Source organism: Chondrus crispus, genomic scaffold, assembly GCF_000350225.1.
Source record: "Chondrus crispus Stackhouse genomic scaffold, scaffold_12, whole genome shotgun sequence".
Taxonomy (NCBI): domain Eukaryota; phylum Rhodophyta; class Florideophyceae; order Gigartinales; family Gigartinaceae; genus Chondrus; species Chondrus crispus.
In genome coordinates, this window is record NW_005178992.1 from 517,136 (window position 1) to 589,224 (window position 72,089).

Genomic DNA, 72,089 nt, shown 5'->3' on the forward strand with positions numbered 1-72,089 from the left:
CGAGGCAGTCCGTACCGGATGGATCCCGCGCAAATGGACGCAGATTCTTCCGAAATTGGCCAACCCTCCGGGAGGGTGGTCCACAATCGGAATTTCTCCCAAGCGTCCACGCGGATAGCTATCAGCCACGCCTGGCCGCACCGTTCGGATGATCGCGCTCGCACGCGCCTATGGAAATGGAGAACTGTACCGGGAACCGGTACTTTGTATTGAGATGTATCGCGTTCGCCGACTTTTTAATTTAGTCGCGATTTGGGCTACGTTTTCCCCTCCCACGCTGCGGGAAAAAATCGTAGCCCGTTTCTGACAACGGCATCGCACTCCTGGGAGCATTCCGCGTCCGGTAGTGTCGCCTCGGGAAAACCGCATTCGGACATATTTGGAAACCAAATCGGTTTCTTCCCGTTTCTTTCGGTTTCTTTTGGTTTCTTTCAGTTTCCAAATGATGCTTTGGGAGACCGGTCGCAGAAAAGGGACATTCCGATCGGTTGATGCGCGTGAATCGCTGCGAGCGCACGAGGGAAGTTCTGGCGCACGTATCCGTGCCCTTCTGTGGCCGACTTCGGCCGCAAAGGACGGGAAAAAAGGGCGGACTTATGAAAATTGGCCAGCCCTTCGGGGCAGGAGTGCGAAGACGGGGATTCTCATCCCAAACCGACCGTACGGAACTTGCGCGTGCTGTTGTCGAAGCGCGCTGGTGCGCTGGGGCGGTGAAGAACCGCCCGGGCGACAGTGTCGGCCCCCGTCCAGCTCGGCGGGGGCGGCAGCGAGGACTTTGGGTCGCGCACTGTACTCCGTGGGCACGCGCACCGCATCGGACGAATTAATCCGCGCGAACGCGGGCTCGGCCAACTCGGTGGCCCGCGGAGCCTCGCCGCGTTGGCTTCGCCACGGGTGTACCGCATGGGCCGATCGGCTCGACGCCGGAGCCCGACCAGGGCTCGACGGCGGACCGTATGGGCGCGCGGCGCTGACTTCGTCGTGACCGTCCGTTCTCGGTCTCCGGAGGAGGTACTGTACGGAAAAGTCGTCGCGGGTGGAGGAGTTGGGAATTTCGGGGGAGTGTTAGGAGGGAGTCAGGGGTTTCGGAGCGTCTCGCAGGAGGGAAATTGGACGACGCGCTTACCGATTCGGACGGGACAGCTGGCGAATCGACCGCCAGCTCGGAGTCGAGGCGGGAGAAAAGCCCGCCCGCACGCACGCGCTTCGGTCTTCGCATCGCGCGCGGAGGACAACAGAGAAACCGGAACGGAATCGCGTGGTCGGATGGGTGGTCGCTACGGGGACGTAGCGAAAGCTAAGGAAGGGGGTCTGTAGTATAACGACGGATGCGCGCGCGGGGAGATTATTAACAGTGCGGCCGTGCACGGTGGACACGTGGGCGGGTGTGCCCACGTGTAAGGAGCGCGCGCGTGCCGAGCGGTCGTAATCTGGCGTACGTGTACAGTAGTGCACGTGTCGGCCAAGCGGTAGTCTACCAGTATGACGCGTGTACGCTAGCACACGTGGCATCCGTGCGGTAGTCTGTAAGCAGCGCGTGTGTACAGTAGTACACACGTGTAGCTGCAGCGTCCGCGCGGTAATTAGGAATTGAGGCGCTAGTTTTTTAATTGTGTACAGTACCCGGCACGCACTAGGCGGCAGGTACTGTATACTGGGACAGGTGTCCGAGGCGTCCCTCTGAGGGGTTAAGACCTGACACCCGTCCCCACCAGTAAACTGGGGCAAGCTCGCCCCCGTCCCTTTCGCGCCTATATACGTCCGTTTCGGTTGTCTATCGCGCGCGATGGCTTCTAACCCGTTACCGGTCGCTCCCGTTCACGCACCACGGGGCGACTGCGCGTAACCGGCCAGTGAGCCACTCCCTTTTCGCGAGCTCGTCCGATCGGTTACCGCGCGCCGCGCGTCTCGCGTCGCGAGCTCCCTCGGCTCATCCTCCGAGTCTCTCGCCCGCTAGGGTTTGAGGAGAGTTGTACCACAACCTCCACCAACGCATAGCACAGCTGGAACATGCCCTAGCCATACACACTGCAGACACCAGCCCCCCCCGGTAAGACACATTTTCTCCTCGATTCCGCAGCGCACCCAACTCACGTCACCAAACCCCACCCCAACCTCAAACCCACAACAGGCAAACTAACCCTCACCGCTACGGGCCAACCCTGCCCGATCACTCACCATGGAAAGACGACGATCTCAACGACGCCTAAGCACGTCACCACCAACACAGTGTGCGCCCCAAAACTCCGCCAGAACCTCCTCTCCGTCCACGACCTAACGCGCTACGGCCATATCACCTTCACCAAAGACCACGCAACGCTGCACGACCCAACACCACTGCCCCCGGCGATCCTCACAGCCGAATTTCATCAAGGTTTATACCGCCTCGACACTCGCTCACTGCACCTTCCTCCCCAACGGGCCATAGGACGTGTGCTAGCAGCCCGAGGCACACCCTACAAGAAAACAACCAAGACGTGCAATAAACCCCCACCTCTACCCACCCCAGCGCGTACCAAACAACTTCCACCACCTTCTCCCCGACGCCCCACACCGCCCTAAACCACCCCACCATCAAAACCAACCAAACTGCACCTCCCTCCACGCACACCGCAACAAATCCGACAACAAGCGCACGAACCAACAACACCGCCAAGACCCAACGCACAACAAACCATGCACGAGTGGCACCTCAAGCTTGGACAACTTCGTCCCCGATCCATAGCAACAATGGCCAAGCACGGCATGCTTCCCATCCTACCCAAAGCACTCCAACACAACCCTCCCAAGCTCTCGTGCGCCGGCTGTATTGACGGCAAAACCGCAGCAGCCCCACACAAGCGCGCTGTACACACTACAACAGCCGGACAAAGCCTCTCCTCCGACGTCTGCGGACCGTTCTCCCTACCGTCAATGCAAAAGAACAAATACTTCATGACGGTGCTCGACACCACCACACGATACCTGGTCGTAGCATTCCTCAACAACCGAGCACAAGTACCAGCCAACCTCACAACAGCCATAGAATCAATCGCAAGCTCAACCGGACGATACCCGCACACTGTAACGACCGACAACGCGCGTAAGTACACATCCAAATATATGCAACAGTTCCTGGCACAACGTGGCATCCAATTCAAACCATCCACACCCTACACCCCCCAGGAAAACTCCTTAGCAGAAAGAATCAACCGCACCATCATGAACGCTGCCCGTGCAGCCCTCACCCACAGCCAACTTCCCCAAGCGTACTGGGAGGACGCAGTACGTGACGCTGTATTCAAATACAACATGAGTTACCACCATGTGGTACAAAACATACCACACACAATCTGGCATGGTGCACCTCCAGCCATCGACAAAATCTTCATATTTGGCCAACTTGGCTCTGTCCCCATACTCAAAACGCCAAAACATAAGCTGCAAACGCGCGCCCACACCGCCCGTTACATGTACGGCATGGACGTCGCACACGTCAAGGTATTCAACCTCAACACGCGCAGCTACCAAACTGTACGCACCAACAATTTTCACCCATACACTAAGCACTCCGACCCCACGCGCACCACCAACGCCGCATTAGCAGCACAGCAACAGCGGAGCAGCATCCCGCTAACCATCACCCCAACCACGACTCCCCCCCGGACTCGCCAACAAGCAAACAAATACCCGGACGCGCGCGAATGGGGCACAGCACACAATGCTGAACTGTACCAACTCGATCTCACACAAGCAACAGATTGGAACGTGAGCGCGCAACTCCCGCCACGCAATGAGATCATACCGATGACCATGACGTACCGATACAAAGCGATAGAAACCGATCCCACCAACGTCAAACGCAAAGCCAGATGCTCCGTCCGGGGCGACGTCATGCTCCCAGACATCCACTATGACCAACACAAAGTCGCCACATTCATGGCGGAAAAGACCACAGTACGAATCTTTTTCGCACTCGCAGCAGCGCACCCCATGCACCTGGAACACTTCGACATCACAGGAGCGTATCTGCATGAAGCATACGAACACGACACCCCAGTATATATCTGGCAACCCAAGCGTTTCGACGGCTCATACAAACACGAGGCCGCAGCCGGGCAACTGAAAGGAAACGTCTATGGAACACCACCTGCGGCACACACATACATAACAAAACTCCACGCGCACCTCAAACAACACGGCTACAAGCAAGCCAAATCCGACCCCTCGCTCTTTTACAAACGTACCCAAAACTACGTCATCCTCATAGCCGTCAGTATGAACGACTTTCTGGCAGCCGCCAGCACACAAGCCCTGAACGACGACTTCCACCAAATACTACAGGCCAAGTACAAAGCCAAACGACTCGGGAAACCCACGTCATACCTCAACTGGGACGTATCCTACACCCCGGAAGGCATACACCTATGCCAGCGACAACACATCCAACATGTCGTGCAGTACATCAACATGCAGGACGCCGCACCACACCCGACCCCATACGCTGATGGAGCAACAGTAGACCCACCCAGGCCCGCAGAAACACCGAACAACACCATCAGCGAACACTACAGAAAGGCACTAGGCGAAATCCGATACATAGCAGACTGCACCCGCCCAGACATTAGCTACGCCACAGCGGCACTGGCACGCGCAACACACTGCCCCACGCAACGCCACTGGAACTTCCTCAAGCGCACAGTCCGGTATCTGTTAGGAACATCAACACATGGCATCCTACTACCACGTAACCCAACAGCACCGGCCCTCATAAGCTATGCGGACGCCGATATCGCCAACGACACAGTATCCCGCAAATCCATCTCCGGAGCAGTCTCCCAAGTATACGGCGGCACCGTGCACTGGCTGTCCAAACAACAGCCTCTCGTAGCACAGTCCACATGCGAGGCTGAATACATCTCTGCAGCCGAGACGGCCCAAATAACGGTATGGATCGGCAACCTGCTAACGGAACTAGGTTACCGCCAACACCAACCCACCACATTGTGCATGGACAACGCTGCAGCCATCACCATAGCACGAAACACAGCGCCCACAAAACGACGCAAATGCATAGATATACGATATCACTTGCTCCAAGACCTCACCCACCACCAAGCAATCACCCTTAAGCACGTAACAAGCCGGCGCATGTACGCCGACATCATGACCAAACCGCTGAAGCCAATGCCATTCAACGAACACCGTGCCAACCTCCGCGTCCAACCCCCATGCCACCAAGTACAGTTTGACCTCACCCCCACCGTCATAGGCCCGCAAACCGCGCGTCAGGGGGACTGTGATGACCCACGAAATGAAGATCGTCGACGCGCGGTTCACAGGCATGACACCCCAACCGCTCTGATGGTCCTGTAGCAGGTGATCACCCACAAGCCAGCCACAGACTAGACCACACCATTTGAGGTAGATAGCAGCGCCAGGACCGAATAAAAGCGCGCCGTCGGCCGCCCCGCCGCTGCGGGACGACCGGAGGCACGAAACTTACTTCGTCACACAGTGCTTGAACATTCTTGTAGCTTCCTTGTTCGATGGAAGCGGTGGTACTGGCAGGACCGTTTCGGATACAGTAGGTTCTGTGGGCCAGGGGCAGGGATTTCATATGTTAGAAACGAAAGGGTTTGATGCAGAGCCGGAAGCGTATCCATATCAACTACGAGAAATCGAGCAACATGGTGCAGGGCCCTCCTCGATAGCGTAGTGTACAAGTTGAGAAAACGTCTAGCTTACGGGCAAGGTAGGACTACAAGTGGATGGGGAGCACAGCAGAGCGAGTGTTGCCGATTCCGAGTGCATGGGGGAAAGTAGGACGGCGAAAAAGGTTGAAGAGTAAACGATAAATTTGAAAGAAAAAACAGAAGGTAGTTGATGGACGGGGGAGGAGGGAGTGGGGGATGCGGGAGTAATTGAATAAGGAAAACATAAGGGGTGAGGGTGGGGTGTGTCCTGGAGGAGGGACGCCAGTGAGAGGGAGGTAGCAGTACAGTATATGGGGACGCAGAGGCGAGGTACTGAAGGGTAAATTACCTTGACCACGCGCAAACGGCAAAACTGGGTTTCGTGTGCGTCTTCCCCACACTGACTGACTCTTTTCTTTGCCGTCGCAAATATTTCGACTACGTCACGCTCAAACCACAAATCACAGCGCCGTTACATCCCGCAATGCATATGTATCACGTGCACAATTACTTTTGGCTTTCTCCCCGCATTCTATTTTTATCATATTTTTACAGACACTCTTTCTTTCTCTGCTCCCCTCATCTCTCCACTCCCGGTTCCTCTCTAGGCAGCATCTGGCCCCCCTCCGTGTCATTTCGCCTCTACTCCTTGCCATATTTCAAAACACCCTGTCCTCCGTCTTCGTCTCGCTGACGAGCCGATGTGCAAACCGATCTCCTGCAAACGTCGGAATCGCCATTGGCGGTGGCCGCCTCGCCATTAACGAAGTCACGCACCGCGCAGACGTTCTCAACGCTGCTGCCCTTTCCATCAATTTTTACGAGGGGTGCACTGGTCGTCTTAGAATCAACGTACCCTGGTAGGCTTTGTCCTATGCTCCGTTCAAAAAGAATATGAAGAGAATTCGCGCCTCGTCCCCATTCCCAAGCAATCGCCTTCGTCGATTCATAATTTGTCAACTTCATGGCTGCCTAACTGCTTATCTGGTTCTTTCGTTTTTGCGTACTATGTTAGCACTGTGTGCTTGTAGAGCAATTTGTCATAGTAGAATTACGAGACTTCTATGGCGATTTCTTGGGCTGGGCCACTGTTGCTACACAGACAAGGCCTGCGGTCCCAAAATGTCGATTTCAACTTACGGGCACCCTAGCTCTGTCGTGATGATAAGCTTGGTATCAAGCATGTGAATGTAGGTAACGATGACTTGAATGGCATCCTGGAGATGCTTGTGAGTATTTTATTAATGAAGCAATGTTCAAGTGCTGAATTTATGCAAGGCGATTCTAGTCACGAAGATTTAAATTTCCAAAGTCAAGTGAGTTTTGCCCCTCAAAACCTGTAGTAGAGTTGATGCATTTCGACAAACCGAAGACTTTGAACCGATCGATACTCACTAACGATTTCGTCATTGTTTCCTAGCCCCCAAACTTGCACGAACATTCCTTTTCGTGGCATTTAAAGCACGAATTTGAGCTTCGATATCTTCAAGATTCTCATCTGAGCCGACAGAATTTTGTGACGTGTCGCCTGAGTGCTCAGAGCTGCCGGACTCGAAGGTAGGGACCCTGCGACTACTTTTTGTTCCCGGGGTCTTAGGAGTGGCCGTGGGAAGCGTGTCTGAGTGCGACGTGACTATTACCTGTTTGTTACTTTTCTGTGATGTGCCGTTGCGACGCGGGCTTGGAAAAAGCGGCGCGGGTTGAGGACGTGCTGGTGGTGCGAGAGCTTTAGTTGCACAGTTCACAGAAGGGAGCTGTGTAGATAGGACGTGTCTTACTTCTGCTATTCCTTGTCTGAGCACATTTCGAGATCTTTTCACTCTTTCGTCTGTGACTCAGTGATTTGCGATCTTTGAGCGTTTTTCCGTTCAGATTTATGCCAGTCAAAGCTGATCGAATGAGAGATGAAGCAGCATTTTGGGGGGACGGAGATTGGTGGAATGGGTTCAGAATATGGATCCCCGTTGTGAAGAGGTGGTATGGGTACTGCAGAAGCTGGAGATCCATCTTCAAAATTCGCATCATGAACAATTTGTGCTGCTGTACCTGTAAGTAGCGATCTTCCTTTTGAACCGCTCGGGACTTCTGCAGTGCTCCCTCCGGGCACCTTCTTGCCAGAGCGTCGTGCAGTATTCATCTTTTGTTCTATTAGCTTACGGACTGCCCAATTTCTTTGCGCTTGGTTGAAGACGCGCCACATGCGTTCAGGACGTGAGGAAAAATGGAAAACAATATTTTCTATCTGCTGATATAGCTGGGGGCTATGTAGATTGTTTTGACATTCGTGAAGCTGCTTCTTCCCATAATCATTGAGAATATTGGCTCGGAGCATGTCACTGATAGACCTTTTTGCTGCCTTGTTTCTCTGTATGTTTTGTCAAGGAGTCGTCGAACCAAAGGTACTGCATTGCAACATTGTTTCCATGTTTGCGATTGTCATCAGCAATATATTCTCCCAACTTCTGACAAACGTTGATGTATCTATTGGTGTCCCTGATCTTGTTGCCGGTAGGCATACTGTCTGTGCAACTCATATCCCGCTTCGAGCGCTCTATGATTGCTTCCGGGATTGGATCAGGGCCCTTTGTAGAGACATGAGGCGGCATTTTCGAGATGGTATTTTGCATTGGTGAGGTGACTTGATGGTACGGCAGCATGGGAATGCCCTGATGCAACATCGGTGATGCTGATGTGATAAATGTCGATATGGGTTGCGCCGGTGAGGCTGTAGGCGGCGTGTGAGTAGACTTCAGATTGGTCTGCACAGGAAGAGGCGCTAGTAGGGTCGGGGGTAGGCGATGGGATAAATTTGCTTTGGGAACATGATCCCCGGTGGCAGCCGAAGTCGGCATGACAAATATGCTTTTGGTCACACTCTTGGGCACCACTGTTCGTCGAGAGTCTCGACTTCGACTTCTTGGAAGCGGGGATTGGACTCCAAATCGTTTGAAGTACAACTAATATCTGAGCTTCCGCTTCAAGCGTTTATGGTTTTGTGATCTTCATGCTCCAGCCTACACAGAATTTTACGCAACTTTTTTTCGCTTGGATATGTTTCGTTTCGCTCTTATGGACCACTAATCTAATTTTGCGATGCTCTACCTCTAGGTATATGATCGTGTACTTCGCTATGATTTCGATCATTATTAGAGGGCTTCATTCCACGTTACTGACTTTCGATCTACTTGGGATGATCGGGAGATATATCTGCCTGGCAGAGTATCGATGTGCCTGCCGGCCTCCGGGAAAACCTGTGTGCAAAAGTACAATGAAGCGGCACAGGTCGACAGCTAACATTAGACGTGCTTTCAAAGGCCTGTCGCCATTGCGAAGTGGTCCGAAATACTGGGAGGGGAAGGCAGCGGAGCAGTATCGAATTTTTCGAGGAACGCCCGTGTGTGAGACAGCAACTCATGCTCGTGCGATGCCGTCGCGCTACGTTCAAGGTACCGATTTACTGTCTTTGGCTACACGCCAACCGTCACAAGTAGCAGATGCCCAGCACCTTGAACGAAATTTTCTTCGTGGTCTGGATTCTGATCTGCTCGAAGGGTATTCAACATTTTCTTTCCCACCTCTGCCAGGGCGACATGCATCTGAAAGGTGCCTGGATAAGAGAAACCCACAAAAGAGTATCATCGATTCAAATGTTGTCGAAAACAGATCCGTGGATTCCGAGGAGATTTCATCCACGCCAGATGTTCGAGGAACGACGGAAGATATGTCTCATGCCGAATACCAGTACAGTAATCAGAGATGTATAATGCGAAGCTGTCGGTATATAAGAGGCGACGGATACCAAGATATGCCAAGGAGCGTTTCTGCAGCCAGAAAGTTCAGATATGGCGCTAGGATGAGGTTCATTGATTGAGCTTCAAAACGAAAGGATTGGTTGGAGACCTTTGTGGAATTTGGAGTGACTGCGTCCCTCATGAAGAAAATTCTGTTGAACCTTGGCGATTCGATCTCATCTATAGCAGTGAAACGTAATTTGCTGAAGTATTCCGGGTTTGAAAGTGACAAGTACCGTTGTTGTCGGACGCACATGCTCCTCCATGCAGTGAGGGACCAAAGACCATCGTCTTTGACAAAGTCTTGTGGAATATGCGAGCAGCTTGGGAGGGATCCTGATTACTGTACATTCGAATATTTTTGGCTTCTACCAAGATTGCGCTCGTGGGTCATGAATCGCCAAACATGTCAATATCTTTACGATTACAGAAACAACAAAATTCAGGAAAGGGAAGACTTGGTGACCGGCGGTGGTCCTTGGCGATGTTATGAAGATTTTTTTGACAGGAAGCTCTACCACGAGATCATAGAAAGTTTCGGGGGGGAAGAAGCTACAATGTATGATATTTTCATCTCAATTTCATGCGATGGATTCCAGGCTTTTGAGAACAAAGCGTACGATTGCTGGCCAATTATCGCGCTGGTTCACAACATTCCGCCGAATATGCGCTTCCTGTTGAAGAACGTACTGCCTTTAGGATTTGTGAAGGGACCTGCCGAGCCTGTCCGACTGGACACATTTTTCATTCCCTTTGTGAAGGAAATGATGGACATCAACAGAGACGGTGGAACTTCCTTGATGTTCTTCGACGGCCATGTTCGAAAAGTTTGCGTTCATTGTCTCTGGGGTACTGGTGATAGCCCGGCTGTCTCCAAAAAGGCCGGTTTAATGCGTTCGAATGGTAAGTCGCCATGCCGTGATTGTGGAATTCAGGGGATTTGGGCAGCTACTTCGAGACACTATTATTTCCCATCTCAAATTAAGAGGGAGCGAGGTAAGCTTATTCGTCAATACAATATTGACGAGTTGCCGCATAGAAAACCGACGAAAATCAATGACATTCTGTGTATGCTGGAAGGAAGTTCTGATTTCACGCCAACTCAACAGAACGATATTTCGACAGAGACGGGTATCAAACGGAAAACTGTACTCCACGAGTTAACCACTTTTCGGTTGTTTGCCTCTCTCCCAATAGATGTAATGCATCTGTTCATGAACATTTCAAAAGATTTGATGGAACTATGGAAAGGTCAGAACGTTCACTTGAATCGCCATAATATCGTTGATGAATTTGTCATCGGTAAGAAGCAATGGAACGATATCGATCAATAAATAGCAGGCATTGGTAGAGGAACATCGTTAAGTACCTTTGGAAAATCTCCACGCTCGTCGCAACTGTACAACAGTTGGAAGGCAGCTGAATGTAAAGAATTCTTTGGTAGTTTCGGGCTGGTGGTATTGGATGGTTACCTTCGCCCAAGGTACATGAACGGGTTTAGACTGTTGGCATCGATGATTGAAATCAGTCGGCGGCCATTGTTGATGGAGGGAGACGTTGAAAAGCTTCACCGCTGCTGTAAGGAATTTGTGAAGCACTTCGAAAAAAATTATTTTTGTTTCGAAGAGCATAGGCTCGGCCTTTGCAAGTCCACAATCCATGCAGTTCTACATCTGGCAGATACCGTGAAGAATTGTGGTCCGCTGGCCATTTGTAATCAGTTCTGGGTTGAAAGGTTTGCAGGATATGCAAAAGGAAGGCTCAGCGCCACAAAGCTTGCTGCTGAAGCACTTACAGAAAGCGCAAAGTTTGCAGAATCATACAAAATGCTTTATGTGAAACATTTTGTTTTGTCTGATGATGACAATGAGCGCTTTGTCAAATTAGGAGATCGTGATGCGCTTAAACCGCTTCCTCCAAAAGATATTGAGTCTTTGTGTGATCCTTTTCATACCCGAATGAGGACAATGAAACTTTTACAAATGTACATTGAGAGGTATAAGGAATGCAATGTGCAGCAGTCGGCAAAGGCCGTGGAGGGAAATGATTTGTTATGTTTTGGGAGACTTCGGGTGCCGTGCGGGGAGGGCGAGGAAGTTATTGGCGTGTGTAAAGCTCGGAGACATCAGCAAACTTTGTCAAGGGCCGACCACTATGTAGCAGCTGAATTTTCTCCAATAGATGGTGGTGAAATTCGGCCTGTCTACTATGGCCGGGTGATTAAGATTTTGGTTTATCATTTCTAAACATTGTCATGGGAAGACGCTCGAGTTATTGTTTCGGTTGATTGGGATGAGGGACTGAGGGTGACCAGCAAGGACCAGGTTATGTGTGTTGCACCAAATGAGAGGAATTCAGGAGAGCAACAGTGGAGGACGCCTCTGTCATACTCAATCAGATTGGCGTAGTGCAGCACCGGGATCCATTATCACGAACGATCAAGACGTATTTCTTGGACCCGCAGCGTGATGCAAACGGCCTTCTTGACCCGTACGCATGCTCGCCAGACGGCGTTAACCGTACCTTGCAAGCAGTTAGATAACGATGCATAGTAAACTGGACGTGACCACGAACGAGGTGGGTATTGCCACAACCAGATAACAATTACAGCTTACAGTACTAAAAATGACAATTAATGCATTGCTGGTCATTTGCGAAGGGCGAAAGTGAGCCATTCAAATAACTGGGATAGAGGCATCCAGGGCGACACTCTCTTCAAAGGAAAAAGTACATCTATTGGTTCAAGAGTGGTTCATTTGGAGCACTTGAGGAACATTAGTCTCACTAGTGGAGGTTTCTGACGGCATCAGCGGAGGACATTTGGAGCATTTCCGCTAACCGGTAAACTGGTATACAAATCAGCTTTATCAGCGCTTATGCTCCACTCTCGCCCTCCAATGAAATCCCTCAAATCCTCCATGTAGCGTCCAATGCTCCGCCCCTCACCTCCCTCAATCATCCATTGATGCTCCTTCTGACAAAAATAGTTGATTTCCCAGTGCTCCACTAATGCTCCACTAGTACTCCCAGGTGTTTACTAGGGGGAGAAGCGGCCTTCCCTTCGGTAAACGATTCGGGACTGCGGAGCTCCAACTGAAACAGAAGTGACCGGACTCACCTAGGGACATCGTTTGAAGTGTGTAAAAATGCAACTTACGCGATTCTAGCCTAAAAAACCGTTCGACCTGACAAAATACGTTGACTTTACTTTCCTACAAACGGTTGTTTTGACCACGAAACAACCGTTTTTTGGCATATACCAAGTGCCCATGGTTCGGAACCATGGGCAATTTCAGCTGCGAAAATTTTTCGAAAAAATTAAACGGGAGTGCCCGTGGTTCCGAACAATGGGCGGTTTCAGCTGCGAAAAAATTTCGAAAAAAGTAAATTTAAATGCCCATGGTTCCGAACCATGGGCATTCCCGACGGTCTGCACGTCCGACCAATATGGCCAAAACGTTTGAAACGGTTCTGGTGCAATATAAATGACTACTACTTCTGTGTGCCGTTGGTATACGAGGAGAAATGAAGTTTACAAGAAGTTTGTTAAAAGGAGACATACGTTTTTAAGTAGAAACTGGTTTTATTGCGGAAATATCAAAGTGGACACTTATTCCTCGTCGTCGCTTCCTTCGCTATTGTTAACAAGTTTGTCATCGTCTCCATCAACGCCACCCCCTGATTCCCGATCATCGCCACTATCCTGACTATTTTCATCGCTTCCATCTTGAGCTCCGGGGTTTTCTTCAGCACTGCTATTTGGGTTTGAGGTAGCCTCGAATTCATTTGAGTCTTCAAACCTCGGCACAATTCCAAAAGAGAAGAAAACAGAATCCGGGAGCTTCTTTCCTTCCGGGTCAAAGTACAGATGGTAGCGGAGGTTAGTCTCATCGTTGAACTGTTTCTCGTACCCAGCACCAGCATCAGTGCTATACCCATGACCGAACAAGACGGATATGGGTCGGACAATTATTTTTCTCAGCTTCAATGCGTTTCCAAAGCTGATGAGATCCTTCAGCGGGTTGAAGACGAAGTTATGGGAGTAGTTCGACACCCATAAAGGGAATGGTTTTGCCCCACTCACGATAACGAAATACCCTGGACTGCGACCACGCTTGCTTCAATGAGGCACTTGAAAGTCATTGTGCGGCGTTTGGCGAGGGCAATCCTTCCCAGTGAGAAGGAAACGACCCCCTGAGCGTGCGGTCCAGATCTTCTTCTCCTCACTGTTCCTGATACCAAGAGATGATTGACTCCAATACGGAAAAACGATTGAGACGGGGAAACAAGAATGTAATGGAAAAGGAAGGTGATCGGTAAAGGGAATGAGGGAATAGAAACGGATAAAGAGAGGAGTCGCGGAAGGACAGTTGACAAAGGGGGAAAGAGATAAATCAGGAGCAATGAAGAGAGAAAAGTGGAAACAAGACGAGTAGATTAGACGAAGATGGGGTAGAGGAAGTAATAAACTCAATAGCCCAACACTTTTATATAGGATAGTAACCTGCCAAATGATGAGAACGTTGGTTTTAGACGAAGGAGATGGTTTCCATGTCACTTGGACAAAATAAGACTGATTTCACCTTTCAAAACCCTGTAAAGTACCTTGCTTATGTGTTAATTTGCCACATACAGAGGCCGTCTTTCCACTTGCGGTCCGCGAAGCGACCGAATTTAGTTTGAAATTATAGCATTTTTTCACCTTTTTATTTTACTGAAATAAATTAATGAAAGTCCATCATTATTGAGTGCCATACCAATTCGTATACGGAGGCATACCGTTCCGAAGCGCCTCCTCAGCAACCCCCAGGTAGTGACCGTTAGAATTTTTACAGAAGTGGTCGTCGCGCTAGAGCGTGGTGTGCGTCGATAGTCGCGGCCATTAGAGCTTTTGCTCACGTGGTGTTCCCGCAAGAGCGTAGTATGTAGTTTTGAACTCCTCAGTTTAAGCACATTTTACAAGAGCGGTGTATTTGTACAGAAGAGATTAGGTGCCGGAACCAAGTGGCTCGATTTACGTGATTGATCATATCAGCAATAACATATTGAATGTATGCGCAACAACCTGTGTAAACAAAGTAGAGATATATCCTACCATTTTTCCAATTCTGTTTATCCCATATCAACATACAATGAGTCCTATGCATTCTGTTGATACTATAAGAAGGCTCCAGCTTCACTCATGCACGATTGGTGAATTTTTGTTATCATCGAGAACGCTTTTTGTTAACAACGATTAGCAAACAACTCCGGGAAGGTACGTTTACTTCTTTCTTCTATGACTGAGGCAGCCAAGATGATGATCTGTAAAACACCTGCACTTTAATTCAACGAATAAGCCAAGTCAGAAAACTGCTCGGACAGCCAGACCCCCGGGAGTGCCCATGGATCGGAACCATGGGCACTCCCGTTTAATTTTTTCGAAATTTTTTCGCAGCTGAAAGTGCCCATGGTTCCGAATCATGGGCACTCCCGACAGTCTGGTCGTCCGACCAAAAAAAAATTCTCAAAGCCTGATCATTCCCTAACAATTTCTCACATAACTTCTCACCTTCTCACTCATTTCTCAACGTCACGACAGACAAACGACTACTCCCATTCGAACATGACTTCACGGCCCAAGGAAGGGAAGACATCGGCATTTGCCACAACCCTGCTCACTCTGTTTGTCCACCTTCTACAAACAGACACATTCAAAGCAGCATTCCAGCTGGATTCTTCTAGCACGTCCAACATACTCAAATGGATCATGGATCAAGATACCGACGAGCCGCAAAAGATCAAGGACTTGATGCTAAAGAAGCACGGCGAGCGCAAAATCCCTCGTCGTTTCGATCTATGTTCAAAACCGGACCGGTGGCGCTCCGAGAGCTCGGCACCGAGCAGATCAAACAGGTGTTCAAGGTTGCCGTCTCTCTTGTAATGTATGGAGAGAAGGACAAACGCGTGCTGGAAATGTACCGCCTGCTCTTGGCTTCCGGCCAGCTCGGCCCAAGCCTCCTTGTCAGCACTAAATATGTTCCCTCCAAGTGCAACAAGTACGTCGTGCAACAGGATTCGAAGTTTCGGACCAAGGTTTCCAGACCCTTCGAAGTTCTGATTCACTTTCACGCATTACACGTCTGCGTCGCTGCCGCGAAGAAAAGGTCTGGGAAGACCGAGAGATGTGGCTTCAAGGTTGATACGCCCAGTGGGAATCGCATGGGCTTCGGGGTTCAGCTCATTGTCAACGCGTGGACATCTCTAGCAAAAAGGATCGGCCTGGATTGCTGCGAAAATCTTGTCTCTCCGTACCTGTTCTTCGAAAAGGAGAAAGGAGAGTTCAAGCCTCTCGAAAGGAGAGAAGATGGTTTCGCCCCGATCACACACAAAGAGACTTTTCAAACTAATGACGGGCCCGCCACACAAGTTCAGCATGTCGATCCTGTCGCCTGGGAGAGGAGCATTAGGGGATATTTCCTTTTATAATATAGAGATTGGGATTTAGGAGTAGGATGGTTTTTGTACTTTAGGGGGTTTAGGGGATTTAGGGGATTAGGGGATTTAGGGGATTTAGGGGAGTAGGGCGTATATATTATATATTAGGAATTTAGGGGGTTAGGAAGGTAGGTTGTTTAGGAGGGTATTGTGGGTTAGGAGGGTATTGTGGGTTTGGTGGGTTCGGTGGGTTAGGAGGGTATTGTGGGTTAGGTGGATTAGAAGGATTATGTGAGTTAGGTGGATTAAGGGGTTTAGGTGGTTTAGGTGGACTAGGTGGATTAGGTGGTTTAGGTGGTTTAGGTTGAGATTGGGTTTAGGTGGTTTTGCAGGTGTAGCAGGTTTAGGTGGTTTAGCAGGTTTAGGTTGGGATTGGGTGTAGGTGGTTTAGGGGTTTAGGTTGGGATTTGGTTTAGCAGGTTTAGCAAGTGTAGCACGGGTAAGTGGATTATCAGGTTTAGGTTGACCGTGGGTTTAGGTGGTTTAGGTGGTTTAGGTGGTTTAGGTTGAGATTGGGTTTAGGTGGTTTAGGTGGATTAGGTTGGCTAATCGTCTATATTAAATACCCACCGAGAGATGTAAATTTTCAGATCCAACCAAAACAGCATTTTTCGGTCCCAGTGTCCCAGTTGTCCGAGTCAGTCTCTGAGTGTCAGCATGTCCGAGTTCGATTCCTGGTGGGGGCTCTGTAAGCAGCAAGTTGACTGACTGAGCGAAATGCCACGTAAGACGGTGTGGCTTAGAGTAAGCTTTTCTTCTGTAAAGTGCGCAGATGTTGTTTTGTCATAGTTTCTGACGGCGTTACGAAATTTTCGAATTTCTACTGTAAGATCAACTGGAAGCAACGTTTGATGCGCAGTTTACACCATTGCGAAAAGGTCGAAAACAAGCCGGTACGGTGTGGTCCGATTTCCGTTTCAATCCTCAATTTCTGTTTTTTTTATTTTTTTGGGTCTACAGTACCACCGCCGCCGCCGCCGCCCGTCCCCGTCCTGTCATCATCACACATCATCACCGTCGTCCCTTCTTCCATCTTTTCTTCCCACCGTCCCTTCCCCTTCCAGTTCAACCCCCTCCCCATCTCTGCAACATGCTGCTACTTACTATCTGTTCTGTTCCCCGCTCGCAATCGTGTGCACCAGGATCACCTCTTCCCCGACGAATAATCGGGCATACGCGCCACGCCGCGTGAGTGAGTGAGCGTGCGTGTGAGAAGTGAACCGCCTGCACTCTTCTCAAAACTGCTCCCGCCTTCATCGCACCGTCGATGCTTCGCTCCCGCGCGACAGCGTTACCGATGTCGGATGACTCTGGGCTGTGAGCTTTTGGATTGCCTCTATATTTTGTTCGCGATGGATTTCGCGATTTTCCCGAGTTGATGACATCTTCTAATTCTTCTTTGTCTGTATCCTTCTTTTCTTCCTCCCCTGCTGCGCACCCACAGCAGTCTCTGCGCACCCCTTCACCACGCCGTGTGCGACGCATGAGCTGCATTAGCTATCAAAAAGTGATTCTTTCCGTCTGTTTCGCTACGTCCTACGTCCACAGTATGTATGTACTACTCAAAGTAGGCCGAAATCAGATTCCGGATACTGAGTGTGTCTTTGTCGTCGCCACTGTAGATTGGCAGGGCGACGTCGGGTTGCGATGGAAAGATTTTCTCATTCGTCATGCATCACAAGGGGAGCGCTCTCAAGAAAATCACATGCTGACTATGGCGGTGCACAAAATTTAACGGGTAGTTTGGTTCAGCGTTCGTGAGGCATGCTGCCTTGGATTCAATCCGCAAGGCAAAAAACTTTCGCATGCGCCAGCACATGGCGGAATATGCAGCGATGATTGTGCCTTCGTATCTTGCAACTGAATCAAAGGGCAAAATGTGGCATAGAACAGATGTTATGGAGAAAAGGCGGAAGAAGAGAAATTTTGTTCTACGAGGAGCTACGATCACGGTTGTCCAGTGGAGCATGCCCCATCTTCTCGACAGTAGACCATCGATATCTCCTTCATTGACAGTTCCGACGCCATAGTAGGTTTTCGGGGTGGGGACGTCAGCCAACGATCCCATGGTTCATTGCACATTGCAACCACCAACCCTCTCAAGGGTTTCGGAAGAATGCCGCGGTGTTGATCCGGGCTTCATTAATCTGCAGCCTGTACACAGCCCTGGTACCGCTATGCTGCCGCATCGCGAGAGTAGAGATAAATAGGATCATTGCAGTGGATACATGTAAGAGCCTTCTGTGGCGTGGTACTGGACAGCTTTGTACCGTAAGCTTTGATACACAGGTGGCGGTTGGGAAGAAGCGAGCCTATAACGGACGTGGCACGGGCGAGGATCGAGGCGTGGCAATGGAGACTGAATTTCAGAAGTGGTCCCCGGTGTGCTTTCCGAGCATGGAAACCACGGATTGCATCCCCGGATTGCAACCGGGGATTTCCACTGCTGACAGCGTAGCGTGGTGTGGCGCACAATCGATGATACTTCGAGAATCATCGGGGGTTGTCCTTTCAATGCTGGAATAATCCCAGCGCAGTCCATCGGGAGGCGGCGGTGGGGGGGGGGGGAAGGAAATGGGCGATGCAACGTCGTGGCTCGTGTCCAACGTGCGATTTTCTGTCGTATGTCTTGCTGGAAGAGAAGCAGATGTCATAAAGACATTAACGGGGACCGAATGCAGCTAGGTCGAAAGCAATACCAAAGTGGAATGAAAGATACAGATGGTCAAGGCGCGGCTGAGTGAGGATTGGTGCGACACAGCCAAGAATACTTACTAGAAAGAATAGGTGACGAGGATGTGTTTTTCTTCGGCATTCACTTTTGTAGCAGCCGCCCCGCGGGGATTTATCTCTTGAGGCAAGACACGTGAGGGGGTGGAATACGCACAAGGAGCGGGGGTGTCTTGGGTATGTGGCCGCGTCTCTGGCAGCAGCTTGTTCGACAGAGCGCATTCTTGACGAGACATCACACGTTTACTCGTGAATGTCGGGAAAAATTGGATCTCTAATCAAATCTTGTGTGCTCTTGCGTCGATCGGACAAGCATATGTGTAATTGTACACCGCTAGGGAAGCGGAAGACCGTGTGCCCTGAGAAGACGCCCTGCACTGTGTGGGGGACAGTTTGCCTTCTTTGGGCTGAGATATCGCATGCGACGTTGTGGTCTGGGACGAGCCGATCTGCAGGTGGCATCAGCCTTATGCCCTTCGCAATGAATACGAAGGAAAGTGCGAAGGTTTTTTTTGAGAGGGGGGGGAGCATCATCGTCAGGACGACAGTCGACAGTAGGGGAGCCATGAAAAGCTTCAGGACAAGCATCGCACATAAGGCTACGCAAGGGAAGAGTTTGCGCGAAGGCGAGAGGACGAGTCTGAGGCTGTCCTGGTTCAGTTGGAGACTACAGTAGACTCAAGAGCTTCATGGTCCACTCCAAGCGCACTGGCCTCGCCGTAGAAGATGTCGCCACTGCGTTGTGGAGGCGCAGCGCCGAGCCCGTCATTGCGCTGGGTGTCAGGGGGCCAGCAAAGAGAGTTGGGGACGTTGAGGGCGTGTATATATATGAGGACGGATAAGCTTGTCAGGTTGGATGATTTGATCACAAGGGAACTGCCAGGAGGAGGGGGAGGGGTCACCGAGGCGGCGGGTTGGGTTGCGTTGGACGAAGAGCAAGTGGTGGGGGAGAATGGGAGATCAGGTGGAAGGGCAGCGCGGCGAAGAGGCTTTCAGAAGGGTACGTCCACTATCACTTGTTTTCTTCGCGATATTTTCCTGTCGGATGACCGCCGAACTGACATGGTCATCAAATGTAATTTTCGACAATTCGGCAGAATCCAAGCAGAGTTTGATGCTTTTGTGAAGACAGTTGAAGATGTCATGGCTGATGCAGAAATGGAGTCTGCGAGCGTTGACGCGGTTTTGCGGGACATTGCGGCGATGAAAACGATTGATCCTGTTCTTCTTCTTGCCCAACTAGTGGTCCTAATTTGCAGCAGCATGGTTCACGAAAACGCAGGAGCATCGGGGCGTACTGAAATACTGTATCACACGACACGGCTGATCTATGCCATATGCTATCAAGAAACACATTTCGGAATTGAGGCTTACTATGGCCAAATCCTAGCGCCGTTTCTAACGTGCCTACTCGGACGTCGGTTGGGGAGACGGGATCATTGGCCTCGCGGCGACGTACTTGGAGACAGAGTGAGTGGGGGTGGCAATGTCGTCCAGCAGACGGACAAGCTCGCCTGTGCGGTCAGTCGGGTCGGGACGGAAGGAGGCGCAGACGTGCGAGGGGAAGACGGTGGCGGACATGTCGGGCGGGGAAGGGAAGAGGACGTGTGTGGGCGGGTGGCTCATTGAGGGCGGGGCGCCAGCTCGGAAAGACTGGCGCTCAGTGAGGTGACGACGTGGGACATGGTGCGAGACGGAAAGTTGGGAAGGCTGCGGGAAAGGTGGAGAATGGGGGAAGGATGAGGTCTGTTGTGCTCCTTGATCTGAAAGTTTGTTTAAAGGTCGGGAATTCGAGGAGAGTTGTTGGTGGATGGATAGGTGATTGGAGGCTGCAGATGATCAACGTGGCTAGCGAATGGGACAAATACGCGGCCATGAGCGGCAGTATGAAGGTCGAACGGAACGGCTCTGGGAAGTTGTATGCAGAAGTGACGGATGTGCGCACTGCGCGTCTCGGATGCCGCCATGTCTTAACCTCCTCCTCCCTCATCCATTTGTCCCCACCGCAGCCGCCCGGGCCCCCCCTTCCTCCCCCCCTACGGAACCCATCTTCGTTGCCGTGTTTTACTTTCTAAACTCACCCCCCCCGCCCCCGCGGCATTGTCACCCTCTGCTCCACTGCCGCCCTACCGTTATCTGCGTTCAGTGCGCTGAGGTACACACATATAAGACCGCCATCTACTTGACGCATCTCTGCCACTGATCCAACTTCCCGCCCATGTTCAATCTGAATTAGTCGGCAGCCCTTATGAAGGCAGAGTGAGGGGCTGCCGTCCCGTGTTGACTATCAGCAGAAGCCTCGTCCATGGTTGCAGCTCCCTTAAAACCACCCTCGACTGATTCATGCGTACTGCTTTGGTTGTATCTCAGTTAATGATTTTCATTGAAAGTGTAAGGATCAAGCTCTTCAAAGGTCATTGGATTGGAAATTGGAACATGACTCATGTCCCGGTCTGGCGTGTTTTTTACGTTCTTGATAGTCGCACAGGCCATGTTCTCTTTATTTCGTCAGAAGAAATGGTGCCCATACTATACCGCCAGACTTTGTCTCAGCTTCGCTCATGTTATTGTCTACAACTACCAATACTTTGTAGATCCCAAGATCGATGTTCTTATATCGAAGAACCTTGAACGAGAAAACATTCTAGACATCAGTCTGTCTGCAGCTTTCATGCTTAACCGCGTCCCTTTTGATGAAGGAGAGGCGGGAGAACTCTACGCCACTCTTGGAAAATGCTTTCCTCGATTGTTAGTCCGGCAACACAGATCGATCCTCTGTTTCGGCGTAAGTGTTGCGCCCCCTCTTCTTCAAGCAGAAATGCCAAAACCACCTCCTCCGCAAGGGTTTGCCGCCTCGGAGTCTGAGTCTCAATGAAAGTACCATCAAAAGCACCACCACTACGACCGAACCCAGCCACCTCACCATCCCAATAATCATCAATCCCCCCTAGTTGCCCGCTTATCTCTAAATAGGTTATGTAACTCGCATAGACGTCCACATGTTGATCGGCAGTAGGAATTATGTCTTCGCCATTGCAGGAGGCCGCACTAGATCCGTCGCCCTCCTCGGTGTCAGAGACGGAGGCCAATTCCTCTGTGACCATTGGGACGGCAGCAGAATCTGTAGGAGGCCCCAAAATCACTTCCAACTCGGCAGCGAACGTAACTTTCTTCAAGTTTCCCATTTCTCAAAAAACAAAAGAGCCTGAGACGGTGGGCAAGGAGAAGATGTCGCGATCCGCGTTGTGTGGGGTTTTTGAGCACGCGACGACAAGTTGGCCGACAGATATGAAGACCAAGCGTATTCAATAGCACTTTCTTCGTCGATGAGAACCGAGGGAGACGAAGTGCTAGGGCTGGCAGCAGTCCCCTGCGGGACGGAGGGTGCCTCGCATAAGACGGATGCGCCACGTAACCTTCCGTCTGCGTCGGAGCCGATGGCAGCGGGGCTGCGCCAGTGTGTACAGAGCATCGCTGGACGGATTGGATCACAGGAACTGATGCCGCATCGCCTCAACGAGGTGCAGTTTCAAATTACTCACCCCTCACCCACGGAAACATCGGAGATGCCGTGTCACAAGGGATTCGGGGAGATTACGGGGATTTGGACACTACGGTCGTGATACGATAGAAATGATGAGGGGGTTTGCTACTTCTCTGCTGAGCGGAAGGCAGGGAGAGATTAGCGGATTAGGGTTGGAAGGAAGGAAAAGGCTTTAGTTGATTTTTGTAATGTGGGATCATGCTGTCTTTGTCGTTGAATAATTTTTTTCATGTTTCAGAGTGTGCGATGACGCACGTAGTGTCGGTATGGTTCGAAGTGAAAGTGCAGTTGAGGCTTTCGTCCCGCTGCAGTACGATCGAGATGACAGGATCCACATGAACGCCACCTGCATAGAGCATTGCGACTGAGACATGTGCAACAACCTATTTTGCGATTTTGGGAATGGGACATGAAATGGTCCTTACATACGATCTCGATCCTGAGCAAGTTGCCGACAGAGGGGGGTCTCAGATGGCGTGGAATAATTGTGGTTTTGGTTTTACCGGCATAAATTGATTTCGCGATCGTCTCGCCGCCGCTTGTTCCCAGCTTACGGTCCAACCTTTTTTTGTCACTGCGTCGTGAACACCTCCTCTGTCATGCATTAACCCTCACAGACGCCCCCCGTTCTTCCCAACTCCCTCCCTTCCTATTCTCTATCGGAAACTCTCTTCGAGTCAATACACTAGTTTTATCGCCGTCATCCGCCCTGCCTATCGCCTAACTCTCTCAATTGTGACATGCCGCGTCTTGAACACCTCCTCTGTCATGCATTAACCCTCACAGACGCCCCCCGTTCTCCCCAACTCCCTCCCTTTCTATTCTCTATCGGAAACTCTCTTCGAGTCAGTACACTCGTTCTAAGGACGATGGAATGTGCAGCCGGCAGCAGGGGGATGGGAATTTCAGTGGTGCAATGTAACAGACAGGAAGTGGAGGAGGGCTGGGCTTGGACTGAGGGACGGGGGGGGAGGGAGGGGGAAAGAGGAGTCGGAAGGGTGTGAAATGTGCGAGACGAAGGGCAAAACGTTTACGGGTGTCTGTCCCGACCTGCAGAAGGTCGGATGACTCTATGCGAAGAAACCAGGAGCATCATCTTCGTTTTCGACTGGTCTATCGTCTCCTCCGTATCATCAGGGTTGGTTGTGACAGCGAGAGCTCTGATCAATGCCTTGGCAGTATCAAGGTAGTCGGTGTGGTCCAGGCCGATGTAGGTGGAACGGAGCTGGTCTACGGAGGTATTCATTTGCGTAGACAATGTATCCAGAAACGCTGCTTCATCCAGGTTGGGGAAGATTTTTTTCTCGCGATAACTGTGCATCATCATTGTTCCATAGCTAGATCTCAGCATCATAACCGTCATGTCAGCGAGGGTGGGTTCTGACATGCGGAGGAACGCCTGAAATGTCTTTGTGACTTGTGGGGTAATCAGACTATGTCCATTTTCGGTATGAATGAGTAGGGATTTGTGGACAAGGTCGGACTCATCCTTTTCAGCTTGGTCAATTATTGCAGGGCGGACAGTGGAGCAATGAAATCGGACGTATTTGAGAACATATGAAGGAAAAAGAACAAACGGCATTCGCAAGGATCGGCTTGTCTTCTCCTTGACCGTGCTCATTTCAATGAAACCCTGCTCCCGCGCTCTTTGCGTCATGTCTGTCAATTCGCTTGACGAAGGCAGTTGCGACTGCGTGTATACTTGGGGTCGTTGACCCCCGCCGGTCAACACAAGAAGGTTGATTAAATTCATGCACCACTTATTTTTGGTCCTACCTTCCCGGAAAACCGTGGTGACGGCAGCGGTCACCCCGTGGTCAACTGTGTGACTATCAAAAGATGCGAGAATAGAATCCAATGCATGTCGGATTTTTTGCTTGCAACGAGAAAAATCCTGTGGCATGAAAATTGCGGCCCGCGCTATGCGATCGTCTATGACGCGACGATCGGTAGCGCGTTGCCTTCCTAGCACTTTCTGAACATTGAAAATGGAACGGAGATGTATGCGGCTTCGTTCTGCTTCAGCAGCGTAGACAACGCTTCTTCCTTGAAAGTACAATTTGGCGTGCTCGGAAATTTTTTTCAAGTGAAAAGCTTTTGTCATGACAGTTGTACAGACAGCCCTGACGCGATAATGTGAAATGAGGAGATCTACTGTGTCCTTGTCGCATATTGCTTCGAATAGCTTCCCTGGCATCCATACCGATTCCACCTCCAAGACGTTACAAACCACACACAGCCGCAGCAGCTGCCCAGCCGCGATACAGAGCTGCTTGAAGGACCCATCGCTTCCTCCCCCCGAAATTTTTGGCTCGTATTCAATACGGTATATGTCTCTCAGATCGCTATTATTATCTTCACAAACAGAAATCCCCTTATACGCAGCGCGTCCTTGTCCGATTACGCCATGATCTTTCAAGGTTGCTTCTTCGCAAGAGAAGTAATCGGGGTGGTCCCGCAACAGATTATGAACGCTATGGCTCCAAGCCTCTTCCAATGAGAGGCCCGCAGTTACACGTATAGAGACCGCAGGACCCCCCACTCCCTGTTGACGTTGGGCAGATTTCGTACCAAGACGGCGTGTCGTGCGTCGTTGTATGATCTCGGCATGATTCTTTCGAACCATGTCGAGATCAATGTTGGCCTTCGTAAATTGAGTTGGAGTCGCTTCACCACGGACATCGTCCATATCCATGTGTAATGACTGCCCGTCATCTTCGGAAATATCGGTGAAGGAGGGAGGGGCGCACGGCGAAACTGTAGCGGAAAAACTTGGGGCTGTACGTACTGGTGTGACTGGGGATACGAGTTTCCCCGCAGCAGCATCTGTCTTCTTCTTGCTTTTCGTCTTGCTTTTTTTGTCTTTTTGCGTTTGGAAGACTCTTTACCCGGGCCTGCACCGCGTTTTTTTGTCGTCGGATCCATTGTCCGACGGAAAGCTCTAGAGGATTTAGGGAGCACAGGAGGAAAGGAAACGGGACTACGATTCGCATATATATAGGGAAATGGCAATACACACTTGAGAAGTATCGTGGTTCCACCTGAAAAAACCGCGGCAAATTCAAATCAGAGTACAACAGTGTTGCGGGCCATGTGGGTATCCGTGTCTGTGTGTGTCGTCACGTGTTCGTTTTTGGGCCACTTCAGGATGTCGATTCTCTGATAAATCTGTTCTGGTCTCGAATGAGGTTTTCGGACAACGCGGATGAAATTGACGGAGGAAATGAGTCGTCGGATGGGGAAGGTGAAAATGGGCAATCTGGAGAAGACGTCGGGTGAAGCTGTCGATCAGAGTTTGCAAAGGTCGCAATTGCAAGTCGTACAGGGGGGGAGGGTGGGCAAGGGCATTCTGTCTGAAAAGTCGAAAGACGGAAGGTTGAAGAGGAGAGCGGACTTTGCAGGACGAGGTGGAGACGGAAGCAGTGAAGCTGCAGTGAAGCTGGTTCGGACAGCGTAGAAGAAGATGACGTGAGCGGCGAGGAGGGAGATGATTGCAGTGTAGTGTAGGGTCTTCAGTAGAATTCAAGAACCAGTCCCCGAAGCACGGCGAAGCCCCAAATGATTCATCCGACGAAAGCGGCAGTTCTAGTGAAGACAAAAATGAGGATGCCGCAGCGAACTTGAAGATGTCATTGTCGCTATCAACAGCCGTCGCAAAGTACATTTACAAGAAAGATACGAAGAGATCTCAGGATGGAGGAAATGTCAGCGAGGAGGACGAGTCTGATGTCGAAGGCTGTAGTCCAGAAGAAGATAATAATTTTTTTCTCACCAAAGCGGAGGAGAAGGCATGCCGAAACCGGGAACAAGAACGAATTGCTGTTCCCGACAAGCGTACTTGACGAGATAACACGTTTAATCCTGAATGCCGGGAAAAATTGGATCTCTAATAAAAAATTGTGTGGCCGCCCTAGACGGCAACGTGTCGGAACTGGCCAGTGCAATATAAGCGCTGGAGAATTGCAGAACGACGAGGACGACGACAGTGTGATAGACCGGAATTTGGAGGATGTTGAAACCGGACATGGTCATCGGGCGAAGGCACCTCCAGTAGTTTTCAAACAAAACTGGAGAAGAAAGCAACTCGGACGGTGACATTGATGATTTCGGTAGACGGAAAGTCCAGCAGAAAGAAGAGTTGAATACTGAATGAGATAAGCGAGACGGCTGCTCCGAGCGGGAAAAGAGAGGCGTAGACAACGAATAAAGTGTTCCGTTGAACTGACATACACGTTCCTTCAGAAGGGGATTAGGGGCTAGCTGCCGGATCGTGGTTGATTTCTTGCGACGCGGACTTTAAACACCGCCTGCTCCGTTGTTGCTAGCTTGCGATATGAGGAATACCTGCGTGTTGGCAATCTTTGTGTCGAGGCCAATGTAACCATTTCTGTTGCCGGCTTGGTCGCAATGAAGTTCCACAAAGTCATCTTAGCAACAATCGGTTCCCCAATACATATAAAATGGATCCTCCATATCTGGGAAGTGTCCTTTGCTACTCTCCTGTACAGCAGTGATGCTAAAGATCCGGCATGCACGCCATCTGGTACAGCCTCAGCGCCCCTAAAAAAAAGTCGCCGAAGACTGGATCGCAGAAACGGCCATGCCAGAGACGCCTTCCTTTTCCTTGATCTGTGCGAAAACGTTCGCATGAAGACGTAAGCCCCTTTCACTGTTACGCACCGTTTGCAAGCTCTCCTATACGATGGCGTACATCAAAAGTACGAGGCGGTGTCGCGGAAGAATTTGTGCATGCCTCAAGTTCATCGCCTCTGAAACGTTCTTCATATCCGTATTCAACCAATAGAAGCACTGTGCACCTCCCAATGCGGCGCCAACCATAAACACATCGAGGCGGGAATGTAGTGTCATCTCGACTGCTAATCTGAGAGTGAACGTTTGACGGAGCAGGGGTTGTCAGTGGGCATGAAAGGGGCTGGGGACTGGGGACTGCTGTTGCCGGGCTTGCCACAGGGTTCATCAAAATGTGAGCAGAGTTTATACAGTAATACATATCCCTTTCTTGCAGAGGTTGAACATCACTGTCCGTTGTCACTACACAGGACAGCACCGTAGCACTTTTCAGAGTGGAAAATGTCCATCTTCAAACACCTTTAGCCATAACTTCTTTAAGATTGAATGGATGAAGATTTATGAGCACTGGACATAGTTTGAGTTCAGTTCCGAATGCCAAACGCTGGATATGAGAAGGAGATCTGTTCAGCTTCTACAGACGCGTACAGCAGTTAACGGGAGCCCCGTTTCGTTGTACTGGATATTTTTTAAGTTACTCTTTCTCGCCAGAACTCAGTAAGAATGTATTATTTCCATTGAATTGAGAGTCATTCTCTGGATAACTGAGACAGTAACCAAGGTCATTACGCGACGCAGAATACCACAATCACGCTGCCGATCTATTTCAGGACAAGGGCAGACGATGTTGAACGATTACAGCGTCAAAACGTATGTGAATGCAAATGGGGATGTGAGCTTGCCTGGATAGGAGGTTTGTTGGCGTTGGTTGGCTTCACTGAGCCACCGTTAATGAGGGGAGTGGATTCAGCCTGTTCTAGGTTGACTTTGGGGGAGGGCCCTGCGCAAAGGGAAGTCCCGTAATCCGGCGGTGCGGAAACGTGATGATGACGTCATGCCCTGCAGTCTGCAGGGCATGACTCTGTATTGGGCGACCAATGATAAAAAGGGGATAAAATAGCAAAGAAAATATTTGAAATATACAAACACTGATCGCATTTGATTTGAAACATATAATTCATATTATGGTTTCATCGAACACGTCTTGTCGCGGGGGGCAGAAACGTGGTTATACAGTGTACAAAGAAAGACTGGCGTAGGGCGATCATTGAGAAAAGGGGATAAATTATCGAAGAAAAACAGTGGAAAACATGAACAAAAACTGTACGCATGTGATTTAGGACGTACCGTATATTTTCATAATCAATTTGAATCCAACACGTCACACGCCGCCTGGAAACAAGATGACTACGTTGTGCTCTGTAGAGCATGACGTCCTTGTTACTAGAGAAAGTTTTGGAATAATAAAAATAATGGCAACATTATATTGGTATATATATCAAATATTTTTTCAAAATATTACACGAACAAAGGCTGTACGATTTTCATTAAGGACATATATTTTCATCACCAATTCGAACATTACACGCCATCCCGCATTATAGAAACATGATTACTACGTCATGGTCATTCATTTACTGAACGCGGTTGTGCAGTCGTACTGCGTACTGCTGATGCTTTAAAATTTATTATTAAGGGATGAGCCACCGCCCTCAACGGACAATTAAAAAATTAAAAAAACCAGTTGGCATAAACTAGGCGCACTGCAAACAGAATACAAATCCTATTGCGGCGCCAATATGCCTATGCCCTTGCGTACTATTCGAAGGACTGGTTCATGCAGGAATTAAAAAAACAGAACTATCCCACACATACCAGCTGATATGAGTGAATGTATTAAATTATCAAACTAAATGTAAGAATCACAACAATTTCACTTCTTTTAACTTTACGATGTTACGGTAGAGGAATGTAGTTACAATTATAGAACTTTACGACAAAATATCTTGTATGAACGAATAAGATCCGCCATTTATGTAAAAGGTGTATCACGTTTGTTCAACATACGTGTAGGGGTTGAAGGAAGGGAAAATGTTCACACGCTACATACCACTACCCTGACGTAACATGGGGATTACATGTGCAGCATGAACTTGGAGGATTTTGATCCACATTTTCCGGATGAGAAACTGCCATGGCTACGCATAAACGTGCCAACCAAGCACATTGTAACGTGATCTCAACTGGGAAGATGTATCCCTACCAAAGCTGCAGTAGGGTAAAAGGTCGCAAAGAAAGAACTTCCATGATGCCCCTTAATACGTGCAGAACACTCTCAAGTATAGCAAGAAATGCATGAACTGCAGCAAGATGATACCAACCCCACTAAAACCATCACAAATGTTTTGACAATCTGCAACGTATAATATCCTGCAGATGCGTAGTTTCTACAGCAATAACGTACAAATAAAAAACCGCAAGCACTATGTTTAGTTCTGGGGTCAGTTCCCGCGGGACGATACGTTTTTGGCACATGTCAGGATCGATACGTAATGACGATACGTTTTTGGCACATGTCAGGATCGATACGTAATGACAAAAAACGTATCGTCCAGGCCTGATTCGACGTATGTGCGGTTTTAACGGCGACAGTTTTCTGGTGGGACGATACGTTTTAGGCCGATTTACACGGCGGCACCCCCATACGCGCTGTATTGGCAACATTGCTGTTGGGAATTTCTGACTAAAATTTTGCCGACGGCGGCGCACAGCCAATAAAATGTCAGTGCGCAAAATTTAGTTTTTGCCGTGTGCGATTAGAGGCGCATGAGCAATATTATTAACTTCATATTTTATCACGTACCGTGTCCCTCGTCTGGCAAGATTGTCAGATGCCCAAAACGTATCGTGCTGGGTGGGGCAATTACAGCAGGCAGATTTAGTGGCAGGGCCTTATACTGCACTAACAGTGTCCTAATGCGCATGTACGAGTTACACAATAAGGCGGCGTAATTTATGTCCTGAACATCAAAGCTTTCTAAGTTATTTACTGCGCGAAATTGAAAAGCGCCGTATGCAAGTTATTTACTGCGCGAAATTGAAAAGCGCCGTATGCAGGTTTCGATGATCGTTGCCTCAACGACGCATTTTGGACGGGTGTGTCAGAGATGCGTTGGGGAGGGATGCGCGCACGATGCGTTCTGGAGAGGTGCGTCTAGGATGCGAGCTGAGGGGGTGCGAGAATGATGCGTTGGAAGGGGTGCCAGAATGCTACGTTGGAGAGGGGTGCGCTCGTGATGTGTTCTATAGGGGTGCGCTCATCATTCGTTTTAGAGAGATGCCAGAATGATACGTTCGAGAGGGGTGCTGCCACGACGCGTTCTAAGGGGGTGCGAGATTGATGCGTTCGGGAGGGGTGCGCCCATGATGCGGTCTGGAGGGGCGCGAGAACAATGCATTTTGGAAGGGTGCGAGAATGATACGTTCGGGAGGGGTGCGCCCACGATGCGTTCTGAAGGGGTGCGAGAATGATACGTTCGAGAGGGGTGCGGCCACGACGCGTTCTAGGGGGGTGCGAGATTGATGCGTTCGGGAGGGGTGCGCCCATGATGCGGTCTGGAGGGGCGCGAGAACAATGCATTTTGGAAGGGTGCGAGAATGATACGTTCGGGAGGGGTGCGCCCACGATGCGTTCTGAAGGGGTGCGAGAATGATACGTTCGAGAGGGGTGCGGCCACGACGCGTTCTAGGGGGGTGCGAGATTGATGCGTTCGGGAGGGGTGCGCCCATGATGCGGTCTGGAGGGGCGCGAGAACAATGCATTTTGGAAGGGTGCCAGAATGATACGTTCGGGAGGGGTGCGCCCACGATGCGTTCTGAAGGGGTGCGAGAATGATACGTTCGAGAGGGGTGCGCCAATGATGCGTTCTGGAGGGGCGCGAGAACGATGCGTTTTGGAAGGGTGCGAGAATGATACGTTCGGAAGGGGTGCGCCCACGATGAGTTCTGAAGGGGTGCGAGAATGATACGTTCGGGAGGGGTGCGCCCATGATGCGTTCTGGAGGGGCGCGAGAACGATGCGTTTTGGAAGGGTGCGAGAATGATACTTTGGAGAGGGCTACTCGCAAGACGCGTCTTGCAAGGGGCCTGAACGGTGCGTTTGCATGTTTCTTTTCTGTTTCAGCTACTTCTGTAGTAGATGGCCGTTACGAAAGCACAAGTGTAAATTTTGTGGGGTTGTTTGTGTAGTGGAGAAACAGCAAAACGGCACAATTGGTGAGCATAGCAGTTGGATATGGCGCGACGTAGAAGATGTATAAATGAATGATTCAACAAAAACGGCGGGTAGTGATCGCACGGGCACATGGAAATGTGAGGATCGCTGTGACATGTGAATGGTTCCGTTTTCGAGAAGATTGAAGCTTTCTATCGTTGAGAGTTTATTGAAAATGTGGTCCTAATACTGCAGTATGTGGATATCGAAAACTACTGGTAGTCCAGTTGGAGAAGACCTTGATGTATGGCCCAAGCCAGTGGGAGCCATATTGTCAGAGGCATATCGTCGTTATTCTCGTCAGCGGACTCTATGGATGCATCCGAGAAGATGACGGCTAAGTCCTTCTCAGTGACCCGGGCCGGGCGGTCACGGAGAACGGAGTTGAAGCGGCAAAGGATTTCGGAAGGGAACAAGTTTTCAGCGATCTGTTGCTGGAAAGACTTCATTCGCCAAAGGTTCCAGGCGAGTGATATCATAGGACGTAGATCGCAACGACCGTATTGGCCGAATGTGGGGTGAAGTGGTTGGCCAAGGCAGTGCGAGAGGCGGCAATCATAGCACTTGAGAGGGACTTTTCTTGGAACGGGGCAAGACGGGACGAAATGGGTCGTAGAGAAACAGGCATAGCAGCTTCTTTCCATGAATGGACAGTCATTCTGAGGATGTTCCGTACCGGAACGGCGTGGAGAAGCGTGGCATAGGAGACACGTCGTCTTGGTTAGGAAGAGGAATTGAGTTACTAAATGAACCGTGGATTCGGTGTCAATTGCCTGGAAGTGACTAAATGGCAACGATAGGGGAGGTGACGGGGAAGGCAAAGGGTTTGTGGGAACATTAGGTTGGGTTTGGCGCGCCATACTGGGAGAAGTTCGTAAGCTCTTGAATGAATTTCTTCCGGATGGTGGAAGTGACGCGGGCCGTTTGCCCGAAAGGACTTGCTTCAAAGATGGTGACGCCGTTGGAAGTGACCGTGGACGGACTGGAAATGGTGCTTGCTGCATTGAAGGTGATGCTGAAGGCAGCAAGTGTTCACTTGATTGTTGTGGGGAGAAGCTAAGGATTCTTCGAACTGGAGGGGCTGGAGGGGGGTTGGTTGGAGCGGATTGCTCAAGCAAGAGAAGCATTTCATCGAAGTTGTGCTGCGTGGATGTGGTGGCTCCGATTTGGTTTTGCCGTTGAGGCTCGAGATGGTTTTGATTTTGATCTTGATGTGGAGGTGGCAACTGCGATTGCGATGGTGTGGTGGGAAGCGAATGTTGCTGAGACTGGGATTGCGAATTTGCATCCCAAGGTCTAGAGGTATCCGGTGTGTGAAATTGTGAACTCTGAGGGGTGTGCGGTGCATTAGTTGGCTGGGAGGGGAACATAGATCTGCAAACATCGCACCAGACTGCGTGCTTGTCGAAGCGACAGACACCAGAGACTTGGCCATCCATGGCTGTGTAAAGTGCATCTTTGCGGCAATCCGTGGTATTGAGGACCCAATTCATCATCTCGTTTCGGTTCGTTACTGCGAGATCATTTTCGTCAATGTTGCCCTTTTTGAGAAGGGAGGTTTCGAAGCTCTTATTGTACTGGGTTGAGTTTAGGACGAAGACGAATGCGTGGTGTCCGTCGCGTCCAGACCGGCCACTCTCCTGTGCAAAGTCGACGAGGCTTCTTGCGGCGCCAAGATGAACTGTTGCTCGAACATCTGGAACATCTATTCCGGTACCGAAGGCGGACGTACAAACCATAATACGGAACAGAGTTGAAGGTACGAGGTCCTTGGTTTTTATGATGTCGTAGAGCTCTTCGTTTGCTGTCCAGTCGTTGTGGGCCTTTTCGCGAGCTTCTTTAGTGAGGCCGGCATGATATATGAGCGGCTCGACTGCGATGCGTTGATTGGAGTGGGCAACACTTCCTTGTGCATATGCGGCCGTCAGGGCTTTGTGGAGAGAAGTTGTTTCTTGGCGGGTCAGGGCGAAAGCGATGATTCTATATATTTTGGGCAACGGCTTTGGGGCGTTGGTGCAATCGAGGAAGTGCTGATGCAGAAAGCTTACTGCATTCATCTTCATGACTTCTTGTGCGGTGGCAAAGGAGCCTTCAGGAGTGCGAGTGTTTAGGCCCGGGTCAGAGTCGTCACTGAAGGTATGAACAACAAACTCGAGATTCCTTCTTTGAGAAGGCATTGAGAAAAGGAAGGCTGTGTTAATGCCGTGGCGCTCTAGAATGATTCTTCTCTCGCAAGGTGGGACGGTAGCACTGAGGAGTACACGAGGGACTGACTTTGGGATGATAGAAAGGGATCGACGCAAAAACTTCAATTCAGGGCGGAAATGATGCCACATGGCTGTGAGATGAGCCTCATCAATGACTACTCGAGCGAGCCTGTTAGTATCCATAAGTCGAACAACCAGCTCTTTGAAAGACGGCCGCGACAACTGTTCGGCCGTGAAGATGTAGAGGTCGGCAAATTCCAGTGATCCTTGTCCATTCGCGCAATGTGATGCGAGTAGGGCGAAGTTTGTCGCGCGCCTCATGTACTCCGATACAAGGGCCTTGAGGGGAACGACTACGATAGTGGACTTGATATTCTTTTCCATGAAAGCTGGTAGAAGGACTGCCATAGACTTGCCTGATGCGGTGGGCATCAGTACGAGGGTGTTGTTCTGCGACGCGGACACAGTGGCTGTGACAGCAAACTGCGTTTGAGACATGAATTCCGCAGATTTAGAACGTGTGGCCTTTTTGAGAGCGGACAGTAGAGGCCTGACGAGGGGAGGGAGGATATGATTCGGGGGGTTATCGAGGCGAATACTGTGATTGGAGTGGGACCCTACGGAGAAGTTGTTGGGGAATTTGAGAGCAGAGGGGTTTGGCTGCAGTTGTTGGAGTTCGTTTGCTGTGCTTCTGTTGAGAGCATGAAGGAGGGGTTTCGGTTGATGAACCTGGAAGACAGGCTGCGGCTCATGTTGGGATAGCGAGGTAACTCGAGACTGGAGTTGCTGTGAATGTTGGAGGGGGAGCGGTTGTGAAGAAGCGCGGTCACTATAAAATGACGGCAGCTTCAGATGGCGGTGCCATTCATGGGAGAATTGGCGGTGCTTTGTTAGCGTGGCGGCGGGACAGTCGGGCATTAGCGAGGTAGTTCGTCCGTAGTGTTTGTGGGCGATAGAGGAGGTATGCGCAGCTTGTTGGTGTCCGGCTGTGGTGTGTTCTGCCAATATGTCATTCATGCTGCTGTGGAGCTTATTCTGACATATAAGCGGAACCATTCCACTGGTGAACTGCCTGTAATCCTTGAAGGAGATGTGAATGCTCCTGGATTGCAGGGCAGTCCTGATGACCTTTGTGACACGTGCAGGTGAGAAACGTTGGCCGTTGTTGGCGAATAAGAATGTCCAATGGGTTCTCATGGCTTCGTCGCCATGGAGAGCTCTGACCATTTCGCATTCCAAAGGGCGAATGACCGACAAGTATGAAATCATTCGGAACGAAGTTTGCTTGTCGGGAAATCGGTACACTGCGCGGTTGTAACCGAGCGCGGCCCTTGACTTGCAGTAGCCAGGATTGAACAAAATTTCGGAGTGGTGGCCGATGAAGATGTTCCGGATGTTGTTCTCCCCATTTTGTAGCCTATAAGTGCATATCTCGGTTGCTCGACCGGGAGATCCGGACGAAAAATGCATCATAGCAAGTAGGGAGTCTTGGATGATTTGGCAATGAGCGAGAAACTGCAAGACTCCTGTTTTCGTCATTCGAACACCAGCGACTTGAATTTCTCGGTCTTGGCCAGAGGAAGCAGTAGAGGTAGGGGATGGGCCAAGACCGGATGCCTCATCTTGTGTAGGAACCCTGCGCGGAAAGGAACATGTGGGGTGGACGCAAGGTGTGCGATGGAGGTAATCGGACGATGGATTCATTAGAGCATGTAGGAGATGGGCAACGTTGGCCTGCACCCAGGAAGCGTGGTGAGTGAGGGAGGAGAGAAAGGAAAAGCCAGGAGCGCGGTTCGTGGGGTCGTCACGCAGAGATAAAACGAGTCGTTGGAAATCAGGAGGAAGCTCGGCCCCCAGAAGACAGTGTTCGTAGAAGAACTTGTCGAAAGTCTTGTGTTGGTTTGTGATGATCGTCCCCAAAAGAGGCATGGAGAGGTGGTGAGATTTGATGATTCCACAAGGGTGTTGCTTGTGAATGGCACAGACGGCGAAAGAGATTGGACCTTCCTCATGTTTTATGATTCGCATGATGACATCCAAAGTTTTTCGTATGAATGTAGCGGCAGTGTTGGCATCTTGATCGACGGTTGCGATGATGGCAGCAGCTGGATCTTGGCGGTTCTCGTTGAGGTGGGCGGCCGGAAGGGGCGTTTCTGCTACTCGGCGGAGTTCTTGAATCGCTGTCACGGAAACAGCGTATTGGAGGGCGGCAAGAATGTGACTCATGTCACCGGCTTCGGCGAGTCTGAGGGTCGGGGAAGTCTCGGCGAAGAGTGGGGCGGAACTTGCAACGACGGTAGCGGCGACAACAAAATTACGAACGGCCAAGTTGGTGAGGAGGTCGACATGCCTGAGCCGGACGAGGAGCAAGCTTTTCATGGCATCGTGAAGGCGACTGTGTAAGGCGTGGGAGAGAGTTTCACCTGGGGTCTCGTGGAGAGATGTGCGATTGAGCTCATGAAAGAAGGCGTCGATCGCGACGGAAGTCTGTTCATTACGGGAAAAGTCGGCGTCCCGTGTTTGATGGGTGAAGAAGAGGAGGCGGGCGACATGACTAGCATATCTTCGTTCTGCGACGGATTGAACCCGTCGGAAGGGCGTAGTGCCGTGGAGGTTTATCGCTTGACGAAATCCATGCGTGACGTCCCTGACGACCTTGGCGATACTTTGAAAGTATAGATGGACGCAGGTTGCAACCGTGGATAAAGTTGCTTGAACGTCCTCCGTCGTGACGGCACCCGTGAGTTGAGCTGCCTTCTCACGGCGTAAAGGCAGAGCTTCGAGGGCTTCATCAAAGTCGGTGATCGACAGGAATGTGTTGCGGAGGGCGATGCCGGAGTCTGCGTCATTTTCCTCCAATTCGGTATGAGATCGTCGACCCGGGGCCAGGTCCGAACTGGAACACGTTAGACGGGCCAGTACGTCGGCGGCACATTTGTGGAGCTCATAAGACGGGGAGTTGGGGTCTGGAGTGATGAGGTCTAGAGTTGAGTCGGTTGTTGTGTCCATGGGGAGGGGTGACGACACCGGGGCGGATTGGATGGGATCTTCTTCTTCTGAGTCAGGAATGCCGACTGGGACTTGGGAGACGGTGACCATTTCCCCGATTGGCTCTTCGGCCGTAACGGGAAAGTATTTGGTCTTGGCACCACTAAACAGAGACTGGGCGCGAACAGCACCGCGGCCAATGATTTGATCAACCTCGGTCGGCGAGGGGTTTCCGGGTGCATCAGGCGGGTGGACGGAGTTCATATGCTGTCGAAGCCGTTTCGGGGTGCCCTTGGAGAGCTTGCAAAGAGGACAGAAGTAGACTAATTTGCAAGTGAATCCTTGAAGCGGGGGGAGGCTCTTGATCGGAAGAGTGATGGCCGGATCGGGGAGGAATTGGGGAGCCTGCAGGTAGTCGGAAAGGAGCGGAGAATCGGAAACAGAGGTACGGTGGAAGGAGAGGGCTTCTTCTGCGAGTCTAGAGCGCTGTGCGGCCTGGGGAGTAGGGATGTTGTGAACGTGGCGCAAGTGGTCGCTGAAGGCCCTTGCGCTGGGGGACCCGCTCTTGCAATCGACGCAGACAAGGATGAGGGGGATGGAATGGAAGCCAACAGACAAGGACGTAGGTGCGAGATGCAGTGGCACCCGAGGATCGTTGCGGACGAAAGCGGCGGCATGCGATGGCGTAGTCATTGCGCGTGAAGTCGGGAGAGAGCGGGAAAGGAGGCGAGAGGTGAGAGGTTTCGGGGATGCGAAACGCTGGGGAAGAAGAGAAGAGGTAAAGAGAGAGAGCGGGGGGTCAGTGAGTACGAGAACCCTGTATATGTAAACATTGCGTCGAAATAAGACCTGCGAGGGGCTCATACTGAGTAGGAGACCGGGGAGCCTGGGTAGCACAGAAAGGAAGGGTTGACGTTCCGATACGTGGTGAAGTTCTACGATGATGTGGAGAATTTGGCATAGTTAGTAGTGGGTGTCAAGGAAGTAGGGTCATGAAATTAAGGGTGATTACGTGAGTTAGGGAAACACGTCGCTGTATGGCGTCAGAAGGGAATGGGGATGTGAATTTGATCTGTGGTTTGCCAGAGTCTGAATGAGGTGCAGGTTGAGCAATTTTGCTTTTGGTTGAAGTTATGAGTGTGCATCTCGAATTTGAGATTAGGGGGAGGAGGGGGATTACGGGAACACAGTTGTCCATGTACATTCCTAACAGTGGGGGCCGGTGGCTGTATACTTCCAAAAAGTTCTTCGACCGACTTTCCTACGCTGACGGCTTCCCAAGTCCAGGAAAATTCTAACTAATTGAAAACTCAATATTAACATTAAATTTATAATGATTACAACATGCGCTAATTAGTAACGAAATCGCGTCCCAAGGACGCGGGGGTTTGGAGCACCATTGTCTGGATGATGGTAGAGCTTGTGCAACAATTAAATGATCATTAAATATTAACCACAATTATTTACTAATTACAATATTTCTAATTAGGGGATTAATGGAGTGGGAGATTAATTAATGTCTGACAGTGTCAAGCAAGAGTTAACAGCTGACACTGTCCAGCAATTACGCGGACAACTCCCACGTACAACGGTCGTCACACACGACCTCCATTCGAGTTGGTGTGCTTGTTTATTGCATTGGGTCTATATATTTGCAGACTTATTACTGCACTCTAGGGCACTCTAGACTTCGTATTGTGACATTACGGCTTAAAAGACGTAGTCGATTCCACGATAGATTGGCAAAGGATATATAAGTAAAGTTTGTTGTTCAGTTATAGTGGGGGATTTTTCGACTATAGAGCCCTGCCGGGCTCTCAAAAATATCAGGGTAAATCGCGCAGGCTTGCAAGAGCAGGCAAGGTCTTTGGTATGATATGCAATGTTCTGTCGTGCAACAAGATTTTCAAAAGCTGTATGGGTGGCCAGCCATACTGCAACTAATGTAATTTTTGCTAATTTTTTGGAGGTCGATTCCAGTATGGCTGGCCACCCATACAGCTTTTGAAAATCTTGTTGCACGACAAAAATGCAATGTATTACACGTGGCGAATAAAATGCAATGTACTTCACGTGTGAATGACCAAAATGCAATGAAGTACACGTGGCGACCAAAATGCAATGTTTTAGACGTGGCGACTTAATCAATGTCCGACAGTGTAATGTTCGGCGATTGCGTCCTAAGGACGCGGAGTTCCGGAGTGGCATTGTTCTAGTGATGGTACTGCTCGACATTAATTAAATCAAAGTTAAATATATAGTGTTTATAATAGGCATTAATTAATGTCCGACAGTGTAATGTTCCAGGATGGCGTCCTAAGAACGCGTTGTTTCGGAGTACCATTGTTCTAATGATGGTACTGTGCTGCTCGACATTAATTACATCATAGTTAAATATATAGTGTTTATAATATGCATTAATTAATGTTCGACAGTGTAACGTGTTATAGATTGCGTTTTGATCACCACGTGTCATACAAAGCATTTCTGTTCGCACGTGTAATACATTGCGTTAGGGTGATTTTTGGTAATGTTTTGGGGGGTGATTTGGGTGTGATTCTAGTGCGGTTGTCGCGCGACAAGATTTCATTTTGCTGTATGGGTGGCCAGCCATACTACAACTTTATTAAAATTTGATAACTTTTCGGAGGGCAATTCTAGTATGGGTGGCCACCCATACTAACATTTCCTGTATTGGTAATATAGTGCTGACCTGTGTCTGTGGGACGAAAACGGCTCTATATCGAACCTGGCAGTATAAGAAAATTGAAATTTCGACTTTCTAAAGCCACTTTTCTTGTATCACTGCTTTCAAGGAACTCACGCAGGGCGCTATCACTCATACTGCACATCTGCACTAAAGATTCAAGTCTTACAAAAGCCAAAACGCTTTATGCTGGGACCACAGACGCAGTGACAGACCTGGAATACTGGGATGGTCTGTTGCTGCGTTGTTTTTTGTGTCTATCCCTATCCCCCTGCCTCTGCCGTCCTCTTGCTCTGCCCTCGTCCTTGTGCCGCCGTCGCCCCCGCCGCTGGCACCGCCGCTGCCGCCATTTGGCATTAGTCCCCTAAATCCCCTAATCGGATTGGTCTACTTCTTTTCTCGATCTGTTTATCGAAGATTGTGCTCTCACTGCCGTCCAAATCCGTAAGTACCACAAGTAAGGCGAGCCAGTCAACGGGGGCTGCTTCATTCTTGCTTGAAATCGCAGCAAATGATACGGCATCGCTTCGGAAGGTTGTATCCTTACTCGGGGACGTCGAGAGGAACACACCCACCGTTAAGTTATTTTTTGCTGGCTTCAGAAGTTGAAAGCAAAGAAATTAACACGCCAAAAAAACAGCAAACACTCTAACTAAAGAAATAGAAACGATCGCAAAATTCTCGCTGCTTTACCATGTACAAATCTCTGTAACTTGGAGTCACTCGCTTCTTCTGTCAGTGCCACTTGTTTCTCTTTGCTGATCAATGGAAGTATCCGTACTCTAAAGCGCAATAGATCGCGCTCAGTCACAGGCCTGAAAGAAGTAGGCCGTCTCCGCATCGGCCGTTGAAGAGAAACACAGAGAACAGGGCTCTGAGGTGATTAAATTGTACTGGGGTAAAGCATGACGCGAACGCCCTTTCCGATGGAATTCGGTGGCAACTGATTGCGAAATTTCGCGCGTACGTGACCGTTGTTTCCGTGCGGGGCAATAATGCGGCCCCACATAACGCGATACTTTCTCGAGGCGCCGCTCGGAGTCTTCTTCTCGACTAGACCCTTGTAGACGTAAGCTACTCGCTTACACATGTAGAACTGGGCATCTTTGCGATCCGATCCTTGATGCCGTCGATTAGAAGGCGTGACTGGCCACACTGCTGGTTACGTAGATTACGCTTGTAACCAAGATGTATTCCCATGGAATGTAACCTTACGGTGTTCGTCATTGTGATAGTTGAGATGGGCGAAATGAAGCACCGACGGTTTCAAGTGTGAGTGCAGGAAAGCGATAAGCACTATGCCGGTACGACACAGGAGGCAGAGATATTTTCATGCTTTAATCGCACGCGTCTTCCTCCATGAAATCATGAAGGTAGAGAACACGCCCCCAAAGCCTCCTTCTCTTCTTCCTCCTGCCATTCACTATCGGGATACCCTATTGATCAGTGCACCGAAGCCTTTTCTGTTTCCCAGAGTTCATGGACAGGTTCACGATGAGCCTGAAGACCCCTGCCATTTACCAAGAAAAAGCATTTGTGATTGCCCGGGAAGAAGTCGAGCCACGACTGACCAACGTCATAAATACGTCACTTTTGGCACACGGGAGTGATACGGGTAGCAACTTAAACTAGCAGTCTAAGCTTCTCTTTGCAGTTTCGCCCTAGGCTCCTTCCTACCTAATGTACACTGACGCTTTGTTTGATAATCCAGATCAAAAATGATGAACTATTGCAGTTGTCCTATCCCTCCAACCGATTAGTCACTTATTCTAAATTTCACAAGCATCACTACAGTCCATGGGCAACTTCACCAGAACCAATCTGGAATGACTTGCACTTCCGCTCTGCAATAAACTTCATATTCAAATTACAAGAGAAAGAAACATGCCCATTTTCCACAAGCATTATCAGCCTTGTAATGTCATCTGCATAAATGCAAATAGACTCATGGTGCTTCTACTCTAGTGCTGGCGCGAAGTGTAGGGAGTGCCTCGTGCGTATTTGATGGTAGATGGAGAGGGGCTACGCATGAGCATAGAAGGATGTGCAGTGCTGCAACATCATCACCCAAACACGTGCCAATGCCTGTGACAACCGAGCAAGGTTACCCTACCCCTATACCACGTCTGCCCTCAGTGACATATTGGCTATAATAGCTCCGTCCCGCACCAGGCTGGGATGAAGCGCCATTGCCTCTCCTTCTCCATGCCCCTGCATTGCGCACTACAACAGCCTCGAAGCTCTCTCTGCATCCATCGCAAAACCCGTCCCCTCCGTCCCGCAGTAGGAGCGTCATGCCGAGCATAGCATCGTGATCTTGGCGCATCTGGATCGCACGCTCGTACAACTCGGCGCCGCGGCCCGCGTTGGTTCGCACGACCTCCGCACGTCGTATTTGCATGTCGCAAAGCCTCACCATCGCCTCGGCATCTCCGTGCCCTTCCACCCCAAGTTCAAACAGCTTCACAGATTTCACCGCACCCAAGGTTGCTCATAGCGTCACCATCATTGCCTTTCTCGACCCGCAATCTTACAACTCCACACTACGATCTATATTTCTCTCGACTCCCTCGATGCTTCCCTCCATCAGAACACCAAGTGGGACCATCGATTCGATACCATCGTGCTCAATCGCGCTCGGTGCTTCAGTCCCCCAAAATTTAATGGCGTTTTTCAAAGTAAAACGTGCGTGATTTCTTTGTCCCGCGGGTGGCCCCTGTCTTGTTGGCGAGCTCCGATTGGATGCTTCCTGTCTTGTTGACGAGCTCCGGCCTCCACCTCTGGAAAGAAGGGTCAAAAGAGCAAGAGACAACTTTCCAATGATGAGACCAAGAAACCAACCCGTCAACCTTCTTCATTTCGCCACGGCTCCGCCATCTCCTCGAATATTTCAGGAAGTCCTGGTTCACCCCCAGCTGCGGAACGTCTTGAACAGAATGAGGCTGCTGCAAAAGGAGCGGCAGGCCATCGCGCCAGTCGTGCCAAGGTCATGAAAGAGTGCAAGGCCAGCGCGATGGTGTCGGGGATGAGACCCAAATCGCCAAGCCCTGTTCAGGGCGAGGAATCGAACGAATCATTCAACTCAACTCGTGAAAGGCGGGAGGGCGAAGTCTCTAGAAGAAACAAGGGCGACAGAAGTGCATGGGCAGACTCGGTGAAGTCCAAGGACTCGCAAAAGCGACAGTCTAAGGTCGGACCCATTGCCCAGAATTCTACTACGAAGAGGAGATCAAGTGGTTCGACTGAGACACAGCCCGCGAAACGTCCGAAACGTCAGGATCAGTCTGCTGTTTCTGGCAAGCAGAAGACCTCAGAAGGTATGTAGGGGATTTGGTGGTGGACCTGGAACAGGGCGTGTGGCGGAGAAATGGAAAACGTAGAAAGAAGGGGATATGCGCTATAAACGGAGGGATGAATTTGCACATGTGTATAAAGCTGTTGATTTGAGATGGGGGGTCCGTACCTGGGTCTTCGACGGCCGGCGACTTTGTGAAGTCTCTGCTGAGTGTGAACCATCGGCATCACCGAGGCCATCACTGTTTGTCAGCGTTGTGGCGGCGTGGCGTACCCCGGTACCGTCACCTACTGGTAGGCCACCACTCCCATCGACTGGGACATTGCTCATGTCATCAAGCGCTGTTGCAGTTGTATTGACCAACACCCCAACGCCCCTGTCATCTGTGAACGAATTCTCGGCGAAACGGACGCCTGCGCCCTCATCAAGTTTGGATGAAGTTCCACCGATCGGGACACCAACACCATAGGGTACGGTGTTCGTGAATGTAGTTACTGTTGTAAAACAAATGGAGTACTTCTATTGGACATGTTGTGTGAGTTTAGCCCTGATGTATCTCCTATCACTCCAATTTCTCATAATTATTTACATAGCAGATCGTGTCCAAGAACGCAAATACAGAAAAATCCCACCTACATCGATAGATGTTGACTTGGTCGATTGGTGTGGACCGGAAAAAAAACGTTGACGGTCGGACACCCTCGTACTGCTAAAAAAAGTCTCATATCGCCGACACAGTAGCTACAGAAGCACGCGACAGAAGCACACGACAAGGGCTCCAAATAAGACAAGGGCCATGTCATGAAAGAAGGCGATGGAGGGGGGATCCACGAGATTTGAAAGGGACAAGACCGGTAGGAGAAGACGACAGCCCAAGCTTGAAAGTGGGCAAACAGTTGATGATTTAGAAAGGGCAACTTCTCCGAAGCTACTGTCCGAGAAGGCCGTCTCAAGGGAGAACCAATAAACTTAGTAAGCGACGAGGTCATGGACGATCCGCTTTCCGCGTTCCGAAATGGAATATGTCGCTATCTTTTTCGCACCTGTTTCGCATTCTGTCATGCGTGGGTTAGCCTTTCTAGCATTGCTCCGCGCTGACGCTATATATAAAGTATTGCTACAGTGAAATGTTTCAAGTCATGAATGACGGAATCTCATGACCCATTCAAGTTATTACCAATACTGCAATCGTGAAACTGCGCGATGTCCTAACGCGAATGCTATGCTACATTCCCCGCTGGGGTGTGTCTACACCTGGAGGCGAATGTAAAGCGTAGCTATCAGCCTACGCACGCACAGAGGCGTAGGTACGAGCCCTAGTAGAGGTGGGAGTGGGGGCAGTTGCGTGAGAAGCAGCAGCCCGCCATCGGGGTCTACAAGAAGCCCTAAGAAGCGGAGGGCGTGGTATAGCTAGGAAGTGCAGCAGACGAGGAAAGAGGGGGGTGCAGGTTGAGGAGGGAGAGGACTCGAAGTAGCCGTGAAAGGGGGATGTACAGAGGATCTAGGCGATAAAATTCGGAGCAGTTGTTGCGAGACCCAACTTCATAATTTAGAGTTCACGTGTATTATGTCTGGCTCCACACTGCAGTCAACTGGCGGAAGAGGAAGTGGGGTACGCGGGAAGGGGACAGTGGCGGACTGCAGAAGATATGGAAGGGGACATGGAAATGGGGAGTTTGAGCAGCGCGGGTAGCGGAGAAATGGAGAACGTAGAGAGGAGGGGGCATGGGCTACAAAAGGAGGCATGAATGTGCACGAATGTACACGAATGCACAGAGGATGTAGGCGGTAATATCTTAAGCAGTTGCTGGGAGACGTTACTTTCTAATTAAAATTGGACGCTACAGATCGCTTTATAAATTGACTGGTCTCCACTACGTCAGGCTCTACAATGCGGACAACTGGAAGTAGGAAACGTGCAGCAGTTGTTGGGAGACGTTAAATTCAAATAAAAATAGGACGCGACAGATCGCTACAGTATGTAAATACTGATGTCCGTTACGTCAGGCTCGGCACTGCGGACAACTGGAAGTAGGAAACATGCAGCAGTTGTTCGAAGACGTTAAATTGTAATTAGAATAAGACGCTACAGATCAATTTTTGCGTATGACTGGTGTCTATTACGTCACGCCCTGTACCGCATTCAACTTGAGACATGAATGAGATAACATCTTTCTCATAATGCAGCACTTGTCCAGTGACTTTACATTTACACCATAATTTCTTGGCGAAAGACATGCCATAAGTAATTAAAGAATTTTCTTACAAATGTAGATACTGATTGGACCCAGTTTTCTGTTCCAATAATAAATACGATCATTCGCGGCAGGCTGAACGTGTGTGTGCTTTAAGAAATGGTCATTGTGAAAATTCGCGCGAAAAAACTCATGCGCAATGTGGGATTAGAATGACTTGTGAAGTGTATACAGATGAGGTATTTCGAAAAGCATCACAAAAACGTTGAAAGAAAGTAGTGCATCTGAAATATATGATCAGCAGTTGTCGTACATGCAGACCGCCTAGTCGACATCAAATACAAACTCTGTACATCCACCAGAAAACCATTCCTCATCGGCATACTGACGCGAACCAAAGTATACTGTGCTGCCTAATGAATTCAATCCATATCGTACGTTTCATCCGTAAAACATACATCCTAGTTACAAGCACATAAAAAGTTATTTCAAAACCAGACAAACCGAGCTAAAATGGTTTTGTGGCGTTCCACAATCATGTTATCGAGTAACAGGCTCCGATGGCTATATTCCGAAACACCAATCTGATATGTACAGAGCCCTTGTCGTATATAACCAAGTCCGAGGTTGAGTAGAATGATGGTGTGTAAAGCAACCAGCTGAACGCAACAAAATAAAGTAAAAAATACACAGTGCATCAAAGTAGCTGTCGGAGGGAGAGTGGTCCAAGGGCAGTGTCGCTTTTGCCGCTGGTGTTGCCGTTGCCGCCGTAGCCTCCGTTGCCGCCACTGGTTTTGGTGTTGCCGTCGCTGGGGCCGCTGGGGCCGTTGCGGGGAAGCTTTACTAGAGAAGGCACTATTGAGCGACCTCCCCCCTGTACCAATATTTTGTAGACCAGCAAGGACACCAGCAATAATGTTTCAGATTTTTCGTAGATAGATCCCTGCTCGCCGAATACGTTACAATACTGTACCAATATTTGTAGACCAGCAAGGAGTCCAGCAATTTGTTATTAGAGATATCTTGGTAGACCAGCAAGGGGATGGTCCCATCGGACTGTCTGTACCGTGACATTTGATCTTTCATATCTTCACGATGACTACACCGATTCCACTTATACATATGGGATCGACGGATTGAAGTCTGAGCAGCGAAAATAGTACCATTAATGAAGACTGTCAGGATGGAAGCCCAATTAGGTCCTGAGAAAATCTGCAAAAATTATGTAAAAGCACGGGCCATTTTACTGTAGTATGATATTTTCGGATAGAAGTTCGGGTTCCGCGGATAGAAGTCCAATTGGCCGGATGGAAGTCTTCATCGCTGTTGTTGCAGCTACAGCGCCGCCCAATTTGCTCATGCTGCACACCTCGGCAATCTTGAGCACCCTCTTCGGGTGAGGGGCTTCTAATCCCCGGCAAAAAACGCAGAAGTCGCAGACAGTGCCTATTCCCATGTCCGAACAGACGCGCGTTCAGGTGCGCTGAAATTAAGCGCAAATTTACTTCGGTCTGACGGAGTGCGCATTGGCTAGAAAAAAATCTGGAAAAATTTCAAAGCGCACAGGGCCAAATTTGATCATTTTATCATACCGGATGGACGTCGAAAATTGCCGACATGCATCCAACGGCAGCCGTTGGCCGGATTAGGGATATTTCCTATTCCCATGTCCGAACAGACGCGCGTTCAGGTGGGCTGAAATTAAGCGCAAATTTACTTCGGTCTGACGGAGTGCGCATTGGCTAGAAAAAAATCTGGAAAAATTTCAATGCGCACAGGGCCAAATTTGATTATTTTATCATACCGGATGGACGTCGAAAATTGCCGACATGCATCCGACGTCAGCCGTTGGCCGGATGGACGTCATCCTCGCTGTCATGTCGCGTCATTGATCCCGTTCGTCGCTGTCACGATATCATTCGCGGTTCCCCTATTCACGCCCCTGAATCCCGGCGCGCATCTACTGGCTGGCGCTCCTCGTAACGCGCGTCTATTGGTTCACTACTGATCTCACTTACTCTGTCCGTTCCACTCCTTCCCCCGCCCTGAATGACCACATATTGTATGAGACAATCTCATCCGCACGTTCTCTGGAACCACACCGCTCCCCTTCCGTACTCCTGTTGCCCCTCCTCCAACGCGCCCGCCCTCTTACGACTATCCCTGTCCGTTTAGGGAATTAGGGGAATTAGGCGGAATCACAGGTTTACGCATATTGATATAAGGATGTAGGGACCATCTATTCCCATGTCCGAACAGAGGGGGATTAGGGGATTTAGGCAATTAGGGGATTTAGGGGATTTAAAGGAGGACGGAGATTGGCGGGATTTCTATGTTTAGTTCTGGCGTCAGTTCCCGTGGGACGATACGTTTTTGGCACATGTCAGGATCGATACGTAATGACAAAAAACGTATCGTCCAGGCCTGATTCGACGTATGTGCGATTTTGGTACTGTCTACGGTATATGGCCCAAAACGTATCGTGCCGGGCGGTTTTAACGGCGACAGTTTTCTGGTGGGACGATACGTTTTAGGCCGATTTACACGGCGGCACCCCCATACGCGCTGTATTGGCAACATTGCTGTTGGGAATTTCTGACTAAAATTTTGCCGACGGCGGCGCACAGCCAATAAAATGTCAGTGCGCAAAATTTAGTTTTTGCCGTGTGCGATTAGAGGCGCATGAGCAATATTATTAACTTCATATTTTATCACGTACCGTGTCCCTCGTCTGGCAAGATTGTCAGATGCCCAAAACGTATCGTGCTGGGTGGGGCAATTACAGCAGGCAGATTTAGTGGCAGGGCCTTATACTGCACTGACGGCGTCGCAGTGCGCATGTACGAGTTACACAATAAGGCGGCGTGATTTATGTCCTGAACATCAAAGCTTTCTAAGTTATTTACTGCGCGAAATTGAAAAGCGCCGTATGCAGGTTTCGATGATCGTTGCCTCAACGACGCATTTTGGACGGGTGTGTCAGAGATGCGTTGGGGAGGGATGCGCGCACGATGCGTTCTGGAGAGGTGCGTCTAGGATGCGAGCTGAGGGGGTGCGAGAATGATGCGTTGGAAGGGGTGCCAGAATGCTACGTTCGAGAGGGGTGCTCGTGATGTGTTCTATAGGGGTGCGCTCATCATTCATTTTAGAGGGATGCCAGAATGATACGTTCGAGAGGGGTGCGCCCACGACGCGTTCTAAGGGGGTGCGAGATTGATGCGTTCGGGAGGGGTGCGCCCATGATGCGGTCTGGAGGGGCGCGAGAACAATGCATTTTGGAAGGGTGCGAGAATGATACGTTCGGGAGGGGTGCCCCCACGATGAGTTCTGAAGGGGTGCGAGAATGATACGTTCGAGAGGGGTGCGCCCATGATGCGGTCTGGAGGGGCGCGAGAACAATGCATTTTGGAAGGGAGCGAGAATGATACGTTCGGGAGGGGTGCGCCCATGATGCGTTCTGGAGGGGCGCGAGAACGATGCGTTTTGGAAGGGTGGGAGAATGATACTTTGGGGAGGGCTACTCGCAAGACGCGTCCTGCAAGGGGCCTGAACGGTGATTTTGCATGTTTCTTTTCTGTTTCAGCTACTTCTGTAGTAGATGGCCGTGACGAAAGCACAACTGAAAATTTTGTGGGGTTGTTTGTGTAGTGGAGAAACATCGCGATGGAAGTCTGTTCATTACGGGAAAAGTCGGCGTCCCGTGTCTGATGGGTGAAGAAGAGGAGGCGGGCAACATGACTAGCATATCTTCGTTCTGCCACGGATTGAACCCGTCGGAAGGGCGTAGTGCCGTGGAGGTTTATTGCTTGACGAAATCCATGCGTGACGTCCCTGACGACCTTGGCGATACTTTGAAAGTATAGATGGACGCAGGTTGCAACCGTGGATAAAGTTGCTTGAACGTCCTCCGTCGTGACGGCACCCGTGAGTTGAGCTGCCTTCTCACGGCGTAAAGGCAGAGCGTCGAGGGCTTCATCAAAGTCGGTGATCGACAGGAATGTGTTGCGGAGGGCGATGCCGGAGTCTGCGTCATTTTCCTCCAATTCGGTATGAGATCGTCGACCCGGGCCAGGTCCGAACTGGAACACGTCAGACGGGCCAGTACGTCGGCGGCACATTTGTGGAGCTCATATGACGGGGAGTTGGGGTCTGGAGTGATGAGGTCTAGAGTTGAGTCGGTTGTTGTGTCCATGGGGAGGGGTGACGACACCGGGGCAGATTGGATGGGATCTTCTTCTTCTGAGTCAGGAATGCCGACGGGGACTTGGGAGACGGTGACCATTTCCCCGATTGGCTCTTCGGCCGTAACGGGAAAGTATTTGGTCTTGGCACCACTAAACAGAGACTGGGCGCGAACAGCACCGCGGCCAATGATTTGATCAACCTCGGTCGGCGAGGGGTTTCCGGGTGCATCAGGCGGGTGGACGGAGTTCATATGCTGTCGAAGCCGTTTCGGGGTGCCCTTGGAGAGCTTGCAAAGAGGACAGAAGTAGACTAATTTGCAAGTGAATCCTTGAAGCGGGGGAAGGCTCTTGATCGGAAGAGTGATGGCCGGATCGGGGAGGAATTGGGGAGCCTGCAGGTAGTCGGAAAGGAGCGGAGAATCGGAAACAGAGGTACGGTGGAAAGAGAGGGCTTCTTCTGCGAGTCTAGAGCGCTGTGCGGCCTGGGGAGTAGGGATGTTGTGAACGTGGCGCAAGTGGTCGCTGAAGGCCCTTGCGCTGGGGGACCCGCTCTTGCAATCGACGCAGACAAGGATGAGGAGGATGGAATGGAAGCCAACAGACAAGGACGTAGGTGCGAGATGCAGTGGCACCCGAGGATCGTTGCGGATGAAAGCGGCGGCATGCGATGGCGTAGTCATTGCGCGTGAAGTCGGGAGAGAGCGGGAAAGGAGGCGAGAGGTGAGGGGTTTCGGGGATGCGAAACGCTGGGGAAGAAGAGAAGAGGGAAAGAGAGAGAGCGGGGGGTCAGTGAGTACGAGAACCCTGTATATGTGAACATTGCGTCGAAATAAGACCTGCAAGGGGCTCATACTGAGTAGGAGAACGGGGAGCCTGGGTAGCACAGAAAGGAAGGGTTGACGTTCCGATACGTGGTGAAGTTCTACGATGATGTGGAGAATTTGGCATAGTTACAGTAGTAGTGGGTGTCAAGGAAGTAGGGCATGCAATTAAGGGTGATTACGTGAGTTAGGGAAACACGTCGTTGTATGGCGTCAGAAGGGAATGGGGATGTGAATTTGATCTGTGATTTGCCAGAGTCTGAATGAGGTGCAGGTTGAGCAATTTTGATTTTGGTTGAAGTTATGAGTGTGCATCTCGAATTTGAGATTAGGGGGAGGAGGGGGATTACGGGAACACAGTTGTCCGTGTACATTCCTAACAGTGGGGGCCGGTGGCTGTATACTTCCAAAAAATTCTTCGACCGACTTTCCTACGCTGACGGCTTCCCAAGTCCAGGAAAATTCTAACTAATTGAAAACTCAATATTAACATTAAATATATAATGATTACAACATGCGCTAATTAGTAACGAAAGGAAGACACTGGTTACTATTCAACCACCAGGCCGGACTTGCGTAAATGTATTCAAAATCCCAATATTCTGAGAAACTCACCTCGGTAAGAAACACGGGGTACAGAGTAAAGTCTCGATATCGTGAACCGAAATGTGGCGCTTCCGAGCAGCCCATTGAGTTCGCCTTACCGAGGCAGTTCACGGCGGCGGAACTGCTCGTGTACACGTGTACCTGTTTTACCGGTACAGTATGATTTGGACCACACCGGTGGAGACGCTCTTAGAGCGTCTCCACCAATGCCGATGATACGGTCACAGGAACACAAACTCACTTTCCTTGACTCTGTCCATCAACGGGCAACGTCGACGGGCAACGTCGACGGGCGCAATTCCATATCTGGACCACTTCACATTGTGATCCAGCCTTCCTTTTCTTTTAATTCTGCCACATCCAGAGTCTATATCAGAAGAGTCAGCTCTCGGTCAAGCCATTGATCTTGGATTAGGGGATTTTGCGGCATTTACTGGCATTGAGCAAGATCAATTTAACGGTGATTCAGATAGTGAGGACGATCGCTCTACTGTGCCAGCGAAAGACCGGACAGGACGCAAACCGTCGCTTGCTCGGTATCGCGGAACATTAGAAGCTCTATCTAACGAACTCAGTTGTATTATGACGGACGCGAATCTAGTTCAATCGGGGCTGCCTTCGAGCATCAAGTCACTTCTGTATGAGGAACAAAGCCGCGTAAGGAGGCTTCAGCGTTCGAATCTGAGGCAAAATCGTATGGATGGCTTCTGTAGTCGTTGATGGTTCGTTTCTAGTGCGCATTTCGGCCTCGATAAAGTGAACTCTGGGGTTTTCATGTTTTTGTATGTTCATAGTATCGCGTAGTTCATTCTATAGAGTCTAGTTCACGTTAGAAATACGAAAACGTTGATTCTGGGCCAAAAAAGCGGGGTGGCGCCTCCCTCATAGTCCTCCGGTTCAGTGTACCGAGACAGTTCATCATATCAGGTACGCAGCTTATCGAGACTTTACTCTGTAGTTTTGATAGCGAGGGACTACTGTAGTGGCTATTATGTTGGTCGGGCTACTCTTTTGCTGCGGTTATGTACTGCCACAAGAGCGCGCCAGGGACTTACCCGTCTTACATGGACGCACCCGCCATAGCGTAGCGAATCATCTTCATGTCCACCGTAATCACATAATCTCAAACTTGGTCTAGAAGTGCAGGAAATTGCTTTTTTATTGTTAGGACCCTTCAGTATTGGAACTTTACATGGAATCCCCACCGTTACCGTTGCTGTGGTAGACGAAGCCCTCTATACCGTAGTCTACGAAAATTTCAGATCCTGGACTGATTAGGGTCTGTGCTTCCACGACCAAAATAGTCGGCTGGACTAATTGGGACGGATGAGTGGGAGCTTGCGGTGCCATTAACCTTGCGTTTTGTGGGCGGGGAAACAGCAGCTGCCCCTGTCTGTGTGCTTCGAATTCTTCGTCGTCGTGGTGATAGCGCGCGTCGTTGATGTAACCACCCATTGTGAATGGTGTAGGGACAACGCATATTGCCTTTCGACCGTTCAGCAGGTCCTTGACGGCGTTGAATCCGTGTCCGCGTATGTTCACTTGCAGCGCATATTTGTTGTAGCGATGTATGTCTACCCCGAGTACACCGCCGCCATATTTCTTTGCCATCTGCCTGCGCTTTCCGAGATCGTGGTATACCAACGTACCAAAGTACGAACAGATTCGGTCCCCCTTCTGAAAAGTCTTTGCCGCAAATACACCCTGACCAGCCATTTGGTGCTTGATGGTTGAGGTTGCGACGAACAAACCGTTGGCAGCTGCATCAATCTGCAAAAGTTGTTTCGTGTCTGATTGTTCAAGCAGGCCTTGGTATTGACGGGGCCATTCATGGAATGGCTTGTTCATGCAGTCAATCAGGAATCCTCGATTATCCCAAGTGGATGCTAGATGAGACAGAATATGGTCAGGGAAGCATTGGTATGGTGGCATTCCTTTTGGAGCGTTCCACCTGGGATCAAGCATCTCTGGAGGGGCGTACTGTTCATGCACAGAACAAACTAAAGGAAGGAACTTCGACAATAGTTTGATATCTGTGGCCTTGGTAGCAATGGCTGATGCTGTTCTTCGTAAGACATGGTTGGAAGCCACAGCAAAGCATGCCTCATCTACTTCGCACCCGACAAATCTGCGATGATTGGGGAGAGTCATGCAAGCATGGGCAGTTGAGAAGGTACCGGCGAATAAATCCACCACGATATCACCTGGCTGAGAGAACCTGCAGATGAGTTCCTTGAGGAGGGCAACTGGTTTCTGCTCTGCGCGGAGAGCAAAGGTTTTTGATGGGTCGTTGCTGTTGCATCCTCGGAGCTGTTCACCGGGAAGAAGCCACATGACATTGTTAATGATGTTCTTGAAGGCCGGAAATGTTGAAGGGACGTAGTTAAAGTTCTTGTAGTTAACCATCGCTTCTTCCTCTTTGTGTGTAAGACCGTTTTTCTTGATATGGACTGCCAATTCGGCCCCATTTACGAGTGAACACTTCTTTCCCGGGGGTACTGTGATGACTGAGGGATGTCTCTCGACTATCAAGGGCATCGAATCCACAGTGAATGTGGGCCTCTTTTGGCCCCTGCCGAGGTCTGTAGTCGAGGCTTTGAACTTTCTACGCCATGTCATGAATTGCTGTATCGAGCAGAAAATGATGCCGTGTCCACCTTTTCTAAGGACCATAGCTGCAGTTTTCACGACCTCGTCCATGTCTTCATTTGTGAGGCAATCATGGGCCGAGTTTTTCTTGTCCGACTGTCTTCTCGTGTTATAGGGAGGGTCACATAGAAGCAATTGAGCTCCTGAAGAACTTAAAGGGTCCGTAGGTGCGATTAAATCTTCCAGCTCGATGATTTCCTCGAAGCTTGACCGGTACAGCCTCAGATATGGTTTCAGTGCATCTTCCAACTCTTCCATCTTTTTCTTTATCGCTTGGTTTGAAATCGCGCGAGTTCCATTGGCTGGGATCTTGGTAGAGAATGGTTCGAGTGGAGTCTCAGCAGCCGACCGCTCAGGTCTTACTGGAATAATGTTGCCAACAATTTCCTTGACTCGAGGGGCTGTACGTACGTAGTTTTGTACAGCTGACCGCAATCTCATCTCCGTCTCTAACTCCTTTCGAACTGTGTTGGTAAGGCGAAGCGGTATTTTAGAAAAGCGTTGAGGAACTCCTTCGTTGTGCACTTTGAACCTTACGAAACCGGGCCATTTGATGTGAGATGGCAGTGCGTAGAGCTCGTGCGCATGCGTCATTGAATGAATGTCTTGGAAGAACTCTGTGGCAAGAGTGCGTAGGCACTCATCCAGGCTGTTGGTTCTATCACAGACGTGTGCGAACGTTTCTTCTTTCGTATGTGTCAGAGAAGCATGGGGCTCAAATCGCTTCGCTTGCGAGCTTCTGAGAAAGCCTTCTGTACGTGACTGAATGACCCGAAACTGAACGAAATCCGAGGTCAACTGAAGATATGGGAGGAACATGCTTTCGACACCGTCAAAACCGAAGCTGGCAGCATACGTATCCCACGCTCTGACCACTTGCTGAATTGCAGCTCCTATTCTAACTGCTTTTTCGGTAGTGAGGGCGCTCAAGGTTAAGCTGGGAGGGTACGAGGTCGGTTGTGCTATTGATCTTGTTATTTTCCTTTTCTTTGCAGGCCTCTCCTCGTTGATGCTCTTCGTAATGTCAATAATCACGGATACGAAAATGAGCTGCTCGAATCGGGTGACAGGTTCCGTTTTGTAGGCGTAGGTTTTATCTTTTTTAGGCTTCGTCCATGAAAGGCCACTATCTGTGAAGAAAGAGCAAACCAAGTGCCTGTGATTTAAAGGGAATCCTTCGCGTGATGTGTGCTCGAATACGTCTCGAACTCGCCTATCGGTTTCATTGTGCATCATATCAACGGCGGCAGCAGTGGGAAAGTACAATCCATTGCTACTAGTTTGGAGCTTGGCAATGAGCTGAGTCTTTTCGTAGTTTGTGTAGTCGTTGCCTTCGGTAACAAAAAGGAGTATGTCCTTGACGGCTGATGGCATCTCCATTTCTGCACGGTTAGCGAAAACCTTCTGGACCCATTCGCAGAACTTTGCAAAAGGAAGGTCTCTGGCTTTCGCGGTGGGTTCCAAAGCATCCCAAGCATCCCGAACGGCTATTGAAAGCTTTGCAAAAGTAGTGAGCTTTGCCATGGTAATGCTATGAGATGAAGGATGGGAGGATATATTAGGTAGAAGGCAGGGGTGGTGATTGACTCGTGCGAGGGCGGCGTGGATTCTGTTGTCGGTAGTCTTTTTAAATTGGGGCAACAAAAGAAGTAGGAAGGCGCTGGATAGCAATCGGGCAAGTGCGACGAATGGGGAACGACGTGTGCCGACGCTGGATGGGAGACTCTTTAAAGAGTGTAGTTGTTGTTGGAAGAATGAAGGGGAATGGTCGAAAGATCTGAAGAGGGACACGGCAGTGGAAATGTGACGATAAGTCAACCGGATGAGGTGAATGGGTCGACCGAGACTTTCAAAGACGGATTAGCGCAGTGGTCAGAGAAGGGGATCTCAAGCGTGTTTGTTGGGGTGGGGGAGGCACAGCGACGGATAACGCTAATCCTCTGATGAATCGAGGGATCGCGAGGTGGAGAATGGTCATAAAATGGGGTTTGAGCGTGCTTAGTCGGCGTGGGAGGGCGAGGGAGGGCGAGGGAGGGCGAGGGAAAGACGTGTGGAGGCCGATGGGAAGTTGGGTTGAGATGACGTAGTACAGCGTAGTACGACATTGGTTTCAGGTGTAGTATGATTCGGCAATCATACTGGAAAAGAGTGGGAAATTTTATTATTAAAACATGCTTGGCCGAGTATGATTGCCGAATCATACTGGCCGGAACCCCCAAAAAATTACTGAAAAGTAGGTCTTTCCCAGTATGATTGGGCAATCATACTCGAAGCGCCCGCCAGGTCGACCGACGTAAATTTTGGGGGATGAGCGGGGAATGCCCTGGCTTCCATGCGGGCTTGCGCAAGTGGAGGGCGCTGATTGGCGGGATGGAGGGGCTCAATGTAACGGGCCTTGCTGGTGGTGGCGTCCACTCTCCTACTCTATTGATAGTCCCATCAACGGCTTCCATCTCGAATGAGTCCCCAGGCGACCGGTTGAAGAGTGTGTTGAGAGAATTTCTGTCGTTCCTGCTTTGAACGTGGGGCTTATACTAGGGGGATTCGCGACCGCTTAGCTGAATCGTTCGGGAATCGCTGGACGAGAGCTGCTGCGCATTGGAGTTGTATTTGGTTTACGTGGATCAGGCTGAATCGCGACCGTTGCTTGGAATCTTGGCACGAGAGCTGTAGTGTGGCTGCGTTGAGTAAGAGTGATTCACTTTGCGTACTATCAGGCTGTATAAAAGCTTTGATATGGTGGACGGGAGACCAGTTGCGGATGAGGAACGTCAAGGTGGATCTGAAAGCGGTTCAGAAGGCGAAATGAACCAGGATTCGAGTCGGAAACGATTGGATAGGGGAGAAAGACGCGCTCGTGCTGAGAATGAAGAAGCAGCTGGTACCGTAGCTAGTGCTCGGACCGACAATAGCTCTGGCAATGGGGCGAGTGCTGAAAGGGGGCGCAGAGGTCGTCGTGGTCGTGGTCGTCGTGGTTCTCGCGGTGCTCGTGGTACTCGTGGCACTCGTGGTACTCGTGATGGCCGTGGTGGTCGTAGTGCGCGTGCTGCGAATGATGGGAGTGAAGGTGGAGAAGAAACGGCTTCCGTCGCAGGCAAGAGCGCCAGTGTTGCTGCACGCGGTGCCGCTGAGGATGCTGCGTCCGTGGGCAGAGCAGCGGCTACGACTGCGATGCCCATATCCGTTGGACCAGTTGTTCTGCGCGTGCGCAGTCCACCTCGACCCCGAAAGAAGGGAGGCCAAACGATCAAGAGAGCAGCATCAAATTCCGCTGAGGAAGGAACCAGAACCCTAACCGATACGGAAACAGCAGGGAGGTCTGGTTACAGGCGGGAGGGTTCAGACGGTGTTGGAATATCGGAAGAAGCTGCTGACGTCATAATTGTGGACTCTGACGAAGAGGAGCGTGCTGCGCAGGACAGGCTTAAGAATGACAATCCCCTGCTGGCTCCTGAGGTAGATTTGAACAACTACCGCCAGTGTATTCTCGAAATCGATGTTTCTTTGATAAGTGAGCCAAAGCAGAGCATTCGTTTGGTGGATGAGGAGCACCTCAGAGAGATGCGCCAGTCAATCAAAGAAAATGGATACATGACCAGCTCCGGCACGCTATCGGTAACACTGAAGGAGGGCAACGGGTTAACCTGTGCCTTGGCTGAAGAGATGATTACGAATGGGAAGATCACCAGGGAGGTGTGGTTGATTGATGGGCGGCACCGGCTCATCGTGATCATCAGAGAGAGAATCCAAACTGTCAAAGTGACGCTGTGGATTCCTCGTCGAGATGTTCCGTGTCTCCACTCTGCGGAGATTGTTAGCATTGGTGCCTTTTTGAACAAGAGTACCTCTACGAACAGAGAGATGACCTTGCAGGACCAGATTCATGCTTGTGTGTCTTTAGCAAGGACGCTTGATGCCAGAGAAGACGTTGATATTCGCGCATCTAATTCTTCCCATCTGGCGACTGCCCTCTTCGCCGGAAAGACTTTGGGGAAGCAGAAGATGAGGCAGTTGCAACGTTACGGAATGATTGGCCTGAAACTTGCTCAGAACCAGGCCATGTTTGATATCTTTTTAGAGGAGACGAACACTCAATTGAATTTGAATCTTAGTCACGTGGCATCGGATGTTCTCCTTGGTATGGACTTGGAAGGGTTCAGGCTTGGACTGCAGTCCGTGAAGCAGAGAATTGAAACTGCAAACCAAACTGGATGGAGGGCCACTGGAAGGTTTGATCGACTAAGCAGAGCATTCTACAATGCAGTGGCCGAACAATACGGTGAGGTCAAAAAAGCTGCAGAGTTCTGCGGGTGGCCCGTCCGTGAGTTTTTGCAGCGTACGGTAGGAAAGACGAAGGTAACAGTTGGAGAGAGCATTCGGACGGGCATGGGAAGGTTTGACGAAGGTCAGAAGATGAAGGGCGTTATGAAAACCAAGCTGACGAATCTGAAGAAGCGTCTGAAGGCATTGCCTGGAGTCGAAGACTACGAGGCTGAGTCGGAATCAGATTCGGAGGTGGAGGGAGGATGTATAACCCTCACTAACTCAGAATCGTCAGGGAGGAATGATGGCGACCATGAGCAAGAATCGGAGTCGCCTCGAGGAACACCTCCCAATTCCAAACCAGGAGATTCATTGCGGCCGAAGCAGACTCCGGGCCCTGCCCAGAACTCTGAGCTGGCTAAGGAGCCGAAACAGCCACAAGGGAATGGGACCAAGCAAACTAAAGGCTCCAGTCAGCGACCTAAGCGAAAGAGTAAAAAGCGGAACTACAGCGAGCGCGGGGAAGATGAAGAGGATTTCGAGCCCGACTCCGGAAGGGGAAGACAGAGAAAAAAGCCGAAGATTGCGGGGACGGGGAAAGATGATGTCAATCCTGCTGCCACGGATGAGGGGTCCGGGTATATGCCGCGAGATGATCTGGTGCGTGCTCTAGAAGGCTTGCCTGAGAACGAGGTTATTCGGATTATGGATGCCCTTGGTCTGGATGTCGTCTCTCGTCCGGAAAAGGAAACTGTTCGAGATGAAGGGAAGTTTGCCTCCACGGATGGAAGCGGCTTTAAAGATGAAGTTGCAGCTGTACTGCCGATAGGGTATGACGACCCGGTTCCATACGAAGGTTTAGAGCATCCGCAATGGTGCCGGTTTGCTTTTCTATTCCCTAGTCAATGGCCAAAGAAGAACCCTATTCGTCATGCTATGCCGTTTTTGGAGACGATACTCGTTCCGCATGAACACCGGGCGAACGTGTTTTTTAACAGTGCAGCCGATGTGCTTCGAGATAATCACCACTTGGTCTTCTGGCGTGCAGCGCTGAACTACCTCGTCGATCATCCACAAGAAGAGGTCGTTCCCGATGGCGAAGAACGCTTTACTGAAGTCCCCAAGAACCTGCTTCCTTGGGCGTCTGCCATTGCAAATGACTACGCTGCTCTCGCATATTTCGCTGAGAAACGAGGAGAGCTTGAATCTCAGGGGTACTGCGTTCTGAGCAACTTTCTGGATGATGGACGCAACCCGGAGAAGGTGGGGTCGGTGACAATACCGCAGATAGATGGGGACCGGCATGTTTTCTCACGTCTTCGGGCTGAAGTGCAGGCCTCTTTTCCTGGCGCTCAGGCTCTGAGGGATCCCGACAATCGCACGGTGTGGAATTGGATTGTGAATGAGGGTTTCGATGTCGATGCTGTGAAGGGTGAGAAAGGGATTGCTCGCTACACCACTACCAATTTCGGGGTGACTACTCATCTAGAGCAAAACGCAAGCACGGTGCTGACTGCTCGGCTGAGAGCGCTTTTGGACATCCGTATTTTGCAAGCGCTGGCGGCGTTGGTGGTATGGAAAAATAAGAGCGGTAGCGAGGAGATGTATATTCCGAAGACCGGTGGGCGGTGGTTGCTGACGGCGAAAGGGTGCAAGCGCCAGGCACTGCATACGGATTTTCCTTCTATGAGCAGAACGGACACCGTTCGTGGCAAGAGAAACCCCGGTTACTTTACTATTACCACAGGCAGTTTAGAAGTGCCGGTCTGGGTTTGTCCGTTTTCGCATAAGACGGTATCGATGGCCCCAGAACGAGGTATTCGCGCTATGTCGAAAGGGAGTGTGGCAGGAATCCTCAGGATACCGCCGTACTCTATCTTCGTCGGTCGTGGGGACATGTTTCATGCTGGTGCCGGATATGGAGATTCAGCAGGGGACGGGAGCTGCCTTCGATATCACCTGTATTTCGTGCCAATGAGCCATCGCTTAGAGGATGGTGTTCATATGCTCCAAAAGTTTGATCCCATTATGAAGACCAACCTGGACGACGATACGAACGAGGACGTAAATGAAGGTGAGGATGATGCAACCGGCGAGGTTGTCGGCGAAGGGGATGTGGATGGGGATGACGGTTATGTGGATGATGTGGAAGCCGATGGGGAAGGGGATGATGTTGTAATGAAGGAGGGAGTACCTGCTACTCAGCCAGTGCAAATTCTCAAAGAGGGTAGCTCGACCGCGAAAGCTGCTGTTGGGCCTTCAGGTGGGAATCCTGTCCAATTGCCAATCCCTGATACCCAGGAACAGGAGGTAACACCAGATTTAGATGAGTATGAGGAGAAGAAATCTGACTAGGGTCGAAGTAGGAATGCCTTGAAAAGTTGGTAGTACTTGTTGTAAAAGTAGACCCTGCGCGCAGCGGAGAGTAAACCTCGCGCCTTACCGGTGAGGGTGTCCTGTAAAAGATATTTTCTATTTGGGAAGTCAGGGACAGCGGAAAAGAAGGGGTTCAAGAGCGTCTACATGGGGATTTAAAGGCAGGCTCTCGACTGCATGCTGAATGAGCCTGGTTGTAGGAGTATAGATAGTTGTGTCGCGCAATTTTCCCGCCCTAGGTAGTGGGCAACATGGAAAAGAACATTCTGATCAGTTTACTTCAACCTATGTACTTTCTTGGGGCCAAGAGGGGGATATTTCATATAAATAATAAAAACTGCGTGGGCATTAGCAACGCTGACCTAGAGTACCGTTTTTTGTTAAATTGTTGTACAGCTGGTTGCCAGCCGCCGAAAAGAAGGTAAAAGCTATGAATGGCATGTTACCTGAAAGAGGATGATACTTAAAATAACAATTTGTTAAATTGTTGTAAGAGCCATGAATGGCATGTTGCCTGAAAGAGGAAGATATTTAAAAGAGCAATGGGAAAAGGCGGTTATTATTACGTTTGGGGAAAACATTACAATAGGAGCATGACGATAGGAGCGGTTGCGTATTTTCAATGTGTGCAATTTTCTTCATTGGGCGGTTTTGGGGTTTGAGCGATGAACCGCATTCCATACAGCACAAGTTTTAGATGGGCGCGTCATTGACTTGGAGTAGAATAGCTTTTTTTGATATCTTCATAAGTAGAGCTTAGTAGAACTTACATGAGGAAACGATTCTGAGGTGGAGAGAGAGATTTAGAGAGAGAGAGAGAGAGCTACCACTTGCGCACGTTTACTCGTTGTTTTTGTATAGAAGGACGATACATCTGTGAGAGAATGCCTTCATCACGTCTTAATGTCGGAGATATTGTGTTATTTACAGCAATCCCCGAAGTACAGATGTCACTAGGTGTGCAAGGGAGGTATGCCAGAGTTGGACAAGTTTGGTGTTCGACTGAAGATGGGAACGACATACTTGAAGTGAAGGGATGGTTCGGGACTAGAGCTAGCCTTGAGCAAATCAAAATTTTACACGTAATCTGGAGAAAGGGAAGAAGTAAGCTTGGAGTGCAGGAAAGGACTATTGAAGGAATTGAAAAGAATGGATTGTGTCTAGCAAGCGGTGTGCGCATATCAAATCATACATTCATGGAGGATGGAGCTGTGACGTTGAATCGCGTGGCGTCACGTCTGTTCTCAGGAAGAGCCACTGCGCCATCCGTCCTCTTCGCTGCTGCTATAGTGCTGAACTACGACGCCAGAGTGACCCAAGTCGATCCAAATCCGTATCTGAACCCGTATGAAATGTTTTACAAGGCTAACGAGGCGTTGAATGCAGACAGCGCCACTACCCCTACGCAACCGGCTGTGGCGTGGTATACCTTGGCGCAATCGGTATACTCTGGGGATATAGAGATATTCAGTTCGAATGTAGCGTATGACACGTATATGGAGACCATCACATGCCTCCAGAACTGCAGCTTCAGCCCGCATGATGCCCGCGGCATGATAACATACGATTCAGATTTGTTGAGTACCTTGGAAGCAACGAAACATTTTCAGGAGGTAGATCGCAAGAGGCTGAGTATGTCTTTGATGAACTTGGATATAACTCGGCAGTTTGCCGCAAGCATTTGCAAGGAGCTGGGGATCCGGGATACGTTTGACGAAAAAGTACTCATGGCGGGGGCGTTGTGCCTAGAAAGTGAAGCCAGTACGCAACAAGTCGAGTACGCCGAAACCATGTTTTTTGAAGAGGATGGGAGAGCAGACGAAGACGCGGAATGGCGACATACATTCAGTCACCACATCGCGTACTCTATCCACCATGCGGACAGAAACGACAGAAACGTCGCCGTATCGATTGGGAAATTTGAAAGGGAGGGAGAAAGCGTAGGCAGGAGGCACGCAGATTGTGAACAAGATTATGTGTTTGTGCATATATCAGACGTAACGAGATACATCGGTCATGACCTGAACAGTCTTCTGCTGAGCGGAGCGATGGAGAGAGGGCGGACGCAGTTCTTGCCAACGGGAAACATGACGATGCTCCCAAAAGCTATTGCGAGAATGGCGAGTCTGGCAGGGTGGCGGGGAAGCTGCACCCTCACGGTACGTTTCCCAATTTCGAATGGCATGATCAACGATTCGGATTATCACATATGCTTATCTCGCATCTCAAAGCCGAAGATACTGTCGTACGTGGAGGCTGAAGAGCAGATACAATCAGAGGAGATGAACGATTTGAAGCGTATCTATAACCTGGTGAACCAAACATTTCCTCAGGCCGTGGAAGAAGAAGAATACGTTGACTATCACGAGTTGAACGTTGATGCACAAGAACACATGGGGATATCTGTGTCGCCTCGGGTGCGCACCAAAAGGGCGTCCGTACTGATTTCGTCGATGGAAAAGGCGGCAAACATCGCCTGCGCTAGGTACGCCGAAGACAGAGGCGTGCCCATGTGCTTTTTGAACCAAATGGCACCCGATGACGTGAATAGTGTTCCAAGTTTTGTGTTCTGTGCAGAGATCCTCCCTCACCACGTCCAGGATGAAGAAGCCTGTGCTTTGATTACCTCTCCAGTCCATCGTGGGCCAGATCTGATCAACCACATACAGCTGAAAGCACAGCTACGGAAGGATGCACAGCGACGAACACGCAGATATCTTACAAGAGAGAAAATCATGGAAGAGATTGAGAACAACAACTTCACACTCAAATACCACCGTGGCATACAGATGGAAGACAGAATCACGCAGTATTATACGCACAAGTTTCTGAAGGGCCAAACTCAAAAGACGCTAGTGGGGACGATGTTGGGGTACCCCTCGGACGTAACAGATTTGAATCCAGACACAACGCGCATCAACGATATGCAGGCATCTGGATGCCGTTCCTTCCAGAAATGCCTCGTGCAATTAGATAGCAGTGGAATTCGCATTTTCGTGATGCTTCCGTGTGGAATCGCAGCAGGATCGAAACTGAATCTGTCGTTGTCCTGGATTTGCCCAGACAGTATGCGTCATGATGCATTTGCTACACAAATGGCAATGGATGTTACCGGATAACCACGCGATGCAAGCCGAGGCCCAGTCTTTGGGCAGAAGTGGAAAAGTAATATACGCACAGGGTAGAACCAAGTTTTCACAGATAATTAGGAGATATTCCCTTTTATAATATAGAGTAAGGCATATTCCCTATACCCAAACGACATTACAAATTACGATGAAGTACTGTGGGAATGGAAAAAGCAATTAGCACATCACCAAGTACTAAAGAATATTACAATTAGCAGCAATAGTCCTGTTACGCAAAAGTAATACTAATTCACCCCGAGCCCCATTTTTATAAAAAGAAACATTTGGAAAACATTAGTGTAATTTGAAATATTCAAATGGAATTTGCAATTTTTTAAATTAATGTAATTTCAAACAAATGCGATTAGCAGAAAAGTGGGATTAGCCCATCGTGGGATTAGCAGGGATTAGGGCGAATCCCGCGAATCCCGTGAAACCCATAACTAAGAAGTATACAAGTTTAAAAGCAGAGCAGTATAGAAGTACGAAAGCAGATAAGTATAGAAGAATGGAAATTTAGAAGTATAAGAGTATGATAGTATAGAAGAATAAGAAGTATAAAAGTATAGAAGTTTAGAAGCAGAGAAGCAGAGAAGTTTCGACACAGAAAAGCAGAGAAGTTTAAAAGCAGAGATGTATAGAAGCACAGAGGCAGAGGCGTTTGAATGCAGAGAACTATGGAAGTATAGAAGTTTAAAAGCAGAGCGGTATAGAAGTATAGAAGCAGAATTTTAAAAGCAGAGCGGGATAGTAGTATATAAGTTTAGAACAGGGAAGTATGGAAGAATAGAATTTTAAAAGCAGAGAAGTTCAGAAGTGTAAAAGTATAGAAGGATAGAAGTTTAAAAGGAAGTACGACCACGGTAGAGTACTGTACGGAGGGGGGAGGGGGGCGCAGTAGAAATAAAAAATGCGTGGGCATTAGCAACGCTGACCTAGAATACCGTTTTTTGTTAAATTGTTGTACAGCTGGTTGGCAGCCGCCGAAAAGACAGCCATGAACCTTCTTCTGGCGGCGCATCCCGACGGTAGACACTCCACGCCCGTTTTGGAAGAGGCCATTCAAGAAGATCTTCCGCCGATAAACAAGGTGTTCTCTGCGGAAGCGAGGGACGCTTTTAACTACCTTCGCCGCGTGACCGACATGTACAACTGCTTTGAAATGCCAGAATTGGTACTTGCGGAAATTGACGTCTCATTTCGACAAAACGGAGAGTACAACGAAATCATTTGGATGGCGACCGCACTGTACACTTTTGGCAGTGGTGAGATCAATGGGATGCTTGGCTTCTACGAAGAAATTTATGGAGGACATGTAGGAGTATGTGGCGAAGACAGTGATCAGAGCATAGAGATGGATGATATAGATGACGAAGAATTGGATGAAATGCTAGAGCCAGTTACTCCAGAAACGCACTACTAATCAGTCTGTTGCGAATAAACACGATCTGGCTCATTGCTTCTCACTGTTTATTTTTCATACGTTCTAGCTGCTTGCGCTCTCCCCCTCCATCCTTCGCTTTTTTTTGGTCTGGCGGTTGGTTGCTCCTGGTGCGGGATGCAGTACAGTTCTTCTTTTTCTAGATGTAAGGGGCAGTAAAAGTGGACGAGTGCCTGTGTGCCTGCATGCAATACCTACCATTGAGTCCATAGTCTAAAGTACCGATCTTACTTCAATTGGTCTACATGTTTCGAGCAGCAGAGGGGGCTGCCCCTAAGAAGTGTAAACGCCCGCTATGAGAGGTGTTAGCACTAGGTCCTTCCTAAGCGAGAGACCTGGACCAGTGTATTCCGTCATCCATGAGACTCCGTCTCTGCTGGTAACGCTAAAGTACTTGTCGTTTGAGTACAAATAAAGCAAGCCGGTTCCGGTGTCGTGCAACTGACCGCGCATCCATGGGCCCGTAGGCAACGGCTTGGTGATTTCAAAGACTCCTGTCATCTCCTCCATGCAAAGAAAGTTGACGGTGCCTCGGAACAACTGGAACGAAGAGGCGTAAACCGGGATAAAAGCTAGGAGAGCGTCGAGGGGAAGTCTGAGATACGTGGCAAGACTTTGAATGTCGCACTGAACGATTCCGCCTGGCTTGTCGATGAAACCAAACATTTTGCCTCCATGCCGCTCCACAGACTGCTTTGCTTTAAGCAGACGTGACAATATGCGATCGAAGGATGGAACAACCTCTTTTGAACAGGTACGGAAGAACCCACCTCGAAGACGATCCAACACACCAGCAGGGTAGTCTTGATCGTTGACGTGCAGGACCAAGTGAGTACCGCGCATAACCCAAGCTCCTTGAAACATGTCATATTGCTGTACTACCTCATCATCAACGTAGATGGGCCAAGACTGAAATCTGACTCCTGCTGGATCCCGAAAAGAATCCGTTGGGATTTCATGAAAAGGAAGGGGGGAGATCTGGTTTCCAGGAGACGGAGAGCAATTCGTTGACCAGTAGAAGAAGTGGCCACTGTGAAGTCTTGCGAGGGCAACATTGCGGCCACGTTCAGTTGCTCTCCAAGTCTGCGGGAAGGGAGAGGAGATGTAGAGATCCCCCTTGTCGACGCCACCGGGCCCTAGAAGCGGGGCGTGAGGTTTGTACTGCACGTACTTTGCGTGCGGATTGGGAGCGAGGGAGCGAGGTTGGTGGCGAGGGAGGTCCTTTTCTCCATGGTCACCTCCCAAGTAGACCACGTGGCCATCGGGAAGAAGCTCGGATAGCTCACCTGCCCTCTTGACGTTAATGCACGAAACGCGCCTGTTGGGAGGGTCGGCGGGGGCGGCGGGAAGAGTGTTGTCGTAGATTTAGCTTAGATGAGTGCCTGTAGTAATAAGGACACCAGTTGTCTGCCTCGACCTCGGGCAAATTGCCGAACTTGGACCTTGATATGTCGGTCTTGATGTAGGCGTTCGCGCAATCAAACTTTCCGTCCAGACGAAAGCCCTTGTCATCGAGAGCCCCGGTAATGGCTTTATATAACTTGATGACGGCAGCGGAAATAATGATATGACCACTTGGCGTGAATACACGGTCATCGGTGGTGAGGTCGGAAAGCTTGCGCAATTGGTATTTCCTGCTGGTGCCATGATAGATCCAGACGTTCTTGCCTTCAACCTTGAGGCTGGGATTGCCTTCGTCTAGATGCAGAGAGGTACTGGAGCTGTCCAAGTCGTCTGCGTGGCCGCCGGAGAACATGGTGTCGATTTGATCATGAGCGGCCTGGCGCGTTGCAGTGTGGCTTGCGTACCTGGGCATGTTAAGACTTGAGGATACAAAGCGAGGGGTGAGGACTGAGGCGAAGCGAGGAGAACGAGCAGAGGCGGAAAAGCATGAGGATATTGGGAGGGCTCGAAGGGGCAACTTTGAGATCAGCGAGGAGGGGTATCTATTTATAGAGCCCAGAGCCATGAAGAGTTTAGGTAAAAATGACACGTGGAGCTGAAGTTGAGGTATCCGTGAGAAGCTAAGGCATAATGACAGTGTACAATAAACAATTACAGCACACAGCACCAAACGACTTCACCCCGAGCCCCATTTAAAAAAATCCATGTTTAGAAAACATTAATTTAATTTCAAATATTAAAATGTAATTGCACAAATTAATTAATTAACGCAATTTCAAACAAATGGGATTCGTATCTATACCCATGTCCGAACAGACGCGCGTTCAGGTGGGCTGAAATTAAGCGCAAATTTACTTCGGTCTGACGGAGTGCGCATTGGCTAGAAAAAAATCTGGAAAAATTTCAATGCGCACAGGGCCAAATTTGATTATTTTATCATACCGGATGGACGTCGAAAATTGCCGACATGCATCCGACCGCAACGGTTGGCCGGATGGACGTCATCCTCGCTGTCATGTCGCGTCATTGATCCCGTTCGTCGCTGTCACGATATCATTCGCGGTTCCCCTATTCACGCCCCTGAATCCCGACGCGCATCTACTGGCTGGCGCTCCTCGTAACGCGCGTCTATTGGTTCACTACTGATCTCACTTACTCTGTCCGTTCCACTCCTTCCCCCGCCCTGAATGACCACATACTGTATGAGACAATCTCATCCGCACGTTCTCTGGAACCACACCGCTCCCCTTCCGTACTCCTGTTGCCCCTGCTCCAACGCGCCCGCCCTCTTACGACTATCCCTGTCCGTTTAGGGAATTAGGGGAATTAGGTGATTGACAGGTTTACGCATATTGATATAAGGATGTAGGGACCATCTATTCCCTATACCCATCGGTTGGACGGATGGGAGGTTAGGCGTCGAAATTGGCATCGCTATTGAAGATTCCTGGGATGGAAGGCCTACTGGCTCCATAAAATATCTGCAAAAATTATATCAAAGCACGGGCCAAAACACTCCCCACGCTCCGCGGCGGATGGAAGTCCCGAATCTCGGACGGAAGGCTTATTGGTCGGATGGAAGGTTTCATCGCTGGTTTCATCCGTGTGGCAGCGCTCGTTATGATCATTCTATACCCATGGGTTGGACGGATGGGAGGTTAGGCGTCGAAATTGGCATCACTATTGAAGATTCCTGGGATGGAAGGGCTACTGGCTCCTATACCCATGGGTTGGACGGATGGGAGGTTAGGCGTCGAAATTGGCATCGCTATTGAAGATTCCTGGGATGGAACGCCTACTGGCTCCATAAAATATCTGCAAAAATTATATCAAAGCACGGGCCAAAACACTCCCCACGCTCCGCGGCGGATGGAAGTCCCGAATCTCGGACGGAAGGCTTATTGGTCGGATGGAAGGTTTCATCGCTGGTTTCATCCGTGTGGCAGCGCTCGTTATGATCATTCTATACCTATGGGTTGGACGGATGGGAGGTTAGGCGTCGAAATTGGCATCGCTATTGAAGATTCCTGGGATGGAAGGGCTACTGGCTCCTATACCCATGGGTTGGACGGATGGGAGGTTAGGCGTCGAAATTGGCATCGCTATTGAAGATTCCTGGGATGGAAGGCCTACTGGCTCCATAAAATATCTGCAAAAATTATATCAAAGCACGGGCCAAAACACTCCCCACGCTCCGCAGCGGATGGAAGTCCCGAATCTCGGACGGAAGGCTTATTGGTCGGATGGAAGGTTTCATCGCTGGTTTCATCCGTGTGGCAGCGCTCGTTATGATCATTCTATACCTATGGGTTGGACGGATGGGAGGTTAGGCGTCGAAATTGGCATCGCTATTGAAGATTCCTGGGATGGAAGGGCTACTGGCTCCTATACCCATGGGTTGGACGGATGGGAGGTTAGGCGTCTAAATTGGCATCGCTGTTGAAGATTCCCGGGATGGAAGGACTACTGGCTCTTATACCCATGGGTTGGAAGGATGGGAGGTTAGGCGTTGAAATTGGCATCGCTATTGAAGATTCGTGGGATGGAAGGGATACTGGCTCTTGTACCCATGGGTTGGAGGGATGGGAGGTTAGGCGTCGAAATTGGCATCGCTATTGAAGATTCCTGGGATGGAAGGGCTACTGCCTCTTATACCCATGGGTTGGACGGATGGGAGGTTAGGCGTTGAAATTGGCATCGCTATTGAAGATTCCTGGGATGGAAGGCCTACTGGCTCCATAAAATATCTGCAAAAATTATATCAAAGCACGGGCCAAAACACTCCCCACGCTCTGCGGCGGATGGAAGTCCCGAATCTGGCACGGAAGGCCTATTTGTCGGATGGAAGGTTTCATCGCTGGTTTCATCCGTGTGGCAGCGCTCGTTATGATCATTCTATACCCATGGGTTGGACGGATGGGAGGTTAGGCGTCGAAATTGGCATCGCTATTGAAGATTCCTGGGATGGAAGGGCTACTGGCTCCATAAAATATCTGCAAAAATTATATCAAATCACGGGCCAAAACACTCCCCACGCTCCGCGGCGGATGGAAGCCCCGCATCTCGGATGGAAGGCCAATTCGTCGGATGGAAGGTTTCATCGCTGGTTTCATCCGTGTGGCAGCGCTCGTTATGATCATTCTATACCTATGGGTTGGACGGATGGGAGGTTAGGCGTCGAAATTGGCATCGCTATTGAGGATTCCTGGGATGGAAGGGCTACTGGCTCCTATACCCATGGGTTGGACGGATGGGAGGTTAGGCGTCGAAATTGGCATCGCTATTGAAGATTCCTGGGATGCAAGGGCTACTGGCTCCTATACCCATGGGTTGGACGGATGGGAGATTAGGCGTCGAAATTGGCATCGCTATTGAAGATTCCTGGGATGGAACGCCTACTGGCTCCATAAAATATCTGCAAAAATTATATCAAAGCACGGGCCAAAACACTCCCCACGCTCCGCGGCGGATGGAAGTCCCGAATCTCGGACGGAAGCCTTATTGGTCGGATGGAAGGTTTCATCGCTGGTTTCATCCGTGTGGCAGCGCTCGTTATGATCATTCTATACCTATGGGTTGGACGGATGGGAGGTTAGGCGTCGAAATTGGCATCGCTATTGAAGATTCCTGGGATGGAAGGGCTACTGGCTCCTATACCCATGGGTTGGACGGATGGGAGGTTAGGCGTCGAAATTGGCATCGCTATTGAAGATTCCTGGGATGCAAGGGCTACTGGCTCCTATACCCATGGGTTGGACGGATGGGAGGTTAGGCGTCGAAATTGGCATCGCTATTGAAGATTCCTGGGATGGAACGCCTACTGGCTCCATAAAATATCTGCAAAAATTATATCAAAGCACGGGCCAAAACACTCCCCACGCTCCGCGGCGGATGGAAGTCCCGAATCTCGGACGGAAGGCTTATTGGTCGGATGGAAGGTTTCATCGCTGGTTTCATCCGTGTGGCAGCGCTCGTTATGATCATTCTATACCCATGGGTTGGACGGATGGGAGGTTAGGCGTCGAAATTGGCATCGCTATTGAAGATTCCTGGGATGGAAGGGCTACTGGCTCCTATACCCATGGGTTCGACGGATGGGAGGTTAGGCGTCGAAATTGGCATCGCTATTGAAGATTCCTGGGATGCAAGGGCTACTGGCTCCTATACCCATGGGTTGGACGGATGGGAGGTTAGGCGTCGAAATTGGCATCGCTATTGAAGATTCCTGGGATGGAAGGCCTACTGGCTCCATAAAATATCTGCAAAAATTATATCAAAGCACGGGCCAAAACACTCCCCACGCTCCGCGGCGGAAGGTAGTCCCGAATCTCGGACGGAAGCCTTATTGGTCGGATGGAAGGTTTCATCGCTGGTTTCATCCGTGTGGCAGCGCTCGTTATGATCATTCTATACCTATGGGTTGGACGGATGGGAGGTTAGGCGTCGAAATTGGCATCGCTATTGAAGATTCCTGGGATGGAAGGGCTACTGGCTCCTATACCCATGGGTTGGACGGATGGGAGGTTAGGCGTCGAAATTGGCATCGCTGTTGAAGATTCCTGGGATGGAACGCCTACTGGCTCCCAAATATCTGCAAAAATTATATCAAAGCACGGGCCAAAACACTCCCCACGCTCCGCGGCGGAAGGTAGTCCCGAATCTCGGACGGAAGCCTTATTGGTCGGATGGAAGGTTTCATCGCTGGTTTCATCCGTGTGGCAGCGCTCGTTATGATCATTCTATACCTATGGGTTGGACGGATGGGAGGTTAGGCGTCGAAATTGGCATCGCTATTGAGGATTGGCTGTTTAATCTTCGTGGCAGCGCTGGTTTTGTTCATTCTATACCCATGGGTTGGACGGATGGGAGGTTAGGCGTCGAAATTGGCATCGCTATTGAAGATTCCTGGGATGGAAGGGCTACTGGCTCCTATACCCATGGGTTGGACGGATGGGAGGTTAGGCGTCAAAATTGGCATCGCTGTTGAAGATTCCTGGGATGGAAGGCCTACTGGCTCCATAAAATATCTGCAAAAATTATATCAAAGCACGGGCCAAAACACTCCCCACGCTCCGCGGCGGATGGAAGCCCCGCATCTCGGACGGAAGGCCAATTCGTCGGATGGAAGGTTTCATCGCTGGTTTCATCCGTGTGGCAGCGCTCGTTATGATCATTCTATACCTATGGGTTGGACGGATGGGAGGTTAGGCGTCGAAATTGGCATCGCTATTGAAGATTCCTGGGATGGAAGGGCTACTGGCTCCTATACCCATGGGTTGGACGGATGGGAGGTTAGGGGTCGAAATTGGCATCGCTGTTGAAGATTCCTGGGATGCAAGGGCTACTGGCTCCTATACCCATGGGTTGGACGGATGGGAGGTTAGGCGTCGAAATTGGCATCGCTATTGAAGATTCCTGGGATGGAAGGCCTACTGGCTCCATAAAATATCTGCAAAAATTATATCAAAGCACGGGCCAAAACACTCCCCACGCTCCGCGGCGGATGGTAGTCCCGAATCTCGGACGGAAGCCTTATTGGTCGGATGGAAGGTTTCATCGCTGGTTTCATCCGTGTGGCAGCGCTCGTTATGATCATTATATACCTATGGGTTGGACGGATGGGAGGTTAGGCGTCGAAATTGGCATCGCTATTGAAGATTCCTGGGATGGAAGGGCTACTGGCTCCTATACCCATGGGTTGGACGGATGGGAGGTTAGGCGTCGAAATTGGCATCGCTATTGAAGATTCCTGGGATGGAAGGCCTACTGGCTCCATAAAATATCTGCAAAAATTATATCAAAGCACGGGCCAAAACACTCCCCACGCTCCGCGGCGGATGGAAGCCCCGCATCTCGGACGGAAGGCCAATTCGTCGGATGGAAGGTTTCATCGCTGGTTTCATCCGTGTGGCAGCGCTCGTTATGATCATTCTATACCTATGGGTTGGACGGATGGGAGGTTAGGCGTCGAAATTGGCATCGCTATTGAAGATTCCTGGGATGGAAGGGCTACTGGCTCCTATACCCATGGGTTGGACGGATGGGAGGTTAGGCGTCAAAATTGGCATCGCTGTTGAAGATTCCTGGGATGGAACGCCTACTGGCTCCATAAAATATCTGCAAAAATTATATCAAAGCACGGGCCAAAACACTCCCCACGCTCCGCGGCGGATGGAAGTCCTGAATCTCGGACGGAAGGCTTATTGGTCGGATGGAAGGTTTCATCGCTGGTTTCATCCGTGTGGCAGCGCTCGTTATGATCATTCTATACCCATGGGTTGGACGGATGGGAGGTTAGGCGTCGAAATTGGCATCGCTATTGAAGATTCCTGGGATGGAAGGCCTACTGGCTCCATAAAATATCTGCAAAAATTATATCAAAGCACGGGCCAAAACACTCCCCACGCTCCGCGGCGGAAGGTAGTCCCGTATCTCGGACGGAAGCCTTATTGGTCGGATGGAAGGTTTCATCGCTGGTTTCATCCGTGTGGCAGCGCTCGTTATGATCATTCTATACCCATGGGTTGGACGGATGGGAGGTTAGGCGTCGAAATTGGCATCGCTATTGAGGATTCCTGGGATGGAAGGCCTACTGGCTCCTATACCCATGGGTTGGACGGATGGGAGGTTAGGCGTCGAAATTGGCATCGCTATTGAAGATTCCTGGGATGCAAGGGCTACTGGCTCCTATACCCATGGGTTGGACGGATGGGAGGTTAGGCGTCGAAATTGGCATCGCTATTGA

The 72,089-nt window shown here is 50.0% G+C and overlaps 1 protein-coding gene across 1 annotated transcript; it reads right to left on the bottom strand.

The window, feature by feature from the left end:
- Positions 1-39,865: 39,865 nt before the first annotated feature.
- Positions 39,866-40,072, bottom strand: CHC_T00001969001 (hypothetical protein). The gene has a single exon (XM_005713129.1). It carries the CDS (start codon positions 40,070-40,072, stop codon positions 39,866-39,868), a length of 207 nt encoding a protein of 68 aa, XP_005713186.1.
- Positions 40,073-72,089: the final 32,017 nt, after the last annotated feature.

Excerpts from the sequence above, each read along its gene's own strand:
- CHC_T00001969001 (XM_005713129.1), bottom strand. The coding sequence starts at position 40,072 with ATGTGTAAGCGAGTAGCTTACGTCTACAAGGGTCTAGTCGAGAAGAAG.